Here is a 72,089-nt window from a genome sequence, read left to right on the forward strand (position 1 = left end):
GCATTTATTCTTTTTTTGAAGGAAGGATGCACACGTGCACACACACACACACACACACACACACACACACACACACACACACACACACACACCCCACAACATCATCAATCAGTCAGATGCTAGGAAGATCATAAAATGTAAAAGCCAATTTCTTAAACTCTAACAATCTTTCTTCTGTATTTGGTATCAAAGGATGAAGAATGCAAGACATGTGGATGACTGTGGAAAATCTTCAGCAAAAACTTGGAAAACTGAAAGCGTCACTGTAATGTGAGTATTCAATGTAATTGACAGAATAAAGTGTATTTTGCATCCTTTCCACATTAAAATGGAGTGGATATAGGCTATACTTAAACAGCATTTAAATTACACTAATGTGCACAGAGGTTGGTAATATGAAACATAACTCTAATTTTTATTTTACACTTGGATTAACTCCAGCCTTATATCACTGTTTTATAAAATTCAATTAAAAATTCATTTTGCGGCTAAAAATAACCATTTTAAAAGCATAATTATGAGGAAAAGAGCATATTTATTTTAATGTTTATCTATTAAATGTAATAAACACTAAATGTTATTTTATTGATCTATGACACATGTCATTTTGTTTTTAATGGCCTGATGTTGTAGGAAAAGATACATAAATATTTAATTGATTTTGACATTTGAACCTATGAACTTTGTGAACAAGTTTGGCTCATGTCCCAGTTCTTCATCCCATTTCTTTTCATTTCAAACATTTTATATAAATGCCATTTTATTTTGACAGGGACACATTTGTAATATTCTAAAAATAAACAAATAATGTGAAGAACATTTAAAAGGTGGCAAATGGGAAATATAACCACACACTTGTTTTAGAAAGGGTTCCTATTTATTTTAAATGAAAACTTAATGTATGTAAACATATAAAATAGTAGGAGGAAATTAGTTTTAAGTTTTACTTGATATCAGAGATATATTAAAGTGTTAAGACAGTTTTATCCTGACATCTATAGTTATGTGCTTCATAATTCTTCATTATCTGATTTATTACAAAAAGAAAAAGAAAAGAAAAAAAAGGATAACATATTACGTGCAAAAGCAAAAACAAAGCCAAGCCCCTGAATGGTGCTCTGCTAATGCCAAATAATTGTTTTTGGAATTGCTTTTTATGCTCTAAGTATTTCACCTTTTTGTTTTCATATAGCCAGTGTGAGGCCCACAGGAGGAAGTCTACAGCTTTCATCTTGATTTATAGAGATGATGATAAAAGTTTAGTCTCACAGCTTGGTGCCCACTGCTCTTGTAAAATGCAGCCTACAGCATATGTTCAAAGACAGGTTAGCCATAGCTGAATGTAGCTTGATTCTAGTAAACATAGCCTACAGTAGAAACATATTGAATTCAGGTTCAATGATACAAGAAAGAAAAGTAAGAATATTCCAATAAATAATGTGCTTACCAATTATTTTTGCACCTAAAGATTTCTTTTCTTGTTGTTCTTCCTGGCAATACATAGGATATTATATTTCTGCTATACTATGGTCAATGAAGAATGTAAATGTATTGATAGAATATTTAGCCTAGAAGTACAGGTTATGACATTAAAAATATAACATTTTTGAGTATTCTTAGTAGTTGCTGTGTTTTTCGGGTAATCTCAATACTCTCTCAAGAATATATTAGACCTATAAACTATTATAGAAAAATACAATAACTGATTCAAGGAGGAGGTGCAGCATACTCTGAAATAATATGGTATAATTAGTAAAGACTTCTTCTGAGGACATGATATTTCACTTAAAACCATGAAAGATGAGAGTCAGCCAAGCTATGAACATAAGGACGACTGCCTGTCAGAAGATGGGAAACTTGAAGTAACTTGGCAAAGGGGTGTGGCGCTGAACAAAGATGGGAGCCAGATTGGCTAACCTTTGGAAAGTCAATGGCAAAGGAATGACACATTGATTTACATTCTCCTTTCTCTGCAGCAGATACTGAGTGCTCTCGTTTTGGCAAGATCGCCAACTACAGAATCTGCTTGAGACTGTTTAGTGTCAAGGAAGTGGGGAGACGATTTGTGTTATTCTGAATGTATAAGTTAGTATCACAGCATAAAGTACATACATAACACAGACCAAAATGCACTGTGATGTTGCTGTGAGAAATACCAGAGTGCAGAAATTTCAAGGATGCTATTTGGTGTCAGTTTCAGAAGTTTCATTCTGAGGTGCCTTCCTTGATCCTGCAGCTTGAGAGCTGTGTGTGGAGGTGGAAGGTGGGACTTCCTGGAGGGGGAGGAGAAAGTTAGATGGTTGGGGGAGGGAGGAGGTTTTTGACAGTTGGAGGAGGAGGAAGGTGGGGACTTGAGGAGGACTGGCCAAGGGGTCATAGTGGCAAGTGCTTGGAATATATATATATATATGGTTTAGAGTAGTTTGTTTAGTTTACGAGTAGATTAGAATCAGTTCAGACTCTGCCTGGCAAAGTGCTGTTCAGTCTCCCTGTGTCAATTATTTGCTTTATAGGATGAACGGATACAAAATACTGTAACAATTGTGACAGGAGCTTGTGACTGAAATACTCTCAGAGAACAGAAGGGTCCAGGGACAGTGTATCATTCCAGATGATACTCCAAGAACTTTCTTCGCTCAATGAGAACCCATTTCTCAGTACTGCCTCTATGAATAGATCAGGTGATGACTCTGTTGACTAGGTCAGATTCTTCAGGACACTCTTTTTCTCATTAGCTCTAAACAGAACACTCAACACTTGAGCTTTCTGAAGGGATATTTCACATCTAAATCATACCATGAACAATGGAATGTTGTTTTGGGTTTTTTGTTTGTTTGTTTGCTTGCTTGCTTGTTTGTTTTTCTTACAGGACTGCTCCTTCAAAAACTTCAGGGAAGTCTGAGACATATACAATGAAAACATAAAAGAAACTGACTGAATAAATGATAATGAATAAAAGGAGATGTTCTATCCTCTGAAAAGATGTTATTGCAACAAGGAGGAATGGGTCATTCTTCCCCCATAGCACATGTTTACCATAGGATGTTTACAGTCCCATCCTAAACGAAATGTAGAGAAATGGTGTATTTCTATTAGTTATGCATATAAGGGCCTTTTATTCATTCTTATCTTTTCTCTGACTTCTTATTTAAAATTTATACGTATTTTCAAACATGTATGCTAACTGTTGAAAAGGACAGTATCTATGAGGCATAGCTTGGATTAATATTAAAAACAGTAGCTAATGAACAATTACCCTAAGTAAAAATGGAGGAATATACTTATTGATCCTTATAGATTAGAATAAACATATTATTTCATAAAGTGTCTCCAGCATAGCTACAAAACAGAGAAAGCAAAAGTGACCACGTAGGAACCTGACACTGCAAACTATGAAGTAGTGATTGTGATTAAAAAGGCCTACCATTACAAATGTAAAAAGGAACCAGACGTTCTGGATAACTTATAAGGGAACAGTGTTTTCCAAACTTATTGGACAGATGCATATATAAGCACACAGTATTTGTGCAGCATGCTAAATGCTTTGGATATATAAAGAAATATAAATTTTCAGAATAGAGGGGATGAGTACAAAGTACCACCCTTAGTTGAGGAGCTGAGAGGTTACTCGTAGGGGAGAGAGAGAGAGAGAGAGAGAGAGAGAGAGAGAGAGAGAGAGAGAGAGAGAGAGAGAGAACTTTGTTTCTTTCTTTTTTTTTTTTTTTTGGAGACAGGGTTTCTCTGTGTAGCCTTGGCTGCCCTGGACTCGCTTTGTAGACCAGGCTGGCCTCGAACTCACAGCGATCCGCCTGCCTCTGCCTCCCCAGTGCTGGGATTAAAGGCGTGCGCCACCACTGCCCGGCGAACTTTGTTTCTTTTTAAGGATAGAAATCCAATTGGTCCAATACATTTTAGTGTATCACCACACAACCAAGAATATATAGGCAATACTAACTATACTAAATGATTTTTTTTAATTGAATAAAGATATAAATTTGGATATTTACAATGGGGCACCTGAACCTTGAAGAAGATGGGGGGGGGGGGGAGGATGAACATAACCAAAGCACAATGGATGAAATGCTCAGATAATTTTTATTTTTTAGACCATTAATGTCTAACTTTAGCATAAGACTCTAGCCTATTTAGCCTCTGGTTCTTTGTTATCCAAGCAGGGTTAGGTTTGAGTTCCCTTATTGTACAGTGGGGTATAAGTCAAATCAGATATGATACCATTGCCCTTGCATATCTTGAAGGCAGGACAGATTGTAGGTCAAAGGATTTTTAATAGGTTGATGTCCACTGTTCTTTATTATTAGCTTGTAGAGTACCTTTACACAACAAAGAGACTAGAATATAGGGCTGAAGCCTCCATGTAAGCACCAATGCAACTTTTCCAATTTCAATGAGTTTTGTAGGTGCTGTTCTCACATTGGGGCCCTGATGTTTGTGGAGAGCAAACCTTTGTCACAGCAACAGCCTGGGTTGTTTGGAAATTCCCATGGGGCCCTATTGGCCAATGACTTAACTGAATTCAACCCAGTCCCACCACTGGAAGCTTCTCCTGCTGACAAGTGATGGCTAGTTGAGAGGAATAAAATGATTCTTAGTGATATTCTGATATACTCATAGATCAGTCATCTTCAGAAAGGATGAATGGGTGCAGCAGCACACAGCCAGACATTAGGAGTGGAAAGAGAGTCTAAATGGGATATTTTAATGAAGCTCCTTCCCCTTAGTATCAGAGAACCCTGTGGAACAGGAGGCAGAAACACTGTGGGAGCCAGAGGAGATGAAGGACACTAAGATTACAAGGCCCACTGAATCAACTAAGCAAGGTACATACTATCTCACAAAGACGGAAACAACAAACAGAGGGCCTACATGGGTCTGCATCTGGTCCTCTGCATATATATTATAGCTATTAGCTTAGTATTTTAATGGACTACTGACTTGAGAGCAGGTGGGTCTCTAACTCTTGTGCCTGCTCTTGGAAGTCTTCCTGTTGAGTTGCCATATGCAATTCGATAAGACAGTTTTTGCTTCATCTTACCACATTTCTTTTCAGGTGAGATAGACATGGAGTGCACCTGGAGGAAAGAGGAGCTGGAGGGCAACTGGGATGGGCAGAGAGAGGGCAAACTGTAATCATGATATATTGTATGAGAAAAGAATTATTTTCAAAGGAGGAAAAAATGAGAGAAAAGAAATGCTCAAAGAATTTATAAAAACTCATTCAACAAAGCAATGTTTTCTCATTTTAATGAGAAGCAAGATGATAGAAAACCTCTTTAGATAACTTTGATATACTTTAAAATATAATCATTTCTTTATAATTGGCAGACTGATGATTGTTGCTATCTCTTTGGAGTGATGGGTCCTGGAAATGTCATCAATTCTCCTAAATTGTAAAAACGTTTATACTCAAGAAATAGTCAAGATAATAAGAAACATAGCAAGGAGTGATAGTTTGCTACTCTTACTTCCAGTGAAGCAATGTAATATGGCTACAGCCTGTTGAAACATGATATACCAAGCCAACGGGAAATGAGAGAGAATCATGAGAAATCCCATAACTATTCCTCACACTTTAACGGTGATTTTAAAAATATGACTAGAAGCCCGAAACTGCACTACTCTTGCCTTCACACAGGTTAACTCGGAAACAAGGGTGCTCTAGCTAAGCCAGTGGAAGCTATTAGGACCAATTACAAAGACAGATTAGGTGAGATCTGGGGCCACTGGGAGGCAACATCTCGGCTCCCAAATCTGTGGCTTGTATTGTCAAGCTGTAAAGGGCAAAGGCTAAAGATCTCGCCACTACACTGGGTTAAATGTTCACTGCTTAAGTTTTCTGTACATAAATATAATTACAATTTTTTTAAAAAAATGTCTTTAAATTTTTCAAAAAATGTGTGTGTGTGTGTGTGTGTGTGTGTGTGTGTGTGTGTGTGTGTGTGTGTGTGATTGCCAGTGCCAACAGAGGTGTGAAGGGTTTGTCAGATTCTCCTGGAGTTGAAGTTACAGGAAGTTGGGCACTGCATGGTATAGGAGCAGGATCCAATCTCTAGTACTCTGAAAGAAAGAAGGGACCAGATCCTTACATTGCTGAGCCATCTCTTCAGCCACTCTTTGTATACATATTTTTAAATCTCAACTATTTACACCTCAAAATAAAAGAACAACAAAAAGAAAATGGTGATAGATATTCACATAATTTCACAAGTATTGATTTTCACTTAAAAAGAGAACATTAAGAAATTTAAGTTATGTCAGTGGATGGGCAAAAGCCAGGTTTTTTGTTAGAAATAGTCATTCAATGGTGTCAATGGACGGGAGCACTTACTTTGAAATTGACAACACAATTGAATACCAGAAATATTTGAACTTTGCAGGAGCTTACTGCACTGCTGGAACCATTCATTTATTCTCTGTTTGAGCCACCAAGTGTTATCTCTTTAAAGCACCAATGATTATACAATTAAGCCATCTGGTTTTTAAAAAGACTTAGTGGGATACCTCTGTGAAATTAATTGATTTTGCCTAGTACCTCCGAATCACAGAAGTTCAAAGCATGCGCTACATAATTGCACAGATTTGAGTTGATGTACACACAGTTCTGGTAGCATATGCATGTATATCTGTGTGCCCAAATTCACTATCAAGAATAGCATGCAATATATTGTTCTACTGCTTTTTAATCCTAGAGAGAATCAACAATAAAAGTCACTTTGACATCATCAGCCTCAGTAATATTTTATTAGCATGTTATTCTAAAAATTAAGGAGCTTCTAGGGAAGTACAAGATATATAAAGATGTTTTGGTAAAACACTTACATTAAAGCAACTGTAAGTGTGGACGAAGAAGGCTGGATGCTCTATCTTATGATAACCAACACAATGTCATAAGGATTCACAGAGTACTGCAAAAGACATGTTCAATACTATCCTCCATTGCTAGGCATCTGTAGAGCTATTCTCTGTAGACCGGAGAATCACTCATTATTAGGACAATGGGGAAGATACTTTTTAGGATAGAGAAGGTAGTGTACTAGTTGTATATAAACTTCCATCAGCAATAGAGAGCAATGGGGGGATTGCCATCAACAAGAATGCACACATTTAAGGTGAGTTTGTGTGTGTGTGTGTGTGTGTGTGTGTAGTTTTTTGGCATGTGATCATCTCAGAAGAAAGCTGAAAGCTGAAAGCTAAGATCAGCTAGTATGCTGGGAGGAGAGAAGTCCAAAAATCTTCAAATGTTTAATCTTTGCCATCTAAATAATGGGCATTCAAATCAGATCATGCCAATAAGAACAGGACTGGGTAACCAAAGTTCAGTCCTGGTGAAAGGGTGAGATCACAGAGGTTAGGGTGGAGGTGCAACTATGTGATGTCATCTTAACCTTCTTAGATCATTATTATAGATATGTCCCCATGAAGATTAGCCCTGTTTTTTTAGTGACATTTATATTGTTACACATATATACAATAGACTAGCTATAGCAAGAAGAACCATGACACAATCAGGAATTATATAAATGATACATTCTTAGTGTTTTGGCTATTTGTACTTGACAGCCTTGAAGAAAACATCTTTCTTATCTTGGTGAGTCTAAAACTCTGAATGTAAATTAATCTCCATCACATCTTGCCATTATCAACTTAAACCATCTATCTAGGCCTAAAAACGTCTTCACCCCTACACAGCTAAGCTACTTGGTCTTTACCTCCATCAGAGACTTGAGAAGGAATAAACTTGATTACCTGAGTATGCCGGGAGGCTCCTACTTCCGGGATTCTACTCCCTCTTCCTTCATACTTGAGGAAAAGCAGATCTTTTATATTGTTCTTACTATCTGTTTGCCAAGTTGGGAGCAAAATTAAAATTTATGAAAAATCATGATATATGCTGAGATCCAGTCTCCAATAAAAAAAAAAAAATGCAAGCATCACACGTAATTACCTCCCAGAGCCAGTAAAGCTCACTGAGAATCCAGAAAATCTATCAGGCTGCCCAAGAAAGTATTAAATACTGAGTGAGTCTGAAGAGAGGAAATTAGAGACAGGAAATAAAAAGTGTGAAGAATGCATGAAACACCATTGTGAGCAACATGTAGTGACTGCGGATGGCTGAGAAATCATAGTCCTTTAATAGACCTGCTGGGCATATGTAAAGAAAAAAATCATGTTTTTTTTTCCTTTGAGCAGAGTTGTTACCTAGGTCTGTCTGCTCTGTCAGAGCTGGGGGCTAAGACATAAGATCGAACATAACCATTCAAAACCTGCTTTGGATGAGAAAAAGCAAGCTATTTTTTTAATTGTCATTTCATCCACAAATAATAACCACTGTATAACAATAACAGGAAGAAAAATAATTGCATATATGTATCATATTATGCATTTTGAGAATGCAGTTCTCTAGGTGTTTGCTACATATTAATAGGAAGGAAATGTGTAACTAAAATGCACAGAATTGAATTCCCAGTAGCTTCTGCTTGAGGGAGGATGCCTTGCCTCTTTGGCTAATTCTGGGAGCTTATCAACTGTGAGTTCTAAACAGAGCGTCTTTTCCTATTTTTCCACATAAGAGCTACAGTGACTACCTTGTATCTCCTCTTGCTTTTAATTGAAATTAAATTTTTATAAAAATATACCATGATTGCCCCTCCTTATACTCCTCCCAGTTCTTCCCCCTCCCCTTTCTTCCTGATCCACTCACTCCCTTTCTATCTCTCATTTAAAAAGTACAGGCTTCCAAGAGATAAGAATAGAACAGAACAAACTAAAACATAATAGGATAAATTTTTTTTAAAAAATCACATCAAAGTTGGACAAGACAAGCCAATATTAAGAAAAGTGCCACAAGAGAAGTCATAAGAATCAGAGACCCATTCATTCACATATAGCAGAGTCCCATGAAAACACTAAACTAAAAGGTCTGTCATGTACACAGAGGAGCTAGTGCTTGTCCTTCTGCTTGCTGTTCAGTCTCTGTGAATTCACATGAACTTTGCTCAGTTGATTTATCGGACTTTGTGCTCCTGGTGTTCTCCATACCTTCTGGCTCTTGTGCTCTTACCAAATGTTCTTCCACAAAGTATCCCAAGCTCTGAGGGGAGGACTTTGGTGGAGAAATATCTTTTTTTATTATTTTTTTTACATATTTTTGTTATTTAATTAATTTATTTATATTACATCTCAATTGTTTCCCCCTCACTTGTATCCTCCAATTCCTCCCCCCCTCCCACTTTCACCCTCTTCCCCTTCCCTAGGTCTATGACCAAGGGAGACCTCGTCCCCCTTTACATCTGAGTGTTCCAAGGTCTTGCTCTGTCTTCATGTAGTATTTAGCTTTGGTCTCTGTATTCATTTCCATTTGCAGCAGGAGGAAGGTTCTATGGTGATGGTTGAATAAGACACAGATCTATGAATATAGGAGAATATCGTTGGGGATAATTTTATTGTTACTTTTATTTTCTTTTAGAATAGTTTTATTAGCTTCACCCCAGGCCTCTGGGATCTCTAGGTTCTGGTTTTGGTCACCCAAGCAGTGTTGGGTATGGGTTCTATCTTGTGGAGTGGCCCTTAAATCAAATCTGACATTCAGTGGTTACTCCTACAAGCTTTGTGCCACCGTTTTCCTTGTTTATTTTTCAGGCAGGACTTTTCTTTTTGTCATTTGTCCTGTTTGTCATTGAACCATGTGGACTATGGGCATGGAAAGTTTGGCTGGTGTAGACTGAGAAGGAGTTGCCATGTGTTAACTGAGAAGCTGCTTCAGGAGTTCACTCAGTACTGGCTAGTACACACAGATCTCCCCTGCTCATTTGTATTGTGAGAAAAAAATGGATCTGCTAATGTGGAAGGGGGAATCTCAAGGGAACTCATGCCTAGACAAAGATCTACAGTCAACTGATGAGTGAAGGGGTTCTAATGTTTCATGGATGAATGAACTGCACAATTTCTTATCCAAGACCAAGTGGTCAGCCCTGAAATCTTACACAAACAAGCAACACTAAATAGCCTTAGGCAATTCTATTTATGCATTTATGCATATGTAAGTAAAAGTAATAATCAAAGAAAATGAGGCAATGAATCTGTAAGGCTTGGAGAGGGAACTGGATGAGTCAGAATGAGAGAAGAGAAAGAAGGAAAATGATGTAATAATATATTAATTAGGATGGTTTTAAAAATTAAAAAAATAAAGAAATTGAAGCTAAGTACATAACCATGCAAAATCTAAACCAGAACGAAGACATTAAACACCAACATACAAAGAGCTCAACATGCCACATCACAGAGAACAAAGATAAAAATCAAGGGTGAAAAGAGCTTAAAAAGTTAAATGTAAGTCTCAGTACATAGAAAGATACAAATACATTTAAAATTACATTTTATGTGCCATAAATTGAATTATTCAAAAGATCTAGTGGAGAGAAGCTTAAGAACAACACTATGCAGACACTTGAGAAATATTTTTATTTATATTTTAATATATTTTATTAATTTATTCATATTACATCTAAATTGTTATCCCATCCCTTGTATCCTCCCATTCCTCCCTCCCTCCCATTTTCCCCTTACTCTCTTCCCCTATGACTGTGAGAAATATTTTTTAAAAATTAAAGCAAAAACACAAATATTCTAAATAAATTTTCAGATTTGGTAAGCTATATCTTCCAGTAGCTCACTGTGTGCAGAAAGAAAAGGGAAGCAGGGAATGGACAGGTGTACACAGCAGCTTATAACACTTTACCATTTGAATTTATTTTTATTTAATGTTGGATAGCTTATAAAGAGTTGGGTTCCATTGCGAAATTTTCAGGCACATATATCATAGCTGCTTCTCAACCTCCCTACCCCCTTCAGCCACATCTTCCCTGCTTACTGTGTAGATTTTACACTCATTTCAGATGTAAAAGGACTGATCACCAGGGAAGTAACACAAGCTCCCTATCTCCGTCATTTATAAAGACCAAGAATTAGAATTGAGATTTAGTTATTCTAGAGACATTTCTAGAGGGAGAAAAGCCACCACCATCCACTGGTGCTGCTAAGTAAGAAATAGCTAAGTAAAGAAATAACATTAAGCTGAGGAGGACTCTCCGAGTGTGGTTTTTATGCTTTTCTTTTTCATAAAAATTTTTTTGCAAGTGGAAGTTACAAGAATAAAGTACACAACACTTTGCTAAAGCCACACTGCTTATGAAGATATTTATAGTTAAGGCATAAAAATTAAGTCTGTATTCTGAGAGACTAAGGGTACTAGTTGGCAGTTAGGGTTGTGTTTACATTTGTACAGATTGACATGTTGGTAGAATGAGGAAAAATAAGTGTTTTAACAGCTTTCATATGTAAGATGAACAAGGTCCTTCTACATATTGCCTCAAATGCTATAACTTTGAGTAGGGAGGATGTTAACTCTGAAAAGTTGGGTGCTTAAGAAAAGCCAGGAATACAATCATTTAGAAGGTGAGTACTGCTGCCTTGTATTGCACTATGTTCAATAGCTTTTCCTTTCCATGTCTTTTTTGTGGCGAATGTGAGGGAACATTTGAAAAGAGAAAAATAACCTTATTTTTCTGTCTTTGACAGTGTTACCATATGGCTTCAGTTTTTGATTCCATCCTTTCTACTCTCCTGCTATTTACTTATTTTAATCACACTTTAAAACTGGCTTAAAGGCGATCTCTGAGTGTTTATTCCTGGCTCAATCTAACTCACAGTTTGGACCTTGATCATTCAGTTTCTCCTAGCTGCAAGGGTCTGCCATCTTTAAATGACAACGCTGTTCATGCATTTAGTGAAATCCTTAAAATGATATAGTTCTTTATATTTTAAGAGGATTTCTATTATTTGCATTTTTTTTTCCTTCATCAAGTTCCAAAACCATCTGTGCTTTCCCATTTATGGCCAAGACTTTTTTTTTTTTTTTCGAGTTTCAAATTTGCTTAGAACTGACAGAACACCACATCTGGATTTCAATTCAAAAAGGAAGGCTCATTTGAAAGCTTTTTAATGCCCCTGGACCACAATGAGATCAAATTGAAGAACAGTTTTATGAACTGAGTGCAAATGAATTAGAAACATGTGGATTAAATTTCTCTTAAACCTCAAAGGGAATTTAAATATTAAGGAAAAGTGCTTTGCGAATGCCTTCATGGCTCCTGACAAAGTCAGAACACTTGAAAAATAAGAGTTGGTGACAACTCTTGAATCTAAAGTGTGATCAGTTTTCTCTTCTTTTACAGAAAAGGCATATTTTGATCTTTGCATAAAAGAGAATGGAGTTATGGATTCCATGTTACTAACACAACAACACTTATTTTTTTTATTCTAATATAAACATGCTTGTATAAGAGAGAATGGTTGTTCTTTTTGCTCAAAAACAGGCAAAAAATAAGAGGGGAGGATATAACAGTATTGCAAGACAAAAAAATTCTAATTGTGTGTGTTTTATTTTAAATATTGCAGAAAATGACAATTCCATATTGATTTTACACTTTTAACATACGTCTACTTTCAACTCTAATTTTGCTTCAATTTAAAGTGCTTTTATGAAAAATGAAAAAAAAATGTGCCTCCACCATTTATCACAAAATGCCTATTGGATACCCATTTTATGAACTTTCACAATTTTGTGTGCATGGAAATTTACTAATTCAACAACTCAGTATATCTGACTTTGAGTGTTTCACGCACTATGATGTAATCTCTCACTTATTTACGTAAGTAACTCTGTTGTGACTGTGGTCCTCAGGAGGTTGCCTGCAAGTGACAGCCCTAAAAAGACAATCTAGTGGAATAATCATCAATGCAGGATCTATAATATCCAGGATTGCCTGAGCTGGAAGCAGCTTACACTGATCCTTTGCTGGTAGCCACAAATGCTTGCAGTGACAAGGAGCAATTTTCCCTTCTGCCCTTTTCTCTCACAGCCTTGATCTACGCTTATCCTGAGGGTAACCAATGTCATGACACGTCTGCAGCCTTCCTTATCAACAGTACTAATAACAGATTCCTGCCTGGAGATAGCACCACAAGGACAAATTTAAAGTCTCTTCTGGCACAAAAATGATTCAGTAAAGCAGACCCCATCATTGAGGCAAAGACTCCCAAATGTGATAGCGATAACTTCAGAAGTGACTTGATGATACTCAGATAAAGTGTTATTAATGACAGCTTTCCTGGCACCTCTCCATTTTGTATTTAAACACTAGTCCTTCTGAAACATGCTTGTACTATCATTCTGCTTCAGAATCATGCCAAGATGCAGTTTCTTCACCCAAGTGAGAAAAAAAAAATCATACCTATTCTCTGAGAAAACAAGGAGAATTGACTATTGCAGATGAAGGGATTTGGATGAGCCAAGCCAATTATTCTAAATTGGAAGAGGAAGAAGGAGCTAGTATCAGAATGTAAGAACTTAATTTTGGTCACAATAAAGTTGATATTGGGTACACTGCACTAAAACACTACACAAGTCTTATACAATCTATTCACCTACTGAGAAATATCTTTAATGAAAAGAAAATCTCCATGTTCACAGTTGCCTATATATCGGTGGTAGAAAGTACTAGAATAAATGATTCCTAGGGTGGTACAATCAAAGTGTTATGCCTTGCAGTGGAACTCCCTCTAATTCACTGAGCCTTCAGGAATAAGTAGGTCAAGAGAACGTGTAGGATTCAGAGAGGAATGTATTGTATAGAGAACAAAGGAAGCCAAATGGTACCTTCTCTTATGTTGTCATCAAAATGTGCAAAACCACATGCTATGAAGGCATAGATTATTGAAGGATGTAACATCTCCTACTTAATGTTTCTACGATGTTTCCATCTCTGCAATCTGAGGGCTAACCATTATTTCCTGCCTAGCTGCTGATTGTTTTCGAGGCAAAAACATGTGTCTTCCTTTCTTTTTACAATATGTTCTCAACTTTAAAACCTTGTAAGTCATGAAATCCCACACCCTGATTATTTAAGCATCGTGTAGTCGTAGTCTTAGTGAATGTCAAAGACGTTATGAATGTTTCCTAACATGCTACATTGTTTGGGAGACAAAAGAGGAGCAGAAAAAAAAATGGGAGCACATAAGGACGTTATCAAAAATTAGCTAGTATGTGTTTATCATAATCTATCTGTATGGTGGTTAGTTTTGTCAACTGGCAGGATTTTGGAATAAAAAGCCTGCAGGAACACCTGTGGAAGATTAAATAGTCTCTAGGTGTGTCTGTAAAGAACTTCCTTCATTATGTTAATTTAGGTGAGAGGGTTCATCTGCTCAGGGGGTCAGGATTCCCCAGGCTGGGATCCTTCACTATATAAAAAGGAGAAAATGAAGTGAGCCCAGAGATTCACTGTTCTCTTCTTTCTGGCTCCAGTTGCAATGCCCCTAGCAGCTTCCAGTTCCTACCGCCTTGCTATGCCTTTACTTATGAACTGACCCAAACCATGCATTGTTTAAGTTGCTCCTGCCAGAGTATTTTATCACAGCAACAGAAAAGTAACTAAGACAGCCTGACTAATATTTAGGTATCTGATTTTCAAAGCCTATCTCCACTTAGTCTTCTGAGTCTGTTTTGTAGTAAAAAGTGTTTATTCTACTCATAAGGAATATAAAACTTACAGGGGCTGAGTGGTTTTCTTAAGATAGGCTCTCACTTCAGAAGCCATAGATCCATATGAAGCAAAGTAGTCTAAATCTCAAGCATTGGATGTTTTCTCTCTGGCACCCATTAAATTGTCTATACTTAGTGGAGGGGCTTGAAATAAAACAAAGATAAGGTTCACCCACAAAGAAATTTCTAATGATGAAAATATGAAGAAGCCAGTTATGACTGAACAAACACAAACCTGAATGGAGATGTCTTGGCTGAGAGATCTCTTTAACAATCTCTCTTTCCCATTTCCTGCAGCTATTCGTATTATGCATTTTTATGTCAAAGGTTGCACTTACCTCTGACACAAATCCTCATGAGATATGGGATAACACCCAGAAATTCACAATAATTGATAAACCCTTGTTCTACAGCTGGGCTCTACACTATGCTAGTTATGAACACATATGAATACTAACTTTATAATTCAATTCAGTTACTCTGCTTAGTCAGATTTCAAGTGCTTAAACATTACACTTACCTAGTGGCTAGCAGAGTAACAACAGACATGGAGTAGTTTTTCTCATTGCTGAAAGCTGTAATGTTACCATTGCTATAAAAAAAATCATGTAAAGCAGAAAGATGAGACACAAGTCCAAATTTTGAATGTAATGCTGAGCTTCATTATACATCTGTGGCTAATTCCTGTATCTATAAACAAAATATTCCCATAGCTCTTATCCTTAAGAGTCATTGAAGGGATCTGGTAGTCAACAAACATCATGACTACCCAATAGTGATTGCTTTTTGGAGCTACTATGTATCATTTATTACCAATGAAAATATTTATTTGCATGCCATAAACTACAGGATTTGCTACAATATAAAGGGCTTTATCACTGATGCCTTCTCAACTATGTTCACCATTTATAAGTTATGCCCAGATCTCCAAACTCCCAAAGACAACCAGAGCTCGAGCTCTAGGGCCCTTGATCCTCACCAACATAGGGGATCAGTAGTGAGAAGCCAGAGTTGTCATTAGCATGGTGTTTATTGACGTTACAGCAAGGAACAGAAATTTTTAGCAGGAATGGGATGGGTCAAGCCTGATCATAAAAGCTTAAGCAACCTATGTATAACATCTGAGGACTTTAGGTACTTTCCCACTGTCCCCTGGTTGCCTTGGGCCTAGAGTGATTTCTTTCCTGGAATTATTTATGTTTTTTTCCCAGTAACTGGGAAGAACTTGAGGACAGGATTAAGATGGAGTCTAGTGACAAAATGGAGTCACTATGGCTCAGGTCCCACATTATAGACTAGTTGTAAATGGCACATGAATTTAAGGTTGTATGGATATCTGGAAGACATGCTCCTTTCTAGTAGACTCCAAAGAAAAGGATGAGGTATATTGCTGGGTTGTTCACAAAATTTGTAGAAAAGATCTATGAAAAAGGCTCAATAAATCCTTTTACGTTGGTTAGATAATTCACCTAGTAAAGATTTGACCTTTTTTTTTTTTTTTAGATCTTGCTGTACCTTTAAAAAAATCTATACATTTTATGAATCAATATTAAAGACATTTTAATGTATCATATTTCTGAATAAACCATATACAAATTTTATGGAGAAAACAGTAAAGGTTATGTGGGAAATTTTCTATGTTGATAATCTTAGTTTTCTTTGGTATTTGAATCTGTGTGTCTTGAACAGCAATCTTGCACGCAAAAGTTTTCATGACTCTCTGGTTTAGAAACCAAATAGCCACATCACAATTTTCATCCTTAAGACTCATTGCTTTAACTTCCCATAACCCATTGTCAGCTCTTGTGTTATATTTTGCTGTCCTATTACTTACTAATTACCGGGGACAAAACTGTTTGGGTTGTTCAACTATTTCTTTTTCTCTTCTAGCCCATATTGAATTTTTCAGGATATACCGTCAGTTCTAGTATCAAAATACTTGTTACTCCTTAATTTATTCCCAGTTTTTTTTCCATTTTTGTTTACTTATTTTTATCATTTTCTTTAATCTATTAGAATGGCCAGAATAACTATGCCATCTGTTGGGGAAAAAAAAAACAAGTCAATGTTCTTAGAATAATTACACAGTATTCTATCTTTGAAATGTATTCTCATTATTATCTCTCTGTCTTCCAACCAAAGATCTAAGCTCTTACTCTGTTCCCAGTATACTCATTTCAAAATTTCATCAATAACCTAGGTTCTGTCCTTACTAAGACACATGTACTGACTATTTCTAATACTGCGGATAACCCATCCTCAAGTCTCCAGCATAATCAAGTTCACAACTTTTCTGAGTCTTTGTTCATACCTTCTCACTTACTCTTTTTGTAAGTGATGTGTTATTTAAATTTGTGAATCCTCCATCTTATTCTTCTCTATACGATATGAACATCACCTTCTGAGATAGCACAGTGGTATACATAATAGTTATCTTCTATTCTGAAATTTAATTTCCATAAGACTTGACAAGTATATCTGTTGGTATTAACTTCTTTATGTAGAGTAGCTCGAATGGATGGTGACTCCTATATGTCTGTATAGCAATTTATTCTGAATTAAAATACATCATGATTGAAGGAGGCCCATTAAGATTTAAAAATTAAATGGCAGACACTAGATTTAGGAAGCAAGCAGCTCACAAATTTCAATAACTACTGGAAGCTTATAAGATTCACAAAGTCCTAAGGTTATAAAAGAAATTACAATTACCTGAGAGAAGAGAATCTCTTCTGAGAGTCGTATCACAAGACTTAGGTATACGGCTTTTGTGAAACATTATCTGTGTTGATTACAAAAATGTTTAAGTGTGATGAGAACTTTCATAGCCCATTTGTGCATGATTTAAGAACCTAGAGTGTCATACACTCATGATGACCAACGACTATGAATTTATCATCTCACACTTTTGAGAATTTGCAAAATGGAAACCAGCTCTATTAAGGACAATTGAAGAAATCTTTGAAACTGAAGGAAAGTGAGTAATTAAGGAGCACTCCCTGTAAATGGGAGGGATTTTCAAGGGAGGACAGGGATATTGAACATCCTTAGCCAGAGGCTTTAGGTTTATATAAGGCTATAGAAAAAAAAACTGGAAAAAAGCCAAAGAAACTGCAACGAACTTGGCTAGTTATCTTGGTTGTCATGGTCCAAGATATTAGAGGGATCACATTCTCTATGTAATGTCGACTGTACAATCAGGAAGATGACCATGTGCTGTGCATGTACTAGACTCTTGCTTATGGGTGCTTGAGGAGTCCTCAGTCTACTTTTCATTTCTGTCTTGTTATTCACTGACAGGGACTGGCAGACTCAGTGTTGCAGGCTTCTTGCCTATGATAGATTAAACTATAGTCTCTTTGTTCTTCTATTCACATGATGCGTTTATAGCTTTGCTGTGGTGGAGAGTTAGCTGTCACAACTACCAAGATGTAGAAAAAGAATTTCTACATATTCCATAGATATTTCTTTGTCTGTTGTCTGATAAGTGGTGGTCTCTTAGGGAGACACTTCTGGTTAGAAGCCTCCCGTGCTTTAAAGTTAGTCTGTTACGGTAAGCTTCATTAGAACCAAAGAATCAAGATAGGACTATGGTGTCTTGAGTGTGTTCCTTAAGCAGTTGAGGTAGTGATGCTCTTAAAGCACTAGCCTGCTCTAATTGGTTGAAAATCTTGTCCTTTCAATTATCAGTTTAGCTTGGTTACTCGACACATACCTCTGAGCTTCCCTTTTTTCCCTGCCATTTTAACTGTTCAATCTTCCTTTTCATCCAAATATTCATTCCTATTGCAAAGGACCTGAGCTACTTAAAGTTTTCTATACAAGGTGGTTTATTTTATTATCTGAGAGCTGGACTCTGTACTACGGCAGATGGTGCTTTCAGTGATGAGGGTATCTTTGAGCTGTCCATGCTCCCATTGGTTATTTCTTACCCATCCTAGATGAATAAGACCAACACAATCATTGATTCACCAGTTGGACTTCAAGGTCGTCATGATCTTAGTCTGTTGTCCATGGCCTACGCAGGCAAATAGATAGTTGCTTATCTCTATTTACAAAACATCATACAACAAAAATTATATGTGTTGAATTCACACATTTTCAGGTAATAAAAAATATGGATGCATGAGGAGCAAAGGCACCATGCCAATGGTATAGAGTTGTCTACTTTTCTGCTCTTTATATGAGGAACAGCTTTTTGTGTTTTAAATGGTATGTTTTCTCACATGGTAATTTTTCTTTTTGGAGTTTATATCATTGTCTTGCCAATAATATTTCTTTCTTTTCTTTTCTTTTCTTTTCTTTTCTTTTTTCTTTTTTAATGTCCTTGTTTTGATCTTAGAAGCTTGGCTTTTGACGAGCATTTGGAGAATCAAAAAATACCAACTCTTTGAAAACTGATATTTGGGGCTGGAGACATGGCTCAGGGGTTAAAAGCACTGGCTGCTCTTCCAGAGATCCTGAGTGTAATTCCCAGCAACCACATGGTGCTTCATAGCCATCTATAATGAGATGCGGTGTCTTCTTCTGGCCAGCAGGCACACGTGCAGGCAGAGCACTGTACACAAAATAAGTAAATAAATAAATAAATCTTAAAAAGGAAAAAGGGAAATTGTTATCTATAAGCAAATGTAATAACCATCAATGGTTTCCTCAGAACAGAAGAAACAGAATCAAATCAACTAATCATTGGAGGCCCTTTAGGAATCAGAGACTATCTCCTTCTTTTTTGTGTAGGTTTTTGTGATTCCCAGAAACCCTGTTAGGAATCTGTAATTAACAGTCTTAGAAACTGAGGGTCAGATTCATTAGCAAATCTTTTCTCAAGTTCACAAAACTAGTCACTGAAAACTTAGTTTCTACACATACAGTTTATAAACATTTTATTGTTTTCAAATTGTTAAGTCATATTATACATCAAAATATTCTTCAATACATACTGGCTAGTACAAGTGGCTTTCATATGGGCTGAATATAACCTTCTGGTTATATTATCATGTGTTCTTAAAATGCAATTTTAAAAATAAATCATAGCTCTCAACTAAACTTCCATCTCTTCAGCTAAGAATACCTTATTTTTGTGTTCATTTTTTTTTCTGTCTCTAAAGGAACTGTAGGAAAAGCAAGTGACTCTTTACACAGCCTGACTTTCTTTTTGGAAGAATGATCTTGCTGCCTTGAAAAGGACTCATAATCACCCCGTTACCTTTCCTTAGATATGTTTGCTGGGCTCCTTGGGGAGGCTTTGAAATCCTGACACTCCATGTAAGTGCAGTGTGTTTGCCAGAATATATTCTTTGTTGGGAAGCCGAGGATTTCTTTATTTACTTACGGACACAGCACGGTTTATAGCCTCCCAGAGTGAGAAAATGGAAAAGGAAAATGGCAAAACAAAATAGAAACCAGCTACTTGGTAAAATAACCTCTGTTTGCACAAAAGACATAGAGAAACTTGAAGAAATGAAAGAAGTAGTCCAAGTAACTGAGAGGAAAATGTCCTTTATTAAGGAACCACTGTGCACTGACAGTATATAAAGTGACTGCACTTCATACCTTGAGTCCAGTTCAATGGTAACCTGTTAAACATTTGTGTTTCTTGCTTTTATCGTGGCAAAAAATATTCAGAAAATTAAAGAACTCGTTGTAAATTAAATGTCTGATGTCATTTTGAAAATCATGAGCCTTCAAAGTTACATATAAAAAAAGAGAAAAATTCTCAAATCAAGGGTATAATCTAGTAAAAGATGGTTCATTACTTATTTATTTTCTCATAGCTCACTAGATATTTTCTCTTTACTCTCGTCCTCTACAACATATTATTTTAGATTTTGAAGGATTAGGAAGGAGTAGGAAAGAATAGGAAGTTTTGTTGTTGTCTTTGTTGTTTAAGTAATTCTTATGGATTTTTCTAGCTAGCTAAATACTCATTATTTGCTAAATAATGATAATTTTCCATCTGAACTCTAAATCGTGATTATCTAAACATATTTTCTTTTTTCCCATTAATTTTTTTTTTATTTTTTAACATTTTTAAATTTTTCACATATACATTAATATTATTACACATATATACAATAAACTACCTACAGCAAGAAGAACTATGACACAATCAGGAGTTACATAAATGTTATATTCTTAGTGTTTTCGCTATTTCTATTTGACAGTCTTGAAGAAAACATCTTTCCTATCTTGATGAGTCTAAAATTCTGAATGTAAGTCAATCTCCATCACATCTTGTCATTGTCAAATTAAAACATCTATCTAGACCTAAAAACTAGTCTTCATAAGGTAATAAAGTAGAAAGGAGTAAGTTCCTGAGAAAAATCTTTTCAGATCAGAATAACAACTCCACAGAGTCATCATCTTTCCATGTAAACAACAAACCCATGTATGAAAGAGAATGGCTTGGCAGAATTATAGAATCATACAGGAGTTGAGGCCTCATTCACAAGAAGTCAAATAGAACATAGGAAATGATGTTCCTTTACAAGGGTGCAAGACAGATGTGATTAAAAAAGAGCAAACTGAGAGGTTCCGTTAGTTTCATATAACCAATCGCAGAGACCCAGACTATGGCAATTTGATAAAACATAACATCTCAAAAAGTTAAAACTTACAAAACAAAGAAGCAGTGAAAGAACTTTACAAAAGATATATATCCTGAGGAAGAGGGAAAAAATATCAACCAACAGACGCATATTCATACATAACAAGTTGTGACCTGCACAAAGCAAGTTAAGTGATCAAAAGCATGAATATCTACACTGTTTCTGTCTTCTTTCTGTTCTTATTAAAGGTCAGTTTATTGTGTAAAAGTATTACGATATCTATAATATATTTACAAGCTAAGTGTATGACAATTATATTACAAGGCTGATATCACATCAGTAAAAAGTGCATTTTAGTAAAATCTGTGTTCTTGATAAAAATATCTTGAAAAAAAAGATAAACATGTCAGAGAGATGATGGGGATGTTTTAGGCAATATAAGTTAATTCAGGAAAGTCTCATAAAACCGAAGTATTAAAAGATATAATGAATTCAGACTATAATAAATTAGTCTTCAATAATAATAAAAGAATATTTAGATTTGAAAAAGTGAATAAAAAGAATAAGAGAAATCTCTTACTTTGCTGTAACCTTAAATTTCAAACTTTACTAATATATGGGTTAATATTTTTCATCAATCACACACATAAAAGTGATTTTCAACATTTTCTATATTTTACTTTCTCTTATATTTTCAAAAACAGGTTCATTAAACTACAAAGACAGCATACTTGATTGAAGGCATGAAATAAAACTATGTATATTTAGAAATTTTCATATAATTGTCTTGATGACAAGTTTTGTTTTATAATATGCTTTGGCTAGTTCAGAATTCAAGAAAAAAAATTACATGACTTTTAAAAATAAGCAACTCAATTGGCACTGCAAGATTCTATATATACCTGTGTGCTTCTGTCGCTACTAAAGCTGGTCTATTTTTTTGGTCTAAAATGTGTGAAAGTACCTCTTGTTTTGTATCTTACTTGTCATTTAAAAAGATGGTGTTTGGAATTTCTTATCTAAAATAAAATTAACTGCTACTTTTTAATAAGTAGTTACAGAAATCAGATAGAAAAGCTTTGTTACCCTTCTGGAGGGACTTACTGAATAATATAAAAATTCCAAAAGAAAAAAGAAAGAAAAAAGCAATCTAATGAAATAATAAACACAGTGGACAATAGAGCCTTATCAGTTAGGGAAATATAATAAACCTCAAGTTTGTGAAAACTAAAAAAAAAAAAAGTTAATTCAACTATTCAACTACAGACTAACTGAGAGATAATTTTATTCGTGTTCTTTTACTCGTGCACTAAACATTTGCCTGTGTCTGTTGCAGGTCACAAATTTAAGCTTCCTCCCGGATGTGTCATCTCCAATGCCCCATGTTGAAAAGCAATTATAGTTTGTCTTTTGAACTAAGTATGGCTTCTTCTTAAAATATATTTATTTTGTTTGTTTTCTATTTTCAATTCATTCACTTTACATCTCCATTGTAGGGACCTCTCTAGCCTCCTCCTGGTCTCATCCTCCCCCCTTCCTCCCCCTTCTCCCTTCCTCTAGTCATCAGAAATGGGGAGCCCTCCTCCCCTATCATCTGACCCCACACTTTCAAGTCTCATCTGGACTGCCTGCAGCTATAATTGGTAAATTATAATATAGTTAATCAGATTGATGATAAATAAGCAATATTTTTGTTGCCAGCTGGATAGATTGCTCAGTGGTTAAGAGCTGTCCCTCTAGAGAAAATGGGTTTGGTTCTTGCCACCCTCATGCCAAGTCACAATAGTCTGTTTACTCTTATTGCAGGAGATACAACACCCTCTTCTAACTTCTATAGGAACAAGGTATGTCAGTACACAGTACACAGATATACATGCAGATAAATGACCATCTACAGCAAAATTCTAAAAATAGCATTATAAAATTCAGCCAGGATGGCTTTGTGTAGATATTTAATAAATACCAGTTCTAAGACTTATTTACAAACTATTAGACATGTCTTTGCAAGTTATCTGCAATATTAATAATAATAATAATAATAATAATAATAATAATAGTAGTAGTAGTAGTAGTAGTAGTAGTAGTAGTAGTAAATACAACCTCAAAGAAACCATTAGAAGAATTTATAGTAATTGTTATTACTTTAGGAGAAGAAATGTAATCTCTATACAAAGTAGTTTTATCTCTAGCTATAGTAGAAGCTGAATGGCAAAACATAAAGGCATATTGTCATCTACAAAAGAGATTGACTATTGTTCCTGCTGATTGAGGCTTCCTTTGTAGTGTAGTATTGCAAGCTGACTTCAAACTTATGGTCCTTTTGCCTCTACCTCCTCAGCACTACTGCACCTACCTGATTGTGACAATTTTATGGAGTCAAATTTAATTATAGAGAGTTAATTCCAAAAAACAAACAAAAATTTTACTGCTGTATGATAAACAGAAAATCATGTATGCTTTCTTTCTTTTTTCCTTGCCTCCCTCCCTCCTTCCTCCCTTCTTTCCTTTCTTGCTTCAATCCTTTACTTCAATATAAATCATTTACATCATCAATCTCTCAAACACACATGTACTCATATACATTCTAATACATACACACACACTTATAAAATTGTTTATACTCTAATTGTGAAAATATTTTTCAAAGATTGTATTTTAAAGTATAGATATAATGAAGAAGACAGCCATCGTAGTCAATCCCCAGTAACATCACAGTTTAAAAGGACTTAGTTTGTCTTGAAAGAGTCATTATTGACTGTCTACTAAACTTAACTTTACACCCAAAACTATAAGCCTTACACATTAGGAGCTGGAACCCAACTCAGCCATAAAATGTTCCATCTACAAACTTGTCTACTTACAAGATATACTGAGGGAAAGATGGCACAGAACTTGTGGGAGTGGTCAACCAGTAACTGATACAACTTGAAACCCAGGCAATGTGATGGAGCCCATGATAGACTCTGTCTGGAGGGCCAGAGAATAAAAGTTAGATAGCCCAGAGACCTAGGATAAAACCAAATATGACTTGCAAAAAAAAATGAATGATACTCTGCAATACTCACAGTCAAGAGCCTAGAATAATCATTGTCAGAGAGGCTTTATCCAGGAGCTGATGAAGAGATGTAGATACCCACAGCCAAATATTAGGAGGAAACTAGGGGATCCTGCCAAAGAAGGGGAGGAAAGATTAAAGTGTCCATAGGGATCAAGGATACCACAATAAAAAGGCCCACAGAATCATCAACTAACCAGGGCTCATAAGGGCTCACAGAGACTGAATTATATGGATCTGACCTAGGTTACATTTTATGGTTGTATAGATTGGCATTTCTGTAGGACACCTAACAGTGGGAGCAGGGCCTGTCTTTGATTCTTTTGCCTGCTTTGGGGACACTTTCCTCCCACTGGGTAGCCTTGCCCAGGTTTGATATGAGTAGAGAAGCCTTGTCTTCTTGCAAGTTAATATGCCATGTTTGGTTGACATCCTTGGGAAGCCTGCCCTTTTCTGAAGGGAAAGACAGGAGGAGTGAATCTTGGAGAAAGGAGAGATATATGTTTGGGGTTGGGTATGACTAGGAGAAGAGGAGAAAGAAGAAACAGTAGTCAAGATGTAATATGAGAAAAGAGAAAATAAAAATATTATATATATATATATATATAGTTTGATTTATTTAACCATTCTCTATTAAATATGCTCTCAGTACTTTAATGTTACTGTAATGAAATTAAGAACAGTCATAAAATAACTGATCCAGAAGTTTCTGGCTGATAGTCAGGATGATGTCTTTCTTAACTATTCTGTTCATATCAGAATTCTAAAGACATAGGCTATAATACCAATGAAAGGAATGCCTCAGCATAAGAATTTATGACCTTGCCATTGGGAGTGAGCATAAGTAGGCAAAAATCAAACACATTTTTCATATATTTTAGATAGGCTTCCATTAGGAGGTCTGGCTCAGCCTAAATCTAGGTCAGTATCAAATAATCCAACTTTGCCCAGCTACTTGGAGATGCTGGTATCATGGGAAATCACCAAGAATAATGCAAATAATGGTGTTATGGCTTGTGAAGTTCTGCAGGCAAGTTGGAGAGTCACATAAATACTGTCATCAGTGCAAACGCATATTTTGAATTAAAGAAAAAGTGTAGTATTGGACAGCTGAAACTGAAGAATCAATTGTGATTACAAGATAGCAGAAAGACAAAGATAAAACCTTTGCTTTTCTGGGATGATGGATGCTGCTCACCTGTAGCTAGTCAATTAGCCGTGATAAAGAAGAGGTGAGAATCATTGAGGTAATGTCTTCTGGGAAGTGTTTTCTGGGAGTCAGCACACAAAAGCTGTGTTCCAAAGGTGACCGAGGTTGTACACTATGCTGACAGGCAAACTCTGTAGTGTCGGAGTCACCCAGGCGGTACTGCTTCGAGGGGAGGAAGGGGCCATGCAGAGAAGTTGAGGCTTGGCACTGTGGGATAGGGCTGGATTCCACGAAGAGAGCTGACAGAGGCTGTTAGTGAAAGTGCGGGTCAGTTGTGGCAGGAAAAACCAGCATTTTGTAGACACCAGTACCATGTGATAACCACCAAGAACAATGCATATTATGGAGGTCTTGTTTTTGAAGTTTCAGAAATTGGTACCAGAACAGTATGGGTACTGCTACGATACACATGACCTTGTGGTTTTGCAAGGTGTCTAGAAGGAAATTTGGAACTTCTCAATAGTAAAGCCACTGAAGGGTGAGAGTTCCATAGGCTGTTCTCTTAGAGCCTGAGAGATAAGAATGTTGAGACCAAGCCAGTAGGTCTTTCTTCATGGCCTATGCCTCAGCTCCTGTTTCCCGGTTCTTACCCTATTTGAGTTCCCACCTCGGTTTTTCTTAATGAACTATGACTCCATGTAAGGCAAATGAACCCTTTCCTGCTTAAGTTGCCTTTGGTTACAGGGCTTCATCACAGGAGTAGAAAAAATAACAATAATACAGATAAAAATAGAAGTAGAGAAGCCGATTAAGTAAAGATGACTTAATTACTAAACTGTAGGGGAAAATATGCCAATAAGATAGTAAATCAAATTCCGAAATGATTCTTGCTCTGTGATTAATTATATCGAATATTATCCTGTTTCTAAATATCATATTACTTTTGGAGCAGTAGCAATCCTTTTTCTTTCCCTTTCATTCTTCCATTTTCTCTTTCTTTATTTATCATTTCTATAATAATAGCATAAATACTAATACCTTGTAAATTCTGAGACTTGAATCAACAAGAATGCCATTGCAGTTATAATAACCATGTTTAAAATATGCTCCGTTCATAACGTAGAGAGTCACTACAAACTTCCAAATAAGAAGCAGTAATGACAAATGAAAGACATGGATGGACACAATATAGGCAAAGAAGAACTGGGAAAAGTACCTGAAACACAGAAGGCAGTAAGGTAATAACTGCCATACTCAAGACTGTACTTCCAACAATGACACTGAAAACAGACAAGTTTCAAACAAAATTCTGATACCACCATCCCATAGGCAAAACAATCTAATTTTATAAGATAATGTTCTCAATATAAAGCCCTGGACCTGTTTAGTATGAAAATAATAATAATGATAAGCATTTACTGACCCAAGGAACTATTTTCTAAGTTAGACATGTTTACATCATTGATACCAATCCTTTCCTTTCAGCGCAAAATTTCTTTGCTATGATATCGTCTGTATATCTTCTAGTGACAGACTTTTGAAATTCATTCATTTCACTGGATGGTTCCCACTTACCATCCCATCTGCAGATTCTAGGGTCACTCCCAAGGCAGGACCTATTCTCTATCATCTTTGTACATTAATTCATCATAATCATCAGTACATAAAACTATACCATCAAAGTCCACTTTCCATTTTTATAGTTAATCTGCTGTCATTTAGATTACAATGCTTTTGAGAGAATACAGTCAGTAAGCATTTCATTGACCAGAGTCTAAACTCTACTCTGAGTGGATAACCAGTAGTTGTTAACTGAGTATTACTCTTGCTTTAGAACAACATTTTCTACAAAAATACGCCTTTCCAAGTATACCTCAGAATAGTAGTTGAGAGGAAATGTTTGCAAATATCCATGGAGAGTCATGAGAATTGTATTCCATGTTAACTATGACTCTAAGTCTTAAAGTACAACCATGTACACCAGGTTTCCATGCATTTATTTAGATCCTTCTCAGTAAGAAACAGAAGAGCCTTTAGTCAGATTAGCTGGGAATGGAATCCACCTGATTAAAATAAATAGGCCCTCCACCTTTCTTTCCCTTCCTTCATCTCTCCTTTTTCTCCTCCTCTTCTTCCTTTGCTCCACATTTTCTTTCTTCTTTTTTTACTTTTTGTCTTACTCATCTTTGTCCCCCTCTTTTTCCATGTTTTTTTTTCCTTTTCCTTTTCAAACTCTGCACAGGGAATCTTTCCCATAGATAAATTGCTTAGGGTGGATTAATTAAGGATGCAGCATCATGCCAGCTATGAACTTTGCGAAATTGTTGAGTGACAGTCAGAATGATAGGACTTCAACAAACATATTCTAGAGCTAGGTTCAAGCAGCTCACAGATTCCCATTCCACTGTTTTTCCAAGTTTCCCTTAGCAAGATTACACTATGCATTTGCCCCATTTCTCTAGAAGGAAAGGAGAATGTCCACTGGGATTAGTAAGAGTTGGGGGGTGGGGGGAGACAAATTCTTCTTGTTACAGACACAAATAAATGGCATTTTCTCAGTGTGTGGTTCATAAAACACCTATATATAAGTGACAACTGATGGCGTTGAAAATGAGTGTTTCTGGGCTGCAATCCAAAAGCACTGAATCAGAATATCTGGACGTGATTTTAGCCATGTTAATTTTAAAAGTGCTCAAGATCATTTTGAACCACAGAAAAATTAAAAACAGAATTAAGGGATGCTTAGATCCCTTATTGGATCAGTGTCCCTTTTTATCCTGAGCTTGTCTATGGCTGCATCTGCCTTTCCACACAGACTTCAGTCAACTGAAACCCAAAACATTTGAAGACAGTACCAAAGGCCAAAGAACTGGTATGTTTGATATCTCCTCTTTCTATGGGAGTCAGTTAACCACATTGAACCAATGGCGAATCTACAAAAAGTGATTCTGGAAATTTGAACTACAGAGACTATGACAGAAAAGAAAAATTATATACAAAATAGTGTGACAAAATCAAAACGAATCTCATCCCCATAGTTATGCTGATATTGACTGTACTTTTACTTTTCTTTGGCTATAGATGGAGAAATATTGATACTTAACATTTTCACTATGTATGCTGCATAAAACCATAAATATATTCTATATGTCCTGATTTAAGTCCTAAAATTCTTACTTATTAACTAATATTTAATTTCCTACATTGAAGTCCTCAAAGTGTGTCTATTAGTAAAATTTGTCTATTATTTTCTCACACAATTAAGAAGCTGAATATGTTTCATCACTTAGAAACCCCAACACCTTTGTAATTAGAATAATACAAGACTTGTAGCTTTTTAGATTAATTCATTAATTCTGTTGTATGAATTGAGTTATTTGCATGAGGTAATAATAAGTTGTACAAATTAAGAGTAATTTGCACACTGGGAAAATAAAGATGATTAAAACTTGGTTGTGTTTCATGGACCACAACCTAGGTCATAAGGCACATATATAAGTGAATCTTGAATTAATAAATCATGTGTCCCAATTTCAAAATTTGAACTGTGTGTGTGTGTGTGCGCGCGCGCGCGTGTGTATGTGTGTGTGTGTGTGTGTTTCTGCCTCATTTGCTTGGCAGATAATGATGACTTCAGAATGACTGAAAGAGATAAAATTACTATAGAGAAAGTAGTTCTACATAAGATATTCGGAGAGGGAGCACACATTTAAAACTAGCTCCAAATTTGGGTAGGTGACAGATACCACTGGGAACCTTATTTTAGCAATGGAGAGGTAAAGGGCCCATAATGATCTACTCTGCAAAAGACTGTGCTCCTTAAATAGTCACTGTGTGACATGCTTTTCCCATTTAATAACCAGATTAACTGTGACACAGTGGGATTCAGGGCATGGGTGAGGGAGGAAGGAGAGCTCTCCACTCACTCACAACAGAAATAGGGCTGGAGTACACAGTTGACTGGCCCCACCCAGTAGAGACATGTCATTTGTGAATGAACGCGCCCATCAAAGCATTTTCAGGGTAGAATCCTGGGTGTTGTCTGTCATCACTCTCTCTCCTAGCTGTGGCAGGATGCTCAGAAACTAATTGCCACCATGGATTGCTGGATTTACACACAGTGCACATAACACACATAACACTGGGGAAAGGCAAGGGGATTGCAGAAGACAGTTCTTTTCAGTGCAGCTGTGATGGGAAAGATAAGCAAACCCAAAACGAAGCTGACATCTTTCCCTTTAATTGATTTAAATTAAGAATGCCTCCAACTTCCAAACTGTTTTTCTAATTAGGTTATATAGGAATGATGCTCAGTATTGCAGGTCCTTGAAAAGTAGGTTTTGTACAATAATAATGCAGTAATAATGTGATCTAGTTCTTGGGGTGGTGATTTTTGACTATGTTATTTTGGGGGTTAGTATAATATATACTATATATTTATATAAATATATAAAAATAAATATATATATTTATATAAGTATATAAATATAATACACCCTCAAATGGCCTGCCAGACACTAAGCTCATCATTTCAAAACTAATTTTAATGGGATATTTTTCACATTTCAAGAATTAATAAATACTCACAAGGAGATATTTGGGATATAAAAAATATCAGAAACAAAAAAAATCAATTATGATTGATAAGACTCATACTTCATGTTTATGTTTTTATTTATGCATAATTTTGCTATCATAATAAATGAACAAGTATATATATGTATTCATGAAATATGAAGATGCATAGCCATGAGTACACAATATTATGCAAAGATGAATGTTCTTCCTAAGAATTGTTTTTAAAAATAAATAAAGGCAGATTTTGTTTCCTACCTCTCTCCCTGATTCATGAATTCATTTTTCTGTCTCCTGTCGGCACACTTCTTATCACTTAAGTAAAACAATTGATACAGCATGTTGCACTTGGTATTAGAATGGGCCCTTACTACTAATGAGCAGGATGGCTTAAAAGCTCTGAACAAGAGATGCCTTTGTGGTCCCCACACTCCTCTTTCCCCTCCATCACTGAACACCCCAAAAACAAAGGAACGGTTCAATAATAATGTTTTCTGATTTGCTTTAACATATATTGAAGACAGAGATTTTAACATTTAGAAAGGGAAAATATTTATGTGTAGGGGGAAAAACAGATTTCTGACTACAGGTTTGTGCTTTACAATTAATTTAACCAGAGTAAGCAAGTGTATAAAATTAAAATTAATGAGATACAGATAAAATATTGAAAATTCAACAAAATTGATATTCCACATTCTTCTTCTCTTTGTCAGCTCTTACCCACAGTAATTTGCTATGAAAATTTGAAAAGTATTAGTTTTGGTATTTCTGTTGCCAAGATGAGTGCTCACTGATAAAAAGCACCTAAAACATTGGATATCATTTATGGGTCTGAGCACACAGTCAAACTACCACAACTAATGTGTTACTTTTGGACAGGCCTCTTCAACATATTTCAGGCCCCCTTGAGAATTATCCACTCACATGGTGCATGTATATATGTACATGTGGGAGCACACAAATACACACACACACATACACTTAAAATTAAATATTAAAAATAAATATGGTTTATTTGTACATTATCAGTTAAATTTTAAGAACATTATTAGTTGGAAATTCAATTAACTTGATAACAAAAGCAGACCAATAATTTCTTTTCTCCGAGTTCATATTAAAGTAAAAATATAAGACATAAAATCTACATCTGAATATAACACAAATGATTAGTGATAATTTTTTCTGCTAAAAAATCAAGACATGAAATGCTTCTCCCCTCAAGCTCCTTGTGTTCCTAGGAGGGACTTTTAGTTCTAATTTACTGGCTTTATTTCCTGTATAGGATAAGATCAATATTTCCTATTCCTCTGTATTTTTTTGTGAGGACTACAAGAGTTAAATTTAAATTTAAACCACAATGACTTTGGAAAATGTTTATTAGAATGTACTTTTATCAGATGTTCTTTGTTTTGTGTACACTAATTTATGTACATTGTAATCTTTAATTTTTTCATCTTATGGTTGGGACAATAGAAATTATTTTAATTTTAGCATTTGAGAAAAAAAGTGGCAAGACCTAAGAAAGACAGTACCTATTTGGAAAGCTTAATGGACTCATTGGGTTTCTTTTCTTTAGCAATGTCTATCATTAAAAAAGCATGGCTAGAGTAAGATGCAGATGATGCTCTCTTCGGATTATTGATGAAGGAAATGTTAGCATCGCTTTATAAACAGGTATAGATAGTAGAGAGAACAGGGAATGCCATTTTTAAGTCAAGTCAACAAACGGAACAGGTTGAGGAAAACCCAGAGGATGCTGGTAAGGATGCGCCACAAACCAAGCCTCTGCTAGGTGCCTGTGTGGTTCTAAGGCTATCAGAAGCTGCTTAATAACTTAAACTTGTTTGACCTTTAATCATAGCTCCTTTCACTTCATTCCAAGGCTGCATGCTGTTCCCTAAATCACTTGTTTTCTCCGTTTAGAAAGATAATTTCACATGAAGATTTTTATCAGCTAACAGCACGAGGCAGTTGTTCAACTTTCTCTACACATTCCTTTCCAATTTAGATGACTCTTTTCCTAGCCTTCTTGTTCTTAATCCAGAATTAGAAATTTCATCCAAGATAGATGAAGGAAAGGATAATAATGGTCATTTTGTGGGTAATGGTGAAACTTCTGAAGTTGTTGAACTATATAGAAATACTTTGTTTTAACATGTGGTATAGTACCTTATACAGTATTCATTATTTTAGGATAGGAAATTAATTATTTTATACTCTTCAGGCAGATGAAAGTCAATTTCATTTATTCAATAAATATAGTCAGCATGATTATAAACCCTGGCTTCTCTGGAGGAAATGATGGGTGTGAGTTGGATTTGGAAAGATTCATGTTTGTAATGTAATTAAGATTTTTTGCTGCCATGTGACATATGCAAACATTTATAACCTCGTGATGATAACATACCTCAATTCATGTAGCTATATAGCATTTTTCTCCATTAATGTATTTATTCACTTTACATCCTGATCACAGCCCCCCTCCATTATCTCCTCAGAGAAGGAGAAGGTACCCCATGGGTTCCAACGTGTCCTTGGACATTAAGTTGCTGCAGGACTAGCTGCATCCGCTCCCACTGCGGCTAGACAAGATAGCCCAGTTAGGGTACCAACCTACCCACAAAACCTTCGACCAAAGGCTTATCCCTCCTACAAGATGTGGAAGAACAAAGATGGAGCAAAGATTTAGGGAGTGGAAATCCAAAGACTGGCCCAACTTGAGACCCAACTGTGGGAGAGAACCAGTCTCTGACACTATTAGTGGTTACTCTGCTATGCAGTATGACAGCTGCTCCCTGAGACAGCCCAGGCTACTCTTGTAATGCAGAATGACAACAAATAATATAAAATATATTAATAACATACAACATAATGTCTGAAATACCCACATATTTTGAAGTGGCTAAATGAATCTGAGCAACATATGCAGTACTGTGTATATTTTTCATACCATTTCTGTGTTGCAAATACCCACGTCAACCCTCTTATCAATTTACAAGTCACTGTCGTGTCCTATCAGCCTCTTGAACTCTGTTCTGTATAAATGCGATTTCATATAAAGTAGACAAAGAATTTAGCAACATAACAAACTATAAAATCACACAAAATAAGTAGCATTTTGTTACGTTAACGATATTCTGTTTTGAATTAGAAATCAAAAACCAAATCTCATTTACAACAGTTGATTTATTTCTTCCTTTACAAAAAGCAGTTTCGATATCCTCAAGAACCTTAAGGTTACATAACATGCTTATGTTCAAGGCAGGCATATTTCCAGGTTCTGGTAGATACTTAAGAATGTTAGTTCCTATGTGGTGGGCTCTCTCTTCTGTTCATTAAGTACTGTATGCGTTTAAAACTCAGAACCCCCTCCAATTCTCCCCAAACCAATGGAACATTTTTCAGCCCCACTTGTATGTGTTGCTTAAGTTGTCACACACTTGGTTTCCCGGGGATGGAGCACACAGTCCTCTACTCCTTTGTGTTATGGAATCTACCAGTACCAAAGGAATGTCAAGACTTTCTTTCATTGTGCAGGCGACATGCTATAAGAAACAGACCTTATAGACTAAACAAAACCCACACTAGCGATAACTTGTAAATAATGGAAGACACCACAGTAATTAAAACTGGTTTATATGCCAAAGACATTGAGTTAAAGTTTAGTAAATAAGGGAGAGACTCGGTTAATATTTGACTTTAATTATCTGGCAAGCAGAATGTTGGAAGTTGCTTTAAAAAGTTTGTTGGAGAAAAGTAAATTTTGAACATGTGAGCCATTCTTTAATGAAGAAAAGGATAAAAAAAAGTGAAAGAGGATTTCAAATAGTTACTAAGAAGAGTAGATGACCTTGTGAGGAAGGCTGTGATTCTAATATAACAGTGAGCTAGAGGCCTAGTAGCATTGGGAAGGCCCTCTAGGGAAGAGTTTGAAAACATACACATGAATTTTTCCTTATTCATCTGATATAAAATATTTTTATGTATTTCCAAGTTGTGTGATGACAGAGAATTCTGTAGTTTTCAAAATTCAGTGTGAGTTTGTTTGTTTGTTTGTTTGTTTTAAATTAGTGTTCTGACCAAAGGAGAGAAAGCGAGAGAGAAACACAGTCATACATGGCACAAATTGGTAGTCCAAGCACTTCACATCTACAATTGTTAATGCTATAGAGTTGAGAGAACCGAGACTGAGAGACAACTGACGAGTTTCCCAACATAACAGAGAAAACAGACATAGGGTCAGATATACTAGAAGGTAAAACCAGCTCATAGACCCATGCTTTCCTCATTTCATTTCTTTGCCCAAAATAAAAAGTGTCAGTCAGATGTTGCTCCCCTTCCATCGTCTCTGTTGCTCCCTTATAATGGTCTACACGAAGACATCACATGCATTAGGCGTTCACAAACACCGAACCAGAAATAGTTGTTTTCTTTAATGTCCAGTCAATAAATATACCAAACAGATATGGTTCTGGTGAGGCCTGGGATAAAAACAAAAACAACAAATGCAGTGAAAAAATGGTGGGCAGCACAGAGTTAGTTTAAAGGTGTTTCTAAAAAATGGTAGAGGCACTGACAGACCGATGGTATGTTTTCACTGTGTAGCCAAAAGTCTTATATCAAAAGTATGATTCTCTTGCTCATTTACTTCTTATATCAAAACTGTGAGCCAAATTCAGAAACACTTTTTCACATACTCAGACATATTCCTCATGAGACAAATTTAGAAGGTCTCTTCTTTTGATACTCAAGGTCATTTATTTGGGGGAGTTTTATTTGCACATATATGGGGGGCCATTTTTGTAAAATGTAAATGGTCATGCAACAATAAATATTGTATTTACAAAGCATCTAAACTATATAAGTACAAGGTTTTATATTTACCTTGATGAAGGAAATAATTTTCTATTTAAATATATTCTGTATCCTAAAGATCACTCTTCTACCTGAAAGGATTTAAAAGTTCTATTGTGATACAATCTGTGGCACTTTCAAAATAATAGAGATAATTTATTAGAATGCTACATAGTAATTATATACAGATAGTGTGGCTAGAAATTTCAATCAAACTACATTTTTATTTAAAATTATTGCTTTATACAAAATCAGTGTCTCTTTCAGATGCAGGTGTGTAGGAGATGGCGTTTGCTACAATTCATAGATAACGTTTACAGGTTTAATTAGTGATCCCCTCAGAACAATTGGAAATAGCTCACAGTACAGCTGCTCCTGGGCGCCTGGCTGCTTTGGGACTTAATTTTCTCTAATGTTAGCGGCAGAGTGGCAAAGTTTGCAGTTGTCTGTCATATGCAAACATGAACATATATCATCAATATTACCACAGTGTTGGTTGCCTGAATGTTCCAGAAATAGAAAGTATGTCAGGTGTAGATTAATTTTAATAGGAATCAACTGCCCCTTAGGTCAATTCTTGTTGACAAGCAACCCATTCTGAGCCATGTATTTTCAATTTGGTGTTTGTAACTAGTAACAATGTCTATATACATACCCTTCACTCATTAACTTCCTCATATTTTATTTAAATAATCATTTAATTCAGCTGAGAATTTACATAAGAAAACCCTATTGAATAGTTCCATAGGCAAGACACTATACTATATACTGGACATTTTTCCATCCAATTTTTGATTGTTGCTATGGAAGAGAAACTATTCCCCTATTTTGTGTTAGAGAAAATAGAAAAATTTCAAAGGCTTTAAAAGTCTCTACAGGATATATGGATGTGGTGAGCACAGGAAAGAATCTTTCAAAAGTAACTATTATTTATTGTTTATCTGGCATATGCCAGGTGTTTCATAAGGGGCTAATCATTTCATCTCTTCAAACCTGCACAGAGAGATATGCTTTTAATTAAGTGGAATTTACTTCCATTCTTCCTTATACATACAAAATTCATCAGATAACTATCAGCATATGATATTGTGTTGTGCTATGATAATTTGGCAGTCTCGTGTGGGTGGGAACGAATACTTTTTAGTTTTTTTTTCTAGAGAGATATTAACATTCATAGCTTTTATAGCTGATCACAACTCAGCATTTGAAAACTTCTTATGCTCGGAGTAGTTTATCATAAGCAGACATTTTGGAAGGTCCCCGTAGGCGCTCAAGAGTGCTTCTGGGGCATCAGAACCGACTATATTTGCATGTATCCTAAATTTTTTCCAATTTAAGTGACAGAAAAATTGTCAAGGCATATATAAAAGCCAGCCATACACTCATTACTGATCTTCTTCAGAAATATGCTCCGAATTCAGTAACTAGAATCTTGTGATGCATTATTTTTGTTTTGTTTCATTCAGTTTAACAAATTTTCAGGTTTCAGGTAAGTCCTCAGCCAAGAAAATAAACACTCTCTGTTTATATACACATGGTCAGTTCACTGTGGGTGGGCTTGGATATGGCCTCAACCAGAGTCCCAGGACAGCATTCAAGTATGACTTTGAATGTGAATGACAGTCCCTTGGAAAGGTCAGAGCTCTGTCTATTTAACAGTCAATCTTCTTTGTTGTATTCATTCAGCTCCACTGAGCACAGTGAGTTTCATTCCTTTGCTTTTCTTCCCTTCCTTAGTACCAACCACCCTTTATTAGCATGTGTTGAGAGCATTGCACACTCCAATCTATAAATATTCTGTCTTTTGAGACAGGGTCTGACTATGTAGCTCGAGCAAGCCAAAAGTGTCAAACACTTCATCCTTCTGCCTTAGTCTCCTCAGAGCTTAAATTACAATCCTGGGTTACCATGATGTCCCAACATTATTGTAAATGATTCTAATGAATAAAGGATTTTTTTTCTTGTGCTGGCCACAGAAACAAAGAGCTTATGGAGAACATCGTCTACAACTAATGGAGAACAAGCCCACAATTAGAAAGGTGTGCAAAGAAATTGATCTTTAAGCAAATGTTTTATCAGTAGCATATAATAAATACAGTGATTATTTCTGGGATAATTATATATATATTATTTAAAAACTGTCTCTGAGTTTGATATTAATATTGTTTGTTAACAAAGCATGGCTCATCCTTTTGGTATAGCAAAGTGAGTTAAAACACCACCCCACATTGCATGACATTAGATCTGTGATTTGAATACAATCCATTAAAAAAAAACACTTTCTACTTCATACAGTAAACTAGCAAAAAGGCAAACATTTGAAAAGTAAATAAAATTTAGAAACTGATAAAAAGAGAAGTTCCTTCAAATCACCAGAACTCCAATGCTCCTATGTAAAACAGGTAAAGTCTATTTATAAGGTAATAATACCAAACAGAATACACATGCACGTACACATATGCACATGCGTGCACACGCGCACACACACACACACACACACACACATATGCACATGCACATGCACGCATGCACACACATACACCTCTATCTCTACTGCATGTGATTTGGAGTATCTCTTGTGATGTCAGCTTCCTGTCTAGAAATATTGAAGTATCTAACATGATAGTTAGGACTTTGTTATACAACTATTGTCTGTTGCTCAAGGTCAACTCACCAATCTTCATCGGTCCTCTAGGTGGCTCGATGTACTGATGGACCTGAATTGAATCAGCAAGACCCCTTTGTCATATAGAGGTCCACTGGGTTGACCAAGTCAGGAAGGGGAGAATGGGAAAATGAGATCATAGTATTTGTTCTCGGAACCTTGGTTTGAATTATGAATATGGTTCTGCTTCAAAGTCTTCCCCCTACTTGAGTTCTGCTGCTGTACTTACAATTCTTCTCATGTTCTAAATAATAATTTTGCTCATCTCTGAATAATAATGCCCTTTCTTATCTCCAAATGCAGAATGACTCTCAATATGCCCTTCATATCCTTAACCATTATGGCAATTTTATAACTAGTCACTCCATTAAATTCTTCAGGTAGTTTGAGTAACTGTTATCCTGAGGTAGACTTAGTCCTAAGGAGACGTCGAAACCTGAGAAAAGAGGACTTACGAGAAGCCACCAAGTCATGGAAGTGTGCTCATGAAATGGGCTGTAGCGTTCCTGTGTTCTCTCTGCTTTCTGTCTCATGATACAAGTAAGCTACATGCTCTGCCATGTTCTTCTGACACGAAGCAAGAAGGTGATATAATCTTTATATAGAAATTGCAGTCTAGTATCTTCACTCTCCTCAATGCCTGTTAAAAACAAGGAATTCCAGAAATTTGTGGACAAATGGATTGAACTAGAAATGATCATGAGTGAGTTAACTCAGAAGCAAAAGAGTCAAATGGTATATACTCACTTATGTCTGGACACTAGCCCAAGGGGCATGTCCCATGAAAGTCTTCACTCACCAGGAAAGTGGGACAGAGGGGAGGACATCCTATTGGGAATCTAGGTGAGAGAAGCAAGGGAGAATAGAGAAATAGAAGGATCCAGATGGTCCTAGAAACCTACAAGAAGAAAATAATTATTATTATGGGCAAATCTGGGCCAGGGGTCCTGCTCAAACTATGGCACCAGCCAATATATGCAGTAAACTTCGAACCCCTACCCAGATCTAGCCAATGGACAGGACGTTCTCCACAGTTGAGTAGAGAGTGGGGTCTGATTTTCACAAGAACTCTGGTGCCCCATATTTGACCATGTCCCCTGGATGGGGAGGCCTGGTGGCACTCAGAGGAAGGATAGCAGGCTACCAAGAAGAGACTTGATACCCTATGAGCATATACAGGGGAAGGAGGTCCCACTCAGTCACAGTTATAGGGGAAGGGAGTAAGGAGAAAATGGGAGGGAGGGAGAATGGGAGGATACAAGGGATGGGAGAACAATTGAGATGTAATATGAATAATTTAATAAAATATATCTAAAAAAAGAAATTGCAGAAGAAATTGTTCCTTAATGTACTCTTTCTACAATATGTTAATATTCTCAGATATTTTGTTACAGTTGATAGGATGCTGATAATACATATTATTAGTATGTAATTTAACTTAGTAATACTAAATTGTTCCTTTTGAATGCAGCCTTTTTGTATTTTGATTTCTTAATACAACAAGCATAAAGCTTACAGGCCATTGATAAAAGCCTGTATTTGTACAGTATTTCTAATGAAATCACGAAACAAAAAATAAGGTAGAGGAAGGGATCAACACTAAAGGAATGGTACTGGAAACTTTGCTACACAAAATTTTACCCTAAATAAATGTAATTGATTTGGGTGGTACTGTCATTCTCAACTGATAATATAAAATTTTCGAAGCCTAATGGAATATACATATAACTATCTCCAGACAAATATTTGTAACTCTAATAAATCTCATTTATATGTGTTCTAGTGCAACCCATTATGCTCTTTCTTTTAAAGACAGACTAGCAAATGAAAGTAGTAATAGAAAAATTCCAAAAGTAACTTGCATCTTGTAAAGAAAATTAATGATATCTTATTAATATCTGAAGCAGCCTTTTACCACATATTCTATTTGCTTTCAAATTCTCTCAGCCCAGCAGGATTCCAATTTTACCCAGCCACTTATCATGAAGTGTTGACCCTGAGCTCCCATCTCACACAGTATCTCATGTTTTCTTGTTTTTCCACTTCTCTCTTTTTGCCTCTTCTGCCTCCTACATTATAAATTTCATACTATGCATATTCCTCAAAATCATACTAAAAGGTAAACCTCACTCAGAGAAACATGACAAAATTGCCTTTTTTATTTTGTTTGATTACTGTAATGTGAACCCCAGAAGTCACCAGCCACGCAAGGCAAATGTTCCAGAAAGGTCATGTGGCATTTTCATCTTGTTAGTTTTTATTTTGAACCACTGTCTCACTAAATTTCACCGGCTGATCTGAACTCACGCTGTCTTTCAGGCTGGTCCTTGGGCACAACTCTAATCCCAAGACGTAGAACATTGGTGAGAGAAACCCAAGTCTGAGGTCAGATTGCAATGTATAGTCCAACCCTGTCACCAGAAAAAAGAAGACAGAAATATTACAAAATCTTCCCTTACACATACCATAGTTTTCAATTTACTCCCAGATATAAAAAAATAATTCAAAACGGAGTAAAGATCTATAAGTAAGAGGTTACAATTTTTAAATATCTTAATAATAGACACATAAGTCTTTGCCACAAAGTATTTTTCATTGAACTCAGATGTTTTATAAAGAACAAGGAATACTTAATGTAAATAGCTACAGTTTATTATATCAAAATTATAAGTGTTCACTCACCAAAGATCACTACAAATTAAGAAGACAGAACACAAAATAAAGTAAATATTTTGACATTATATACCTAATAAATTTTTATATAGGGGTTATATAAAGATTTTTCATTGGATACTAAGAGATATAGCTTAGTATGCAAAAGTATGCAAAAATAAGTAATTTTCACAGAACAAATACAAATGACCAGGAAACATATGACAATATGTTTTCTTATTATTTGTTTGTGAGACACAATTATACGTAGAATAATAAAGCAGTAATGTGTTAGCGGGGCTGTGAGAAAGCCAGAATACTTATGCTCTATTTCTGAAAATTAAATGTAGCATTGTTATTTTCACGTTTTTCTGGAAGTTTCTCAAATAGGTAAACATAAAACTGGCAAAAGAAGTAATAATTTTACTCCTTTGTATATTTCCAAGTAGTATGAAGCAAAGCATATGTTCCAACTAAGCTTGTACACAGTGCTTAATGCTATTTTATACATAATACAAAAAGGTGAAAACACCTCAGTTATCTGACAAAAATAGTGAACCTATTTACAAAATCTAAAGTGGTCCAAAAAGAACTTTATACTAGTTAGACATTTAAATTGATTAATTATCAGTGCATAATTTCATCAAGATTAACCTAAAATCCCTGAGTGGAATAAGAAAAGCTACATATTGTATGCCTGCCCTTATGTGAAATGTCAAGAACAGGAAAGTGTACAGGGACCAGAAGTTGATTGGTGATTGATTAGGTAAGGGAAGAATGGGGAAGGGGAAGGGAAAAAAAGCTAAATAGTATAGAGTGATGACAGAGCAGGAGTGACTACCTTCCATCCTCTTATAAGAACTAGGTATCAATCGGTGAAACAAACTGACCCAGTGAAAGTTCAGGAGTCCATTTTAAAATGCAGAGAAAACACTTAGAGTATACAAAAGTAGCATGTGCACAGGAAGAACTCCTGGGGATATCGCCCACCACAGTGCAGCTATCTAGAGACCATTACATACAAAGCAGGAAGATGACGGGGATCTGCACCACCAATAACAGATATTCACTTGGCACAGCTTTAATAACGGCAGCTGTGGCATGTTGGTCACTACTGAGGTAAGATGTGAAGTGGTTATTTAAAGAAACAGCAGAGGAGAAAAGAAGAAACAGATCCCCCCCCCAAGGCTATAAATATTTGTATAACATATTTGTACGATAACACAGAAAACGATAGAGAGCTCAATAGAGACAGTAAACAGAAGTGAATAAGAAGACAATTGCAGGGAGCTTTCATTAATAACTCAAAAGATAAGTGATAACCTGTTAAGTCCAGGAGGGAAACTGAGGGAAGCTGCATTGGCATATACAGATGATTAAGAGACATGTAAAAGAGTACAATGTTTGAGGAGTTAATAAGGCATATTCGCCTTACACAAAAATTTAAAGAATTCCTCAGTAACCTCAATTCCACCAAAATGAAGTGACACGGTTATTAACTCAAATGGCTCCAATCTCTGGAACAAAGAAAGAAGCCCTAGTCTGGTGGAGACTGGAGATGTTAGAAGCATTGAACAGAATGTTACATGGGTAAATATCTTTCAATACTATATTTCCAATAGTTTCGTCTGCCACGGAAAAAGCCAAAACGCAACTGTGCCTGTGGTTATACCTTCCATTTAGGACAGAACAATAGCAGAATTCATCTTTTCTGCAGATGAAAGGACTGCCTCTCCTAGAGAGCCTGTCGTCTTTGCTTAGCATAATTCCGGTTTCTTCTATACTCATGTGAAGAATTATCTTTACTCACTCTTGACACAGCCTGATGCCTTCCCTGAAGCTGTTGATTAATTACCAAGAACCATCAAAGTCTTCAGTGACATCCCGTAGGCAAAGGATCTCTTCTGGTCTGAAATGACAATCTGGGTGAAGGTCTGGGACACTCCATGTTCCTGACATTGTTGGCTGTGGGGATTCTCCGCCTGGAGCTGCTTCTGTGGGAAGTGGGTGGATTTTAACAAACAAGACACTGCTTCCCACCAGCGTGCCTGCTGTTGCCGTTGTTCCTGATTGTCCCAAGGCAGGAACCTCCATATGTTCGCCTACCACGGCCCAGGACAGAACTGAATGAGTGAGCAAGCCAAAAGGAGGGTCAGGGACCAAGGGGGATGTACGAAGAGATCTGGCATTGAGCCTAATCAGGCAATGGGAAAAAAGGCAAATAATGAATCATAGAAGAACTGAATTTGTATCCTTGAATGCTACTGTTCTGGCAACTGAATTTCTTGTTTTGCTCCGTCAAGGCAGCGAGAAAAGTCATAATAGAAACACAGCTCTACAATAAACTATTTCTACCACTTCATGGTCCATAAACTCACAAGGGCTGAAATTAATAGCAGTATTAGCCTGCAGTGGATAGAAGCATATAGTGGGCATTTAAACTATGCATCTGTGATTATCTTCTGAATTCCCTTTAAAAAAAAATAGGCTGTCATTTGTAAACTTTCATGATGGCTCTTGAAACTCTATTTTTATATCATTGTAAAAGAAAATTATGGGTATGAACATTTAAGTACAAGGAGAGATAAAAATAAAATGCATAAATAAGTGGCAGTGCAGCCCAACTGTCACCTCTGAAGTAAATAGATGAGAAGGCCTTCCATTATTATCCCTTAGAACTTCGGGCAAGTTTGCAGGGGGTTGAAGTTGCACGTAGACACTCTCAGATAAGGCATCACGGCGTGGTAAGCAACAGAGGATCTGGCAAGATGTAGAGATGTTTTAGATTGTGCACTCATCTTTCACCTCTAGAGAACATTATCACTCCAGTGCTGAAGTCTGAGAGTCACACGAACAAAAACATCCAACTTTTTGTTTTTCTCTATAAACAGAGCTACAGCCACCACTTCATTTTACTTTGAAGTCTCCCCAGTCTTCTCTTGATTCGTCTCCTAACAGTGCTTACCTCCCAAGAGTGCTTAACACTCTCCTAACATGGGTGTGCGTTTGTATCCTGTCTGCTACCTACAGACACAGACATTTCTGAATATTTAACATGTTTTTATAGAAACATAAATACATATTCAGTCACACAATGGTCATTTTAATGATTCTCACATTACACCTTATTGGTATGATACTTTTAACAAGTAAAACATCATGCAGGGTCATACAGAATACATTTATGAGTAGTCATTGGTAAGATGGTAATTGAGACTCAAGTTTATCAATCAACAAAATTATGAGCACACATATTGCTCCTTTACAGTCCCCAGCACTGTGAAAGTTGGCTTTCTTCTAATCATCCCTCAGAAGGGATTTTTTTTTACAACAAATGGTAGTTTGAATCCTATATCAAAGGCTGCACTTGTTATATCCTCTTGGCACTTAAACATAGCTGCCTTTTAAACTCTAGTCTCATTAAGGGCAAAAACATATTTATAGTCATTAATACTGGTGTTCATAATGGTGATAGGTGCACTGTATTGTATCATTTGGAACTAAGACTGCCTATACAATATTGTACTTTCTCCAAATTTTCATATTATGCCCTTGATGCTATGTGAAACAACTAAAAATTGAAAGTGTGAAAAAAGAAAAATTTAAGAAAGTAAACTGATCAAATCTAGACATTAAATCATTGGAATAATGAACTATCTCTAACCATTTAATACATTCATTGTGTTAAAAACCATTTTGTAAGTTGTTCACTGCCTTTTTGATCCCATCAAGTAATTAAAGATGCATTTATTTGTTATATATTATTTACTGGCTACTGGGCTGTGCGTTGAGATGAAAGAGGAAAATGACAACTGATTACACATCTGAGCGTATTATAATTAATCCAACTGTGGCATTTAACTAATGTTAGGGGTGAGAGAATCAGTTTTTTTTTATATTTATGGCTTCTTCATTATGTGGTCCCACACACATGTGCATAGAGACAATGCCAATTAGACTGAGTACATAAAAATAAAGTTTATAATTTTTTTAAAACTCTGTGAAGTTTGTGATGTGAGCAAATAGGGATATCCAGGAGGAGCTGGATCAGGGAAATGTGGTTGCATACGACTGAATAGATTGTATTCATGCATTCTGTGCACCTGATATATTGACGAGGCACATTTATTCGCTAAGTAACACTGATGTAAATTATACAAAACTGTTAAGGTTACTGTGAGAGAAATATATTTTAAAAGAACCTAAAAATATTCCATTTAACATTTGCAGCCACAGTATGCAGTTGAATCTGGAAGGAGTGGATTCTTGTTTGTTATTTTTTAAGCAAACTCTAGCACTGTATGACACATTTTGTAAGAGATCAGTAAAACTCACTTCTCTTGAATCTTACTCTCCAGCAACTGGCCCAACAACTTGTTTATATTAATATATAATATATAATATATATATATATATATATATATATATATATATATATATATATATATTACACTTTTATTTCACACACACTAATAAGGTATTCTTAATTTACTGATAAAACTCACCACAGAAGTTTTCCCTTGACATCACTCTCTATATTCGTCCAATCTGGGACTCTATATATTGGGTATAGGAAACAGTAGGAATCATTTATTTCTCAGTTTTACTTACATCATTCATCTACTTTTCATATTTCAATAATTCTTCTTTGTCTTGAGGGTAAACACAAGGCCCTTCAGCGAGGTGTATAAAATAATCATTGATCCCTATTTTCCAGACGCAATCAACTCATTGTACAATCGGGTAGTTGGCATCCCATCTTTCCTTGTAACATCTGCTTTCCACTGCTTACCCTGGACTATGCCATACTGTGTGGAGCATAGAAAGTCTCTTTTCTTCTCTTCTTACTTCATTATGCATATACTGAAACAACCTGGAATAATCTCCTTGTAGAGCAAACACTCTCTGGGCCTATGTATATCTACATATGCATCAGCCTCCGGATTGATGTGAGAACAACGTGAACCTGCAGCCCAGCTGTAAGTAATAGCATTTTCAGTCAGCTTCCAAAGCTGCCTTCTTCTACTGCTGAAGGATTCATTCCATTCTTTATTTTATCTCAGGCTCCATGTATGGATGCATACTAGTTGGATAAATGCTTAGGGCTTAATATGCTTAATAAAAAGCTTTAGATCATAGAGGAGAAGGTTAGTCAATATTTAACTTACAATATTATTTCTTAAAGCAAATAATATGATTAATTAGGCATTACATTTAGCACTTTAGTACCTATAAAGCTTTTTTTGTCTTTGAGATTGGTGTGATGACACATGCCTTTAATCCCAGCAGTCAGAAGGCAGAGGTGAGAAGATTTGTGAGTTCAAGGCCAGCCTCACCTACATAAGAAGTTCTAGGATAGCAAGGGCTGAGTAGAAAGATCTTGTCTAAAAACAAACAAAGTAATGAACTTTAAGTGTTTTAATAACTACTGCCAATAAGTTTACATGAAACATTTTATTTAAACGTGGTGATACTTTTAAATGAAAATTAAATGGTATATACTCACTTATATCAAGACACTAGTCCAAGGTGTACGTCCCCATGAAAAATTGTACCTACCAGGAAAGTGGGTAAGAGGGGAGGACATCCTATTGAGACTTTAGGTGTGAGAAGCCTGGGAGAATGAGGAAATAGAAGGATCCAGCGGGTCCTGGAAAACTACAGGCGAGTCTGGGCCCTGGGGTCCTCCGCAAACTGTGGCAACAGCCAAGGAAAAAATAGGCAGTAAACCTCGAACCCCTACCCGGACTAGCCGATGGACATTCTCCACTGTTGAGTGGAGAAGGAGATCTAACTTTCACACAAACTCTGGTGCCCCATATTTGAACATGTCCCTTGGATGGAGATGCCTGGTGGCACTCAGAGGAAGGATAATAGGTCACCAAGGAGCGATTTGATACCCTATGAGCATATACAGGGGGAGGAGGTCCCCCTCAGACACAGACATAGGGGAGGGGAGTAGGGGGGAAGTGGGAGGAAGGGAGGAATGGGACGATACAAAGGATGGGCTAACAACTGAGATGTAATATGAATAAATTAATTAAAAAAATGAAAATTAAAAAAAGAAAATTAAACAAGAAAATCTGTATATTTAGAAGATTTATTAAATATAGCTATTGATTATTTCACCAGAAATGATTGGTTCTAGAAAGGTTAGGATATGCTGTAATCATTGAGGAGGTTAATTTTGCTTGTTAAAGATTGTTGAACATTCAGGACTGGAGACATGACTCAGTGTTAAGATCACTGGCTGCTCTTCCAAAAAGCCTGTGTTCATTCCCAAATGCCACATGGAAGTGCACAACCATCTGTGCCTCAAGTTCTAGGGAATCTGATGGCCTCTTTTGACTCCACAGGCATTGGACATGTGAGATACACACATGCATGCTGGAAAAAACGCCCATGCACATAAACAAAACTGTTGACAGCTTAATACAGTATGCATTCTTAATTACTAAAAAGAGGACCTTACATACATGATAATGAAAGTGTAATCCTTAAAAACTTAAGTTGAAAAAAAAAACTTAAGTTGATTATTTAACCAAAACCACAGTATTATTCTATATAATTCAAGGTGCTTCTGAGGACAGTAACAAAAAACCACATAAAATGCTGAGTAAGCCAACATTACAAAATGCCAACTTTGTTTTCAAGCCATTGTTTGTGTCATATTAAGTATAATAAAATTTACTTTTCTCTATACATGAGTGAGATTATGGATCAACCTGGTAGCTACATTATTGTTCTCAAAACATTTGTTCTACCCAAGATTCAAACAATATCTTTATATAATTCAAGTTTTTAGTCAAGGTTGATTAGAGTTAAGTAAACTTAGCCACTAGGTTAAAGCTTAACAACTGGATTGTCATTTATATCTCTTGGAAGTGAGAAAAATCTGGCTTTTTGTTTTTGTTTTTTTCAGTAGAGTAACATTGAATATATAAACAACTCCAGAGAAGGTCTTATTTTCAGATGTAGTTGACCAATATATAGTGGAATGCACAGGTAGTGGTGGTGTTTGTTTATTTTGTATTTTTGTGTTCACACACATATTTATTTGGTAACAATTTTGCAGGGGTATTTGTTTTATTTTTTTCTGTTTGGGTGGTGTTTTTCTCTATTCTCTACATTGTGAAGGGTTTTGTTTTACTGTTTCTTTAAGACCTGGAAGGACTTTGAGAGGAAAATAATATGTTCAAAATATATTTAAATTTAAAAATTATTTTAGGTAGTAAAATATAATTGAGAAGAAAAATAAAAATGCTAAAGTTGTGCTATTCGTGATGACTCTTTGGGATTATTTCTGTATATATGATGCTTACTAAGAATGGAAGTCTGGCTGCCCATTTTAAGATGAATTTATTGTGTTGGTATTACTGGTACTGCGGAAAAATATCCAAAAGTCATTTAGTTTCAACTTGCATATGTAAAAGGACTGGCTAAGTCTGTCTTTAAGTGGCTTCTCATCATATAGCTCTGAAAAAAGAAACAAATACAATCATAAAACATTTTTAAAACTTTAAACCCCTACCCAGTTCTAGCCAATGGTCAGAACATTCTCCACAGTAGAGTGGAGAGTGGGATATTACTTTCTCACATACTCTGGTGCCTCACCTTTGACCATGTCCCCTGGAGGGGGAGACCTGGTGGCACTCAGAGAAAGGACAGCAGGTTGCCAAGAAGAGACTTGATACCCTATGAACATATACAGGGGGAGGTAATCCCCCTCAGGAACAGTCATAGGGGAGGGGAATCAGGGGAAAATGGGAGGGAGGGAAGAATGGGAGGATACAAGGGAGGGGTAACCACTGAGATATAACAAGAACAAATTAATAAAATAATATATATCTTGGGAAAAAAGTCAGAATTGTTAATGTAATCAATAAGAATTCAGGGAGGTGTCAATGTGTAAAAAAGAAGTCATGATTCTATAAGCAGTTTCCATCTGACTTATAACGCCTATTTATTATGACCTCTTTTCTGTCTTGTAATTTATTATGTTTATATTGCTTATCTGAATCAGACTCTAACTAGAATAGGTTACCGTTTTCCCCTTTTCCTAGGTTCTTGTAATCCTAACACTAGAAGTCTAACATAGCCAAACATGTTCTTACTAGAATTGTTCAATTATTCTAAAAATATGGTATTTATTTTTGCTACTGAGCATCAGAAGTAGTAAACATTTTTGGTAATATGGCATGAATACACAGAAGGAATGACATTTGGAAATGAATTAATATTATTTTCATAGTATTATTTCCTATATCATGAGGATCAAGCTTTTTGATCTTTCCTCATGTTGTGTGTCATTCCTAATTTATAACAGATGTGTCATTGTCTTGAAATTATTTTCAAAATTCTGACTTTTATAGTTCAAATTATGCATTTCTCAGAGAGCTTGTAAATCAATCACAGTGGTGTTTTTATTGAAGACTTAGTCATGCTTTTTATATCTAAAATCAGATAATGTAGTCGTCATTCTCAGTGGTTATTTTTAAAACAAATAGCATTACCATTATAACAAAAACTAACCCGAGTCATTTCTTAATTTTATATATAAGTTCACATGTTACTGTCTGGTTCCTTTTGAATAATTTACAAAGATTCTATTATCTGCTAATAATGGAACCTGTAATTTGCCACATTTGATAGATATCATTAAGTTTCAACTATTTTTGGGAAAAGATATCTCTATTGCCTTCTGTTCTTCAAATAATTTATGTTATAATTGATATTTGGTCATATTTGAAAGGAAAAATGAATATTGTTTCCACAAATTACTATACAATTCATAAACAAAGGTCCCTCATGGAAGCTCTGTGTGTGCCTGTTACATAATTTTTATCCATTCATTATATTCGTTGACCCATTATCTATATCTATAAAAATCAGATTAATCCTAGGTAGTCAGTGTACTGTGATGAATAAACAAATCAGCACGTACTCTAATATGGATTGCACTTATGGATCATAAAATGTACAATTGCACATATTAAACTTTATCTGAAAAATAGACACACATCAACAACAAAATGAAGTCTAAGTTATGTCAAAGTGAAAAATCATGTGTCTCAGGTAACATACAAGATAGGAAACTCATGAACATGCTTGCTGAGAGAAAAATCATTGCGGTCTTAATAGACTTGGAAGCTACCGGGTGTCTTATCAGAGCCCAGTGTGTTCTGAAGGCATACTGAAAACGTAATGACGGAAAATTCAATCAAAGTATGAGCAAAGGTCAGAAAACAAAAGATTTGCAGGTATTCAATAGAGATATTTTAATGAAAATTATTTATTTATTCACTTTATATCCCAGTCTTCTCCCCTTCCCTCCTCTCCTCTCAGACTCACGATTCCTCCCCCATCCCCCTCCTCTATTCCTCCAAAAAAGGGGAAGCCTTCCAAGCCACCCACCCCGACTCATCAAGTGGCATGAGGACTGAGTTAATCTTCTTCCCCTATGGCCTGGCAAGGCAGTCGTATCAGGGGGAAGTGATGAAAAACAGGCAACAGAGTCCATTCCAGAGACAGCCCTGCTCACCATACTAGTGGACCCACACGAAACCTGAGCTGTTCATCGGCTGGCTACATCTACGTTAGAGGACATAGCTTCAGACCACGCATGGACTTTGGTTGGTGTTTCAGACTCCACAGGTCCCTCTGGGACCTGGTTAGATGGCTTGGTTGGTCTTCTTGCAGAGCTCTTGTCACCTCAGGTTCTTTTATCCTTCTCCCCGCCCTTACATTTTGACTAAACTACGTATGCTTCACTCAATGTTTGGCAGTGATTCTCAGCATATGTTTGAGGCACTGCTGCGTGGTACCTCTCAGAGAACAACTCCGATAGTCTCCCGTCTGCAAGCGTAGCAGTGTATCCTTAGTAATGTCATGGATTGACTCTCTTCCATAGGGTGGGTCTTAGGTTGAATCAGTCATCAGTTGGACACTCCCTCAATCTCTGATCTATCTGTTAAATCTTTATCCCTGCATGTCTTATATGCAGAATGAGTTTTGGATCAAAGTTTTTATGAGTAGATTGGTTTTTCTACCCTCCACTAGTAGTCTTGTCTAGTTACTTGATGAAATAATTTCTTGAGGATCCTTAGTGTTTCTTACTTAAGCCTTGTTTGTGGCTGTTAAAATATTAATTCTTGGGGCAAGTAGTAATTGGATGTACTGTTATAATAATTTCTACAGCATGTACACTGATTTGGAGATAATTATGTTAGGTTATAATCACAGGGTGATTGTGTGTGATCTTGGCAGGTCTTCCTTTTGCTTTGACTGACATGACATTAGCAGTTCTTTGCTCTTAAAAAAAAAACAAAACAAAAACACTTTTTAAGAAGTGTTAATAATATTGTGTTTACATGTAAGTATTTAATACTTTGATAATGATTCCTGCATGAGTATATGCATATATAAAGTCACTATGTTAGGAACATAAATGTAAGAACTTAAATGAGCTTAGAAGAAGATAAATTAAAATTATTCATGTTATATATGTATCCTGGTCCTGAGCTTTTGAAATCTTCTTAATAAACACTGATTTTCTTTTATTCCTCTGTTTAAAGCATTGGATTATGTATTTTTTCTGTATTCTGATATAAGGCACTGAAATTGTTTTTACTTCATCCACTGATGAGTAGCGTTATCTTATAAAAAGGAAATGCATACAACAGCATGCACAATAGTCATTATTTCTCCACATATAATCTATTGACTATCACATAGAGCAATGACTCCCACCCTAGACTTTTCATGAGAATCATCAATAGACAATCCTAAAATTACCAAGACTTTCCTGGGGTTTATAGAGTTTTCATCTCAAGGGCAAGGGCCCTGACATCTACCTGCAAATTCTGTGGTTAAAGTCACTAGGAAATCAGGGTTGGAGTTACTACTTCGTATTACTGTGGAAATGACAGTTCTCTGTTTAAACATACTACACAGGGGAGATAGCTCAGCCTGTTAACTGTTTAACAGGCATCCATGAGGATCTGGCCTTGATCCCTGGAACCCACGTGTAAAATTCAGGTGTTGTGACTCAGAGTTGTATTGCAAGGCAAGGAGGGGGAGGGAGAGATAGGTAGATCCCTGGCTCACTGGCAACCCAGTCTAGACAAATAATAGAGGCTTAGATTCCAGGGAAACCCTATCTCACAAAGCAAAAGGCATACATCCCAAGTGGAGACACTCAAGAACAACCTCTAGCCACGACATGCACGTGAACACACATGCACATGAACACACAGTGCAGGCTCTCATGTGTCAAAACTATGTTCCCATTAAAATTTCATTCCATATCATTCAACTGCCAAAAGATCATTAATCTTGCATGTGAAGCCCTTCAATTTCAAAATGCCTTAGCTCTTTAATGTAATGTATATTCTTTCTACTAGAGCATTTCTAGAAACAGGGATATAGGCATTGGAATAGAAATTGAAATATTGGACTCGGTTCATTTTAAACTATTGACTGTAATTGTGTTTCTTTGTTTCTGTGTGAATGTTTGCCACATGTGGGTGGGTGTCCTCAGAGATCACAAGTGTCAGATTTCCTGGAGTGAGAGTAATAGCCAGTTGTAAGTCACGTGACATGAGGGCTTGGAATCAAGCTCAAATTCTTTGGAGGAAAAGTTCCTTCTTGTGATTGCTGAGCCATTCCTCTAGCCCCTGATATTATCTTCCAGACTCTGAATTTCTCTTAATGAGGATTACTTCTTGAGATTTCACAGCACTTACAGTAGATGTTTTCCATAGAATGTGAGTCAACAAATTCAGACTAAAATTGAAATGAATATTTTCAGTGTGATTATAATGCAAATGTATTATTGCTGATTTCATATATAAACCTACTGTCTTTTTACTGTTCTATTTCTGTGCAGAGACACTATGACCAAGGCAATTCTTATAATAGAAGGCATTTAGTTGTGGACTTGCCTACCATTTCAGAGGGTTAGTCTATGATCACCATGTAGGTAAACATGCAGGCTAGTACAGGCTAAGAGATTTACATCCTGAGACAAAGAACCTGGGACTGAAATGAGCTTTTAAACCTCAAAGCCCAACCCCCATCAACAGACTTCCTCCAAGATGGACACACTCCCTAATCATTCCAAAACAATTCACCTCTTAGGACGTATACATGCAAATATATGAGCTTATTAAACTTACTATATATATATATATATATATATATATATATATATATATCCTTTTTATATGTATTTTAATATTTATACCAATATATACATATATATTATACACACACACACACACATATACTAATATATTTCAATGAAGTTATAAAGACATAAATTTAAACATGCATGAATGTATGATATCATAGCCTGGTACTTCAATGTACCCATGTTTTAAAGTCTTAGTCCCATAGTGATATTACCTTGAAAGTATGAAAATGTAGAGAGGTACAGCATAGTGTATAGTTATCCTACTTTCCTTTCCTGTTGGCGAGAAAACACCAGACCCAAATCAGCTTTAGGAGGAAATAGTGTATTTTGGCTTCCAAGTTATAGTCCACTATTCAGTGTTTGCTTGAGCAGCACATATACTAATATTGAATGATACAGAGATGATTAGCATTTACCCTGTACAAGGATGACCCACAACATCATGAAGCATTCCATATTTTCACATTCAGGAAAATGCAAACAATCAGCTGAAGGAGGCCAAGAAAACAATTCAATATCTGAAGATGAAAATGGAATCAATAATAAAAGCACAAGCTGAGGAAAGCCTGGAAAGAGAGAACTTGGAGAAGAAACCAGGAGCCACAGAGGTAAGCATCTCCAACAGAATACAAGAGATGAAGCAAAGAATCTCAGGTGTGGAAGAAACAATGGAAGAATTTGATATAGCCGTCAAAGAAAATGTCAAATCTAAAACATTCCTGATATAAAACATCCAACAAATCAAGAACGTCATGAAAGGACAAAACCTAAGGAAAGAGAAGAGTATAAGCTCAAGCTCCAAGGCCCAGAAAATATTTTCAACAAAATCATAGAAGAAATTTCCACAATATAAAGAAAAAGATGCCTATAAACATACAAGAGGCCCAGAGAACATTAGAGTAGTCCAGAAAAGAAAAAACCTACTGCCACATAATAATCAAAACACCAAATGCACAGAACAAATATAATACTAAAAGCAGCAAGGAAAAAGGTCAAGTAACATACAATTGCAAAAATGGGATACAGAGATAAACAGAGAATTCTCAACAGAGGAACATATAATGGCTGATAAATACCTAAAGAAATACTCAATGTTCTTAATTATCAGAGAAATACAAATCAAAACAACTCTGAGAATCCAGATTACAAATACCAGAATGTCTAACATCAAAAACCCAAGACACAGCACTTGGGTTGTGGATGATGCGGAGAAAAGGAAACACTCCTCCATTGGTGGTAGAATGCAAATTTGTAAAACCACATTGGAAATCAATATGGCTCTTTCTCAGAAAATTGGGAATACTGCTACATCAAGTACCTGAAAGGTGCTCCACCATACAAGGACATTTGCTCTACTATGTTCATAGCAGTGTTATTTGTAATAGCCAGAATCTGGAGACAACCTAGATGTCTCTCAGTTGAACAATGGATAAAGAAACTATGGCACATTTACACAATGGAATATTACTCAGCTATTTGCAACAAGGAAATCTTGAAATTTGCTGGGAAATGGAACTAGAAACAATCATCCTGAATGGGGTAACCCAGAGCTGGAATTCACACATGGTATATACTCACTTATAAGTAGATACTAGCCCAAAATAGATGTCCACTGAGACACTCCACCCAGTGGAGCCTTGGGACATATGCTGGAACAGGTTGCTGGGCTCCAAGTAGAGTACTGAAAGTGGTATGGAACAATGGGGGCATTGAAGGACCCAGAAACTTAAGGGGCCTCATAAGAAGACCAGTAAGGCTGACAGATCTGGACCCAAAGGGACTACACAAACTGTTGTACCAACCAAAGACAATGCATGCAGTAAACCTAGAACCCCTGTTCAGATCTAGCCAATGGACAGCTCATTCTCCACAGTTCTGGGGAGAGTGGGTACTACCTCTGACATGAACTCTGTTGCCTGTGATTTGATCACTTCCCCTTAGGGTTGAGTCCCTGAAGGCATACATAGGAAGGAGAAGCAGGCTATCAGGAAGAGACATCATAGGCTGTGGTCATATGGTAGGGTAGAAGGTGGCCTTTTGTCAGAGGTCTACGGTTGGGAATCAGTGTGGAAGAAGGAGGGAAAGTGGGACCAGGAAGATGCATACAAGGGGATAACAATAGCAATGTAATCTGAATAAATTATAATAAAAAATTTAAAACAATCTATTATCCAGGGAAGCCAAGGAATTTATTTAAGGCAGAAACCTGGAGACAGAATCTGAATTAAATAGAATGGAAGAACATGGCTTTTCTTTTCTGCTTCCGGGCTCACTTTCAGCTATCTTTCTTATATAGCCCAAGTCTGCCTGCCAGCAGCAAGTTGGGCCCTTGTCCATAAATTAGGAACTTAGTAATATCCTACACACATGCCCACAGGATAATCTCGTGGAGGCAGTTCTTCAATTGTGTTTTCTTCTTCTGAGGTATTTAAGTTGACAAGATTATCCTTCAAAGAGACCTTACAGACATGCCCTGGAAGGGCATTCTATTTAACTTTTCTTGCCTGCTTTGAGGTGGAGGAACTTCATGGGACATGTATTTCTGCTGTAATGAAGTCTGTCACTGCAGGAATTTGATGTTCATTGAAACTTTCAAGCTGAGAATAACAATAAAACTTGCATTATTTTTCAGGATAAATGGATTATCCCAGACATACATTACAGTAACATAAATCTTAGTAGCAGAGATATATGACCCCAAAGTTTGATAGTATATTGCACTCTAAATATTATGACTACATAATACCTTCTACATATGTATGCTTTCTTAAGATAGTAGTGGTAAATTTTTTTATTTTTAGTGTAATGTGTGTGTGATAGCATTTTTATGTTACTTGTACAACTTTAAACATTTTAAAAATATTTAACCTGAATATGATAACATTTTAATTGTTTCAGAATCAATGCCAGAGAGGGGAGGTAGGAGTTTATCACTGGAATGCATTTCTCAGACTGTTGATAAAAGTGGTAAATGGTTTCAGAGAGAAAATTATACAAATCTAAAAAAAAAGAAAGAAAACTATAAAGGTGAATTGGAAAATACAGGTCTTTATTTGAAGTCTAACAAAAAGTTAGTGATTGATTGCTGTCTATTTAGCTTACTCTTCTATATTTACATTTTTACAAAATATATAATTGAGGTGAATCAATTGATGATTTCCAATGCTTCCTCAAATAAGAAGAGAAAAGGCCAATAAATCTTGGTTCTATGTAATTACCAAGCTTCACTTCCGCAGTGGTTTTATTTGTAATAGTTCTAGGAGCACTGAGAACCCCTAGGAAAAAGATGACTTCCATTCACATTTGTAACTGCACTTTTTGTGTAGGTTGTGGCCTTATGAGTTTCCTTCCATCAACTGTGACATGTCTGTTTGTATCATCTTTATTCAGCCAAGGAATTCTGAGGGCTAGAGAAGAAAAGAGAATACTGGTTAGTTATCCAATAACCCAATGGTGAGCCTTAAAAACATATATATGGGTAACATTATGTAGCCTTATTAGAACATATATATTTGATACTTGCAACAGAAATAAATGAATTAATGATAAAGAAGTCATGCATGGAAAGGAGAAATATAAGGTGTATATGGGAAGGTTTAAAGGAAGAAAAGGAAAAGGATTAATAATTTAATTATGTTATAATATCAAAAATATAAGAAAGAATAAATTTGTATATGGTAGGAAGAGCAGGAAAAGAGGTATGGAGGACATGCTTGTAAAGAATGTCCTATGGATTTTATTTGCTCATGCACCATAAATATGAATATGTTTTAAGGACATGTGAACTGGCAAAATGTAAATATTGCTAAGATGAATAGTAAAGAAGTAGGGAAGTAAGCACAAACTTCCCCTTATGGATCACACTGATAATTTGTTAAAGAAAACACAACGCGTGCTGTGGTGCATGGTCCCTGAACTACTGGAGGTTTGACTAGTGCAATTGCAGGACTATGTTTTAATTTTAACTAATTCTAACGTATGAAATTCAAAAAGCACATTTGATTAGTGTTGCCACATTGAAGAGTGAAAATTGGATACCAGCCTTAGTTTAACCTGGTTTGATGCAGGGTTGTTATGCAGAAACATCTGTCGCAAGGAAGGGTGCTTATAGCCATCTTCTTGTTTAGGGAAATAAGAAATGTTTCTCACATGCTTTCTTTAAACCAGTTTTTTCTTTAAGCGTCTAAACTAGAGAGAGAACAACAAATCCTAGTTTTGATGTTTTAACTTTTTAAATTGGTATCTATGCTACGTATTTTATTCTTCAGATGAAATATATTCTGATTCATCCCCCAATTACTTAGTTTTATCCCGTATATTAGTATATTATAGATTATATTATATTCCTCTCTGCTCACAACACTTATTGCACTGTGTTTGGAGAAAGGGTATTTTTAAGAGGGAATTAGTGTTAAATGAAGTCATAAAGCTAGTGCCTCAAAACACAAGTCCCAGTATTAATGAAAAATATAGATAGGCAATAGCTGTTCCATGCATATGGGAAGTTGCCGTTGATACAATGAACACGTCAAACCTCCAGTATATAAATGATAAAAAAATATTAATGCATAAAACACTAAATTTGTGGTATTTTCTTAGCGATAATCAGTAAGTGATAAGCAACTATTATCACTTGTCTTCAGTTTCCTGAGTCATATAGATGTGGGTTTGAAACTCATCTGCCTCATTTGCATATACCATTTACTGTAAAGTATCTATTGTCACCATGCATACAACTATCTTAAAGATCTAAAAATTTTTCTTAATTGGAGTGCTTTTTTCTAAAATGCAATTTCAGTAATTTCAGAAAGAGGTCATAATAGCATATTCCCTAAAATAGACTGACAGCATCTAAGGTGTTATAATGATGGTGGTCATAATGATGATAATGTAAAGTAACTAAATAAAGGAAAACTCTCTTTAAAATGTCAGAAGAAAGTATCCTTCGAAGTGCGAGTAAGAAGTGGTAAGACATAAACCCCAAGAAGAAGACTTATGTGGGTAACACTGCTATGCTCCGAAGGAGCAAGCTCAGTGATTACAAAGGAGACTTTTGGATCAGCCTAAGAGCTATCAACAAGAAAATGGCTGCAAATCCTCTGTTAAAGCAGGCTTCTCTTCTGAGAGTGAGGACACAGCTGTGGCTTTGAGAACCATGGTAAAGGGTGAGGGCTTTCCTTCTTGGAAGTTCTATTCACAATTCTAGTACACTGGCTAAATTAATGGAGAAATGTTCCAGTTCACTGCACCGGGAGACTTAAAATTGATGGCCCAGTTCTCTGAAAATTAATTATAGATTTAACACACTTTCAATCAAATCCCGTTAAAATAAAGTGGAAAGCATTTGAATTATTTTAAATTTTACGTTAAAGCCTCAAACCTAGAATTTTTCAATATTTAAAAAAAAAGAACCACAAACTTGTGAGAATTACATTCTTTCAACCCAGAACTAGACACAGTATTAATAATTAAGATAATGAATAATTCGTCTAGAATAGCTAAAAACAAACAAACAAACAAAGGCACTAGTGTCTGCATACAGAGCTGCCAGTACCTGAGACGTGGATTTCAACCAGGCAAATAGGAACCAGGGTTATGTAAGTTTCCACTCCTCGTCTCCTGGCCAGGATCATTTCTCATAGAAAATCAAAGAATCCTTGGAATCACTGCTACATGGTTTTACATTAGGCGTGATTATACATTAGGAATATTTGATTGCTTGGAATATTTTGAGTTCTCAGAGATATATGAATTAGCTAACAAAGTCAATAAGAAAAACAAAATGAAACCATGTTCAAAGCATGGATACAGGGGGTAAAGATAATAATTGCTCAAACAATAAAATAACTATCAAAAGCGCAAAGTGTGCTGTGAGCACTGTGCAGAATAATACTGTATTTGTCAAGGAATTTTCATGGATGTATCAAAATTGTACTGATTTACGGGGAGAAATATCATGATTAGATCCATGTTACAATGTTCGAGAATATAATCAAAGTAATTATTTCCAACTCCTTAGATATTTACCATTTCTTTTTTGTGTGTGTTGGACACTTTCGAACCACTCTCTTACAGTTCATTACAAAACATATAGTAAGTTATGCACTGTGTTTTATATTATTCTATATAGATGTGAGAAAACATCACTGAAATCATAAGGCCGGTAAACCTGGTCTGACCTCAGCATCCCAGGAAGGACCTAAATCCTACCAAAAAAAAAAAAACTATATAACTTTTAACAAACTTAATTAGGTATAATTGGCCTGAATAAGCCCTATATATGTGCATTGGTGCATTTGTTATCCTTCTATTCACCTGAGATAAACTGTATATCACACACACACACACACACACACACACACACACACACACACACACACACACACTACTAAAGGGAAGATAATGAATATATATATGAAACTACCACATACCCCCATGTCCATTCTCTTCTTTTAACTATTTCTTCAGAGAAAAAAAATAACTACTTTTATACTTGTGTCACTATTATTACATAATTTCTGGAACTCTCTATGACAAAGTAATCATCCAGGATGAGCTTCCTTGCTCTTCTTAGTATTATTAGCCCAAGATTCAGTCACACTGATGTCTCAGCATTTCATTCCACTCCACTGTTTTTGATGGATATTTTATCATTAGGTTACTTCAAGTAAATCTTCTAAGAACCCATAGTTTAGTAGGTTTCACATAAACACCTAAGAACATCATGGAGGGATCACAATAAAATATGAATTCTAAAATGTGAAAGGAGAAAAATTTACTCTCTAATAAAATATGTTATTTGTTATTTCAAGCACTATATTATGGTTACAATTTGTCTAAATGCTTGGAAATTTTGACAGCGTTGTCTCCTCCACTTTCTCCTCTACATAATAATTATACTGGTAGTTAATAATAAATAACATATGTAAATCAACATAACTTAAATTGCAGTTAAAATGTACAACTTTATCTAAGGAATCTAGGAATATAATTTTTCTACCTTTCTCAAATCTTTATTATTAACATACCATTAGCAATTTTGCCTTGTTACTTCATATTTTCAGCATTTCAACATATTGTTACTAGTCTTCCTTCAAAGACTTAATTACTTTTTAAGTAGAGAAGTAAAAAAAACACTGTAACATCTATTGGTGTAGCTATAACCCTGGATTATCTTCACTTAGTCACGTATAACTAGATATTTGATCATGGTCTCCTTCAACCTTAAGGTAATCATTTCCCTCTCCTTCTGTGACAATTCAAGTGGTGATAAGTTTGCATAATTCTTCCAAATTAAATGTCTTATTTCACCTTTGTTTTGAAAGATATTTCTTTTAGCTGTGGGATGTCAGGTTGGAAGGAGGTGTGTGTATGTCTTTCTCTCCTTGAGTGTGTTAAATAGGTTACTCTAACGCTCTGATATTTTTATCTACATTATCATGTCTTTATTATTTATAAACAAAGTGTCTGTTCCATTAAACATTCTGAAGGTTTTTATTTTGCATTGATTTAAATAATGTATAATGTATGTATATTTACTGGGAAAACATTGTTCACAATCATTGGTGGACCGAGTTTTATTGTATTTGAAAAATTACTTATTTCTACCATTTCGTGTCTTCTTTCCTTCCTCATGCCCATTTCTCTCTCTCTCTCTCTCTCTCTCTCTCTCTCTCTCTCTCTCTCTCTCTCTCTCTCTCTCTCTCACTTTCTTTTGTCCTGACAGGGCAAGGCTATGTAGCTGTGGCCAGCCTTACCTCACAGTCCTCCTACCTCTGTTTTCTGACTGTTTGGATTACAGGCACGTGTTGCCATATTTGAGTACACAATATTTTTCCACATGCCCCTTTCTCTTCTCTTCCAGAATACTAATTATACAAATAGAAAATGATTGGAGCCATTGTTTAAGTTATCTAAATGATTTCTCCCTCTCCCTTTCACCGTTATTTCCTTGTGCTTTTAAAACTCAGTGAGTAGTATATGTGATCATATGTGCATATTTATGTGTGTATAATGTGTGTATATGCCAGACATTGTGTTGCTTTGGATGAGTATATGCCCCCATAGGCTTAGATATTTCAACACTTACATTTCCTGGTTGGTGGCACTGTCTATGGAGACCCAGACACGGCCCTACTGATGAGGGAAGTTTACCAGCGGGGGAAGATAAGTGTTAAAACTTGTTACTATTTCTAGTCTACTCTTTGTCTATTGCGTTTGTATTTGAAGATCTGGGCTCTCAGCTTCATATTTCTCTAACTGTGATTTCTACCTGCCGCCAAGCCTTCCCATCTTAACGGACTCTTAGCTCTTTTGAACCATTATTTCAAACAACCCTTCCTTTAATAAGTTCCCTTGGTCATGGTGTTTAATAATAGCAATAGAAGAATAGGTAGTACAGATGTCTGTCTCTATTATTCTCCACCAGAGGTTATTGCTGAGGAATTTTAATCTAGCAATATGGCTACTCGGGCTGGCTGAGATACCGACATGTCCTTAACACATACCTTGAACCCCAAACAGTGACATCAAATTGAGAGGCAGACAAAGTGACAAATCAGAGAAAGGTTTGACAGAATGAGTAAGAGATAGGATACACCCAGCTCTCATGAGAACAGGGAGGAAACAGAGGCTACTTAAGATCAGTGCAGGGAGAGAGCAGAAGGGTTTTGTGGAGACAAAACAGAGTTCAGGAGTACAGTACAGCTCAATGCAGTTCAGTCGTTTGCAGTTAACTTAGTTCAGAGTTAGTTTGTAGCTAGTGGAGTTCAGAGGGCAGTTTTTCTAAGCAGAGCAATTCAGTGAGAACTGAAGAGAAACCAGTTTGAATCAGTCAGCTTGGTGGAGAGTTTTGAGCCAGAACCGCTGAATCAAACCAGACAGCCAGACTGAAAGGGTGAGCTTATTCAGCAGTAAGTCTTGAAGACTGAAAACATTCCAGGACTAGGTTAGCAAACGGAGGCTAGAAGCTGAAGACTTCAATGTCTGAGCTCAGAGAATATTAGCTTGTATGGATGCTCGGAGCTTCCAGGCCTAGGCCTACAGATAGTTAGATAGAAACACTGTGACCTCAGACCAAGCCATGTAGTAGGAAAGCTTGGGTATGGCTCTCACATCATCCCTTCTTCTGAGGAAATAAAAACAACGTTTGCAGTGTCACTTTATTTTTGAAGCAATATCCTTCATTTCACCTGGTACTCACAGATTGTGCATGACAAGTTGACTAAGGAGTTCCAGGGATCAACTTGTCTGTATGTCCTAGGTTTTAACACAGGTGATGGGGATCTTAGCTCAAGGCCTTCCGCTTGCGTGTAAAGCTTTTTTTCTGACTGAGCCACTTAAGAAGCATTATTATCTTTTTCTAAGTATATTATTTTAGATGATTTCTACTGCCAATATTTACATCAATAATCTTTCTTCAAGACACTAAGTCTAATTCCTTTTATTTATATATATGTTCATTCATATGAATTTTATTTAATAGACAATAAGGTTATAAAATAAATTATAACTATTTCTATACCTCATTGCATTTTCAGAATATCTTTATGTCCACTGTCTTAATCATTTTGTTCTCTGAAATGATAATTTGAGGTATATATTTCAGCTTTAAATGGTTAAATGCTCCAATCATAACCACTTATGAGCTTCTGCGTCTTATACTAGTGGGAATTTTTACTGGACTCTGAACACTGTAAATTGGAACTATTTGACACAGTAGATATTTTGTATTTCTTAAATATGGTTTCTGGTCATCTGTGATATAGCTAGGAAACATGAAAGTTCTAATCTGTCAGATGCTACATTTGAGCACTCCCCAAAATTATTTTGAATTACTCATGAAGTATGTGGGGTTCAAATCCAGTGGATGAAAACAGGTGGTATTTGTTTTTAGAAAAAGCCTCAGTAGGTTTCAGCTTAGCACTTTTTTTTTACTTTATTAATTTATTCTTGTTATATCTCAATGGTTATCCCATCCCTTGTATCCTCCCATTCTTCCCTCCCTCCCATTTCCCCCTTATTCCCCTTAAAAACAAGGAATTCCCGAAATTTGTGGATAAATGGATTGAGCTAGAAATGATCATAATGAGTGAGTTAACCCAGAAGCAGAAAGACTCAAATGGTATATACTCACGTATATCTGCATATTAGCCCAAGGGGCATGTCCCACAAAAGCCTTCACTTACCAGGAAACTGAGACTGAGGGGAGGACATTCTAGTGGGACTCTGCTTAGCACTTTCACCAGCATTAGGAATTTCCACACATAAGCTCATGTATAACAATCAGTAATATGTATGCAAGAAATAATTCAACAAATATCCAGAGCTTTCTCTACCTGCAGATTTTGTCTCTCTGTTATTTCCTGTGCAAATTACAGTGAGTTTGACCTAATTGACTTTTGAGTTCCTTGCATTTCTTATCAGAACTTTAAAAATGAATACATGTTTATAGAAAACTTGAAATGTGTGTAAAATAAAAAAGCACACATTAAGGACCATACAACATAAAATACCACAAGAAAAAGAGTTAAACAAAGAAAATTAGAAAAAACATTGAATTTTAGTGAATGAAATATTCTTAAACTATTTTCTGCACACTTGAGAGGAAGAAGAACATGTGTCTCTGAGTTCCAAATCCAATCTGGTCTACAAAGTGACTTCTGGGTCAGGAAGTCTACACAGAAAAACCTTGTTTTTAATTACAACAACTGCAAAAAATCAAGCTGGACATGGTGGCACATGTTTCTTATCCCAGTCCATAGAAGAAAAAGATAAATAGATCTAGTCAGATCCTGTCTCAAAAATTAACAAACAAACACATAAGCATATTTTAAAAGTGGAATAGATGCAGTGAAACAGGTTGTTTCTAGTAGCAAACATAAAGAAAATCACCACAAGAGGATACACATATGTGCATCTTTACATTCACACATACACACACACACACACACACACACACACACACACACACACAAAACCCACATACATACACACACTAACACACACACCAACACACACACACACACACACACACACACACACACACACACGATGGCAGACTTTCTTGAGTTAATATATGATATTCCATATTGGAAGTGAAAACATGGGGAAATGAGACAATAGAATTAATTATCGGAAAAAGAAACGTCTTTAGTAGAAATAAAGACTTTTAACAACTAGAACGACCTCAGGGCTTGAAAGAGAAAAAGAAAATCAGACACTTCAAAAGAAGACAGTGAGAATAATGACAAACAAGTTTTTTTTTTATTTTGAACAAACAAAATATATCTTATTTGAGATGAAATCAGGACAATATATTTGTGATAATAGAAAAATGTTGCACAGCAATTTTTAAATATCTGGACCAGTTGTCTTCCAACAATAAAGTGTATTGGAAAATGTTAAAGCCATAGAAAAGTATAAAGGGTATAGTTTGATTTTATAGGCCCTTCTCAAAGTCACTAGAAGATAATTTGAGAAGCTTCGATCAGTATAAAATTTGAGAAACTTCAAAACAAATACTTGGGCTGTTATACGGTTTTTCACTTTTTTTTTTTAAAGGCTTTGACTTATTTATTCAGGTTATTTTATTTTATTATTATTTATTCACATTACATCATGATTGTAATCCTCTTGATCTCCTCTTCCTGTTCCCTCCTTCTTCCCTCTTTTACCCTATTCCCCTCCCCTAGACCTCTGATTATGTAAACATATAGAACACCAAAGAGTAAATAGTAAATCTATAGATATGTATAGTTGGACCATTTGTAGACTATAAAGGTCTTGGGTCACCTTACAGCTCAATTGCTATTTTAAGGAATTATCTATCGTGTTTGGAAAATCATGCTCAAAGTAGCACAGAAACAAATATGAAAATAAGTGATAATATATAACAAATCCAGTTAGATAGAAAACAGTCATCAAGGGACGTGGCTTACCCTAGAAGGTCAACAGTGAGTAGGAATAAGTGCAGACAAATGAGCGGGAGAAGATAAAGGTAAAGGAAGAATGAGCAGGGAGACGCAAATGCCTTATTCATCATGTCCATACAAACAAGGAAAGATAGAGTTTAGAAAGAGAGTGGAAAGACAGACAGTAGCTCAGGCTATAGGCGTCTTGGAAAAGATACTAGCAATAGTGTAGTCTAACTGTAGAAAATTTACATATATATACATCAAAGACATTGAATGTAGTTACTTTTATATTATTAAACATGCAACATTACAAAGAGTTGTAAATCAGAATAAATAGAATTTTCATAGAAATCCAAGAGATGGGGAAATTTGGTAGGGGCAGTGACACCAAGAAAACACAGGATATGTTACCTCTATTAAGAGATTTAAAAAATTTTTTTAATTTAATTTCATTTTATGCTTTCAAGACAGGCTTCCTCTGTTTAGCCCTGACTCTTCTGGACACACTTTGTAGACCAGGCTGGCCTCAAACTCAAAGAAATCTGCCTGCCTCTGTCTGCCAAGTGCTTGTATCACCGCACCGGACCAAGAGATATTTATTAATAATCCATCGAAAGTAGTGAAAACAGTATAAACAATAGATAATCTTGAGCATATAGAGAGAAAAAAATACAAGTAGCTAAAATAAAATATAGATCCACTTTCAATCAATCTGACTTCGACTTCTACAGGAATAAATATATAAGACCTTTCAATAGCTAGTAAACTCAAATTGAATTTAATGAATGATATTTACATAATCTAATCCTCTAAGCCTGACACACCAATAGCATTGCTTGTGATGTGGGAAGAAGGTGAGAGAGGAAGGGAGGAGAGAGGCAAGGAGAAAGGGAGAAACGGAAGAAATAAAAAGAGGACAAAATGTATCCCCCAAAGATTCATCAGGCGAAATCAGAGAACAACTTAAAAGGCGATTAATCTTTATCAGATGCAGTGTGGAAATAAATAAGTCCTTGGCTTGAAGAAGAAAAGGTTATTTTGAACAACCATTGCTTAATGCTATGCTTATATTTTATTAATAATTAATAAATGATTAATGCAGATTGCGTTCTTCCAAATAAATTATCTGAATGTGTTATAACAGATGTGAATAAATCATGGGCTCTAGTTCATGAGTTGTCTGTAAAAATGTCAAGAGTATAATATATTATCTTTAAATATCAGCTATGTGTCTGAAATGTGGGCAAGGAACCAATTGTAATGTATTAAGCATTATTCTTATCAATGACTTATTTTGTTAAAATTCACCATGCTGTAAAATGATTTCTACATGTTTTATTGTTCAAATCATGTATTGATACTGATCTAATTTCTCCTCTGCATTTAGCTATACATAATTGGATTGAAAAACACAGCATCTATAACAATTAAAGACACCGAAAAATCTACAACGGTGCACTAAAAAATATAAATTGTATTTTCTTTTATTAAGACATTGAGTTCTTATTCAAACAATTTCAAATTACTTCCTTTAATAGAAAGAATGTTTACAATAATAATGAACTGACAAAATAATTTTCTTTCTATGACCATTAAAATCATTATTATTGATAATTATTATTGAGTGATGACTATAACAAGCACTGAATATTTTGTCCTAAATTCCATTTTAAATATTATGGTCTCAGTATGATTAAAAATTTTATTTATAATTATACTGTCCATCCTATGCCTGAGGAAAGGATTTAACGATACTTAGAATATTTCAGCTTACAATTATTAAGAGATGTGATTAAAGGTAAAAAAATTTTTTTCTGGACATTAAATAAGTAGTCATTGGTATAACAAAAGGTAATGGAATTTAGAGCTCTGAAACCCAGAATTGTATCCAATTTAAATGTGAAGATTGACTGAAACACAGCACTTCTGTCGTCCCACCTGAAACCTAAAAATATTAAGACTAATGTCTAAGGAATGGAGTGAACCCAATAAACCAGTTATTAGTGCTTCTATATTAACTCATTTAATCATTAAATACCTTTTAATGTGGTAGAATTTAGGCTTCTCTTTTACAGATATTGAAAAAAAAAAAAGACACCAAGATTTAAGCAGGTTTCCCAGAGTTTAGTAGCAAGACTTAAAATAAAATATGAAACCTAGTTTTGATTGCAACCCTTCTCAAAGGACATCCAAGTTCAGCTAGTATCCAATTATAAGTGAGTATATACCATGTGTATCTTTCTGGATCTTGGTTAACTCACTCAGGATGATCATTTCTAGTTCCATCCATTTACCTGCAAATTTCAATATTTCCTTGTTTTTAATAGCTGAGATGTATTCCATATTGTAATTGTACAACAGTTTCTTTATCCATTCTTTGACTGAGGGACATCTAGGTTGTTTCCAGATTCTAACTATTACAAAAAAAGCTGCTATGAACACAGTTGAGTAAATGTCCTTGTTGTGTGGTGGAGTATCCTTCAGGTATATTCCAAGAGGTGGAATAGCTGGGTCTTCCGGTAGCCCTATTCCCAATTTTCTAAGGAAGTGCTAGATTGATTTCCAAAATGGTTGTACAAGTTTGCACTCCCACCAGCAATGAAGGAGTGATCCCTTTCTCTTCATCCTCACCAGTATGTGCTGATCCTTGAGTCTTTTTTTTTGTTTATTTGTTTGTTTTGTTTTGTTTTGTTTTATCTTAGCCATTCTGATGGGTGTGAGTCATTTTGAGTTGCATTTTTCTGATGACTAAGGAGGCTGAGCATTTCTTTAAGTGCTTCCAGTCCACACAATATTTCTCTCTTGAAAATTCTCTGTTTAGCTCTGAACCACATTTCTTAATTGGGTTATTGGGTTTGGTGGTGTTTAATTTCTTGTGTTTTTATATGTTTTAGATACTAGACCTTTGTCAGATGTAGGGTTGGTGAAGATCTTTTCCCAGTCTGTAGACTGTCACTTTGTTCTGTTTACAGTTTTTTTCTTTCGCTTTTACAAAATTCCCAGCTTCAAGAGATCCATTTATTAACTGTTGACCTTAGAGCCTGGGTTGTTGGTGTTCTGTTCAGGAAGTTGTCTCCTGTGCCAATGAGTTCAAGGCTCTTCCCCACTTTTCTTCTAACCAATTTAGTGTCTCTGGTTTTATTTGGACTTGAGTTTTGTACATGGTGACAAATATGGGTTTGCTTGCATTTTTCTACATGTAGACATCTAGTTAGACTGGCACCATTGGTTGAAGATGCTACACTTTTTCCATTGTATATATTTGGCTTTTTTGTCAAAACCAAGTGTCCATAGGTGTGTGGATTTATTTCTGGGTCTTGGATTCAATTCCATTGATTAACCTGCCTGTCGCTATGCAATTAAATACTATTTCAATTACTGTTACTCTATAGTACAAGTTGAGATCAGGGATGGAGATTTCTCCAGAGGATCTTTTATTGTGTAGGAGTGTTTTATCTATTCTGTATTTTTTTAGCTTTTCCATATGAAGTCGAAAATTGATCTTTTAAGGTCTTTAAAAGATGTGTAGGTATTTTGATAGGGATTGCATTGAATCTGTAAATCACTTTTGGTAAGATGGCCACTTTTACTGTTAATTCTCCAAGTCCACAAACAAGGGAGATCTTTTCATCTTCTGATGTCATATTTAATTTTCTACTTCAGTGACTTGAAGTTTTTTTCATACAAGTCTTTCACTTGCTTGGTTAGAGTTACACTTAGATATTCTATATTTCTTGTGGCTATCATGAAGGATGCAGTTTCCCCTAGTTTCTTTCTCAGCATGATTGTCATTTGTATAAAGGAGGATTAATGACTTTTTTAGTTCATTTTCTATCCAGCCACTTCGATGATGGTGTTTATTAGATGTAAGAGTTCTCTTGTGGAATTTTGGGGTCACTTATGTACACTATAATATCCTCTGCAAATAGGGATAATTTGACTTCCTCCTTTCCCTTGCAGATCCCGGGATCTCATTTTGTTCTCTTACTGCTTTAGCTAGAATTTAAAGAGATATGGAATTTGAAGAGATATGGTGTGAGTGGGCATCCTTGTCTAGTCCCTGATTTTACTGCAAGTTTCTTGAGTTCCTCTCCATTTAACTTGATGTTGGCTATTGCCTTGCTATATATAGCATTTATTATGTTTAGGTATGTACCTTGTATAGGTCTTTGAATGGTAAGCACATGGTTCTTTTGTTTCCCTGTGGCTTAAGTACCTAAATGCCAAATTTCCATGTAAAAAGAAAGAAAGACATGAAGCAGGAAAGGAAGGAAGGAAGGATGAAAGGAAGAAAGGAAGGAAGGAAGGAAGGAAGGAAGGAAGAATGAAATAAAGAAACAAAGAAAGAAGGAAAGAGACTTGGGAACTTGAAAAGGGCAAAAACATACCACAAAAAGGTTTGATCTACTGAGAATAAACCGTAGTGTCTTTTGAATTTGAAAGTGGTCTTTGAATGGGGTGTTCACAATTGATTCAAAATAGTATTTTATCATATGTTTAACAACTGTCATGCTACTGAAAGTGTGGTTAGCCGCCAAAATTACCTCACTTTGTTCCTGGATCTACAGAAAATCGACAGTTTCAGGCTATTCTGTCCTGTCATGTAACTAGTTCATTTAATATAAACTGATTTGCTGTTCACAACACATAGGAACGACTCACAAAAAGCCCACGTGCGCTTGCCATTCTTTATTTCCTTCCTAAGTGGGATGTAACAGCACTTTTGTTGAAAGTGACACTTGCTGAATCTCATGTCAGGTGAGTAAATACAAACTTCTCCTGTATTTGAACAGAAACAGCTTTCTTTCTGATGCAAGTGTTAACAGTAGCTAGCATTCCACTCAATAACACATAAAATAAAATGGATGGTGGTCAAAAGTTGCCATTGTTGACAATGCTTTAGGGGACACAGTCAGTAACTTTTCTATCCAGACTGCTGAACTTGGAGAATTTTCTGTCACCTCTCCTGTTCTATCTTATCTCAGCCTTTCCTTGAGTCTACTAACCTCCACAAGTCTTTTAAAGAAACACAGTTATTTTTTCTGCCTCCTTAGGGCAAACATTGTCTACTGACAGTCGTTAGCATTTACCTCTTATTATACCTTAGGTGTCATTACAACAGGGAGATTACAGTGCCTGATATCAGAGGTTTATCTGCTCAAGTAATTTGTACGGCATTGTAATTATGTTTTGTGTTTGTTTTGTTTTGTTGTTTTTTCATGTAAGAGGTTTATTGGGGAAGGGCATAATCAGCAATCTGCCTCTGAGCATTGGTGACTGGGAAAAATGTGATGGGAAGAGAAGGCACTAGCTTTTAAAATATTTTTAATTAATTAATTAATATATTCAGTTTATATCACTATCATAGCCTCCTCTCTCATCTCCTCCCAGTCTCATCCTTCCTCCCACTTCCCCCATGTTCAATATGGGTGATACGTGTGTCTTTGTATCATTTGCCTAGTTACAGTGGCCACAGTCATTTTCTTATGAGTTGTCTTGTGACTATCATATTGGATAGCACAGATTATAAACATCTCTATTGTCATAAACAGCTCTAATATATAGTACTGACATTTAACAAATCAGTGAGAGAATTAATCTGTCTCGTGTTTAAGAGATCATGCTAAAGTAAAACGTTTGTAGATTCTTCCCTTTGTTTTGGTCTAATTGCACACTAAAACTCAAAAATCAAATAGTGTGATAACCCACTAAGGCTAATTACCTATAGAAACCATAAAACAGGATCAACAGAGGAGGAAGCTGAGGCTTCTGTGTTATTAAAGAGAAGAAATATTCATTTCCTTGAGAGGAAATAGTTTCCAGGCAGGAACTATAATAGATATTTGGAATATTGTAACCAATTTTTATGGAGGTTGTTATCTGAAGAATAAAACGAATTAAATCAAACGTAGCAAATTAGGAAAGACTTCTAGTGGGAGAAACAAAAAGAATTCTGAAAGTGGGGGGGGGTATAGGTAAATGCCAGAAGTGTGGGGGTTTGTCTGGTGGCTGTCAACACCAGAATCGTGAGAAGGTTCCATGTGGCAGCCAGTAGAAAGCCTGCATCAGCGTTGATGAACACCACAGTCAGTCCACATTCAGTTGAGACTGTGTACGGATGATGTTTTAGTGTAGAGGAGCTATGCAGAGATGTAGTTTCCCTGGTGGCCCAGATCCATGGGCTTTAATTCACCCAATCTCAGCATCATGATTTTTTTTCCCTAGAGGCGTTATTTACTCTCTCAACTTTTCTGAGAAACACACTGAAAACACATGATGTATTAAATCTTTTTGTTGTTACTTCAAATTACTGAAGTTAGTATTTTTCAATTAAGAAAAAATAAGCTATTTTTCTTCCTACCATATTAATCTCTTAAGATATATGATTTGGCTGGATGTGGTGAAGCATGCCTGTGAGGCATGAGACAGGAGGATCTCTGAGTTCAAGGCCAGCCTGGTTAAAAGCGAGTCCAGGACAGGCCAAGGCCACACAAGAGAAACCGTATCTCAAAAACAAAGAGAAGATTATATGATTTGAGCTCTTGGTCAAAAATGTTTCTATAATTGTGATTCCTTCATTTTCTGATTAAACATTTAATATTTTATTTGAAAATCTACCATGGATATTAATACTAGTTTAAGACTAGTATTTTCCCCACAGTACATCTATCCCAATACATACATTTTTCTGCAACCTTATATTGCCTCTAAGTGCAAGTTGAGCTGATAAAAGCTACACAAAATTGAGAGTCAGTTTGTTCAATGTGCGTATGCATATATATGTTTAATAATGGGCGTTAACTAACATGATTCTCTTAGCATGGGGAAACTAAGAGCGAAGACATTCTGTTCTCTGATGATTACATTCTATGAGACTGATTACATCCAAGGATTGATTACACCTAAAAGATGCTTACATTCAATGGACTCTTGGCTCTTTCAGGAAGACATTCTGAGGTTGTGCACTCAATGAGAGACTCAAGAAACATTTTTCATGTCACAAAAACATACAAAGTTTGGAAAGGTGTACCATGAATCCACTGTTAGTTAGTAAGAAGGTTAAAACTGAATCAAGCTATTTGGATTTTTAAGACCATTTTGGTCACTGAATAAGTAAAAATATTTCTCTGCTGTCTCAGGTTGTGTAACCTTACTTATAATTTAGCTAATCAATGCATTATGAGTGTAATAAATAATGACATTACTTAGGTTCTTCATTAACAATGCTCACAAACTATATCACTCTTTGTTTTACACTTGTCTGTGTCACTTCCTGTTCCTCTCCAGGGTAGGTGTTGTATGGCCATCGTCTTTTCCTGTAAATGAGAAGTGATATGATGTATGCTTATGAAGAATGAGATTGTAAAGATGATGTGGTAGCCACTACCAAGTCAGCCTCAACAACTGTCTAAGGACATAACCTGTTATCTAGAGTGAGACAATGTGAAGCTCTACAGCAATCTGCAGTACAGAATGGAAAGAAACCAACTTTTCTGTTTAAAATCCACTACTATGGGGGCATCATGGGTTAATTAAATACATGGTTTTGTCCTCTTCAAGAATCCTAACTTTCTTCAATCAGAAAAGCAGAACAGAAAAATAATGTTTATAAGGTCTAGGGATTATTCACCAAAACTAAGCCATGAAATAGGCCATCTCATGACACAATGTTTGCATAAGGGCAGAGTAGGCTGCGGATATATATTCATGAAGCAGTGGTCTCTCTTCTATTATTAAAAGACATTTATGTTTCCTTGTTCATTTTTTTATAGAAATATGAACCATCAATTTTCTTTTATTTCAAGATCCTATAGATTTTTCTAAAAAAAAATCCATAGCTATGAAAACATTTATATTTTATT

The 72,089-nt window shown here is 35.8% G+C and overlaps 2 long non-coding RNA genes across 2 annotated transcripts; both read right to left on the minus strand.

The window, feature by feature from the left end:
* Nucleotides 1-9,340: 9,340 nt before the first annotated feature.
* Nucleotides 9,341-16,624, minus strand: LOC311582950. The gene is made up of 3 exons (XR_014774321.1): nucleotides 16,462-16,624; nucleotides 15,141-15,212; nucleotides 9,341-9,424 (listed from the first exon to the last, which is right to left on the minus strand). It is a non-coding gene; the product is annotated as an uncharacterized lncRNA (long non-coding RNA).
* A 7,631-nt stretch (nucleotides 16,625-24,255) lies between these two features.
* LOC311582696 lies at nucleotides 24,256-37,575 on the minus strand. The gene is made up of 3 exons (XR_014774197.1): nucleotides 37,477-37,575; nucleotides 25,422-25,682; nucleotides 24,256-24,335 (listed from the first exon to the last, which is right to left on the minus strand). It is a non-coding gene; the product is annotated as an uncharacterized lncRNA (long non-coding RNA).
* Between the last annotated feature and the right edge of the window lie 34,514 nt (nucleotides 37,576-72,089).

Source organism: Acomys minous (assembly GCF_964271855.1).
Source record: "Acomys minous genome assembly, chromosome: 14".
NCBI lineage: Eukaryota > Metazoa > Chordata > Mammalia > Rodentia > Muridae > Acomys > Acomys minous.